Genomic DNA, 71924 nt, shown 5'->3' with positions numbered 1-71924 from the left:
AAAAGAACTCTGAACTCTCTTTTAGACTCCTGTGGGAGCCAGTATTGATGTCACAGTCTCAACACTACAAACGGTGTGACATCAGGTTCCTGGAAGTCAGAACCTCTGGCTCCAGATAAGTGATGGGTTAGCTGGAGTTCTTGGATGTGTAAAGCCTTTAGTTTATTAGTTCTACAATAAGAAACAGACTATTTGAAAGCTGTGAAACACATCTGAATCAAATGTTGCTGCTTCAATACCTTGGGGATGGAATCCCAAGCAAAATCTACAGCTGCCCGAGGCCTTGTGATTTCTCTGCCAATAGTCTGCAGGGTAAACTATTTAACATGGAGACATTCCTTTGTTTTGGACAGGGTCTGTCTGTGTAGCACAGGCTGGCCTTGAACTCACAGACATTCTCCTGTCTATGCCTCCTGAATGCTGGGATTAAACACTAAGGACCAGCTTGGAACCATTCTTAAAACCCACACTTGAAGATCTTTATGTATTAAGGTCTCATTTTCTATACCTTGTGAACTCATGGTTTTAGTCACTTAAGTGTCTGTCTCAACTGGATAAATAAAATGTTTAGACAGTAATTCACAATTCCTTCAGGAGTGCAAGGGTTCCAGATGAGCCCTCAGAATTTCATTCAGAAAAGGCACACCAAAAATTATCTGAACCAATACTAATTCTACCCATCTGTATCACAATAATCTAGCCATTAGACGATCTCCTGGAAGTACCATGTACATAGAATATCCAGCAGGGCAGCCATGAAAAGAATGTCCCATGCATAGGACAAGGTTTAAACCTTGACCTGCCATTTACTGCTTATTCTGTGACTCAGTTTCCTCTTGTATAGCTTGCTGGTGATATTCTTACTTTCCTGTGAAATGGAGGTGGGGTTGAATTGAAGGAAGATATGAGAAGTTTCTAAAACATTGCCCACGACAAAAAGCTCAATCAGTATTCCTCATATGTAGCCTTATCCAAGAGGACTCTGTTAAAACAACATTTGTTATGAGATGACAGCAAGCAGGCAGTTTGCTGTGTGATGACCTGAGATAATACGGGCTTTCTCTCCACACTGATAAACATGCCTGTGTGCTCAATAAAGGTCACTTGGTCTTGCTTTGTTATTGAATAAAAAGAGACCCAACTGAGACTACGTTTTTTTTTCCTGAGAAGATTTGTCAGAAATGGTTTTAATGTGGTTAAAAAAAAACCCCTTGTTTCCTGAACCCATTATTTTTTCAGGTATCAGATAATGCCCGATAGATCCTGTTGACACAGGAAGATGGTCTGCTTTTGTCTTCCTTCTCATGGTCACAAAAATCTAATAAAGTAATCAATAAATGCTTGAAGCTGCCAAGCTGAAAGGATCCAATATTCCAAAGGCTGAGATGAAGGGACCACAGTTTTAGCAACATGAATTGACTCATCGTTTATGTCTGAGTCACTCATAACCGCCCCAGCTCTTCCCAAAGTAATGCCCTTCTGAGAAATGTCTCAGTCAATGACACATGTGGTATTTCAGAGTCTCTGACCTCACAGCCCGAGATAGAGAACACCCTCTCTCTCTGTGAAAGGAGAAATGGGAAAAGAAAAGAAAAAAAAAAAGAAAGAGATCAAAAACCTAAGCCACACAGAAAAAGAGAAGTTACTATTTCTACTCACTCTTTTGAGACCATTTATTTCCCCATCTTCCTGTTAATTTTTTTTTTGTAAGCTTAGCTCTGGAGGAATGAGAGGCTTGAAATGAGGGGGTGGATGGTGGCATTCAGATGAGGGGGGGGCGACAAAAAAAAAAACCTGGTTTTCTAGAATGATTTTAATGGGTGGTAAATCCTCATTCTAAGAGGTAGAAACTTTATAGTTCAAGTGAAGTCAGCACACTGTAGGCTAGGACACCTGAGCAAATGTAACATAGGAAAGCACGATTGTTCTCAGAGCATTGCCTCAGAGCCCTCTCACCCCAAAAGCTGCCTCAGTTGCACTCTGAATCTGGAAGTCATAATCCCTAACTCCCAGAAGAAAAAGCAACAAGCAGATTTAGTTATTTTTTTTTTAATGAGAAAATGAGAAAGGTTCATCTTAATTCACTCAGCTACATGCAACGTGCATTAATTTGATTTAAGATCTCTACCCAGTTAAAAGACTGAGACACACATTGAGGAAGGAGGTAAGAATAAAAGATGCTTGAGGAAGAGGGAGAGAACAGTGAGTCATGAAGACAGAAGCCAACAGAGAAAACGGACCCTCTAGGAGGAAAGGGGAAAGTGTGAAAGGGTGGCCAAGGCTGGGCGACAGAAACTGTCTCCTGACCCTGTACCACAGACCCTTTCTATTAAACAGCCCTTGGGGGGTGTAGCTCACATACCATCAAGTTCCACAGTTCAGCTGGCACAGTCAACATTGTCTTATATGTTTACAGAGTCACAAAGCTACCACCACAGTCCAAGTTTAGAACTACTCCACCATCCCACTGAGAAACCTTCTCGCCATTAGTAATCACTCCCTACTTCCCCATTCTCCTTCCAGACTTAGGCAACCACTGATGTGCTTTCTATCTCTAAGGACTTGCCTGTTCTCAGCATTACTTGAATGGGATCCTGCAGAGGTTGTGACTTCTTTCCTTTAGCATTATTTTTCCAAGATTCATCTACGTAACTCTGACTTATATCAGCCTGTTTTCTTTTAGGACACCACCCAGCTCCCAAATCATGACATGGAGACTTCTTGTTAGTTATAAATGCTCGATGTAGCTTAGGCACATTTCTTGATAGCTCTTTTAACTTAAATTAACCTATTTCTCTCTATCTATCTTTTGCCTCAGGGCTTTTTACTTTTCTTACTTTCTGTATATCTCACTTTCACTGCTTTTCCTGTCTGTCTATCTGTCTGGCTTCTTGCTCAGGGTGTGTCCCTCTCTTTCTCCTTGTTCTCTCCTTTCTCCTTCTTGCGTACTTTTTCTATTTATTCTCTCTGCCTGGAAGTCCTGCCTATCCCTCTACTGTCTAGCTATTGGCCCTTCAGCTTTTTATTAGACCAATCAGATGCCTTAGGTAGGCAAGGTGAAACAAATGTAACACATCTTTACATAATCAAACAAATGCAGCATAAACAATGGCAATACACCTTTACACAGTTAAAGTCATGTTCTGCAGCATAAACAAATGTATCACATCTTTGCCTAGTTAAAGTAATATTCTGCAACACTGACTTATGTTCCATTGTGCTCTTAGCTCACATTTTATTACTTATCTGTCCCTTGGTTGCTGGATTTTTGAGTTGATATAAGCAATGACTGTGTGGACACTGGTGTCTGAGCTTTTGTATGCATATATGCTTTCATATCTTCTGTGTGTATACCTAGGAGACTTTCTGGGTCATGTCAGTCCACATTTGCCACTTTAAACAGCTGCCCAATTCTCTTCCACAGGAGCTGCAACATTTCCCATCCTCACCCTAGTGGAACAGTTTCTAAGTTCTTTAAACACTGATCAGCACTTATTACTGTTCTTTTAATTTTATTGAGACACGATTTAAACACAATACAGCTCACCCATGAAAGTGTACCCTCCAGTGGTCTTTAGTATATTCAAAGCTGTCAACACAATGTTTACATAGTCTCACAATCACAGAAAGAAACAAGTAAGTACTCATTAGCTGTCACTTACCGTTTGTTTCCCTAGCTTCTCGCTCCCACAGCAGCGGGTGGCAACTAACCTACTTTTTGCCTCTATATTTCTGCCTTTGTTTTGTTTTATTACAGATTGTTCAGTGACTAAAAGCTGGATGTAGTTGTGGTGTTGATCGCATTTTCTTGAAGAACAGTGAAGGCTCTTTCTCGGCATTCATTCCACAGGCCCACGTTTCCCTCAGTCTATTAAAGGTCCTGTCTTCTTGATGAGCCATGAGAGTTCTTCACACCTGTCTGGACAAGCTCCTTATCAAACATGCACATTGACAGAATTCTGTCCCATTCTGTGAGTTTTCTTTCCACTTGGTGAATTCATTTTTTTTTTTATCATTCTTTATTCCTGGTAAAACATCTCTTCAATCCAGAGTGTGAGCACACCCATAGATCTGACTTTCTGCTTTCTCCCCAAAGGCACTCTAAGCCTTGAAATCCTTCTTTTTTATTTTGTTTTAGATACAGACTGCCTCCGTCCATGTTTACCCCCTCCCCCACCCTGTGTGACTAAGCAGTGTAAATAGATCCTGCTGTGAACAATCCAGGTACCTTCAGGGAAATGTAAGCTCTCATGTGGCAAAGACACCTAGAATCTGAAGGCAGGATGCTTTCTTTCCCTGTAATTGACAATTTTCTTTGATTTCTGCCTGGACAAGGGCTCCCAACGATTGCTCTGGTAATGTTTTCCTAAGGCTCAAGCCCCTCTTTCCTTCCAGATGTATATTTATATTTGTCAGCAGGGCCTCGATGTGTCACCTGGAACTTGAGATCCTCCTACTTAGCCTCCAGTTTTGGGGGACCAAAGGGATGTTCCTCCATGCCCAACACATTAGACTTTAGTTGTGAATGAGATCATCATCTGGATGCTTGCAACATGCTTTGTTCATTAAGAAACTTCGTTTTATATGTAACTAGAAGGGGAAATCCCAAGTCACAAGATAATGCTCCCTTTGAAGAACTGCCAAATAGGGGTGGGGGCGGGGCGGTGACTTGGAATTTGTGTTGCTCTCGAATCAATACTGGTTCCTAGCATCAATACTGAGCAATTCCCAACTACCTGTAACTCCAACTGTGAACTCTGTGGACATCTGTGCTCACAAGGTCACATACCACCCCCTCAAAACACACACACACACACACACACACACACACACACACACACACACACAATTAAAAATAAGATAAATCTTTAAAAATTGAAAAAGAGCCAGGCAGTGGCGGTGCACACCTTTAATTCCAGCACTCAGGAGGCAGAGGCAGGTGTAGCTCTGTGAGTTTGAGGCCAGCTGGTCTACAAGTGAGTTCTAGGACAGCCAGGACTACACAGAAAAACTGTCTCATAAAAAATTTAAAAAAAAAAGAAAGAAAGAAAAGAAAAAAAGACCCCCCCAAAAAAATTTTAAAAGAAGAAAAAGAAGTATCAAATAGTTTTCCTCAGTTTTGACCACTGCAGATTAGAAGTATAACAGGTATATCTGGTGTATAAAAGTTTACTTGGGGAGGATTCTAATTTGAATGTTATTAATTAATTAACTAGTTATTGGTCTATATTTTAAGATGTTAAGCTCCACTTGCTCCCTTTAATTCTGAGTACACATGTGAATAGTTGTCCTCCCTGGAAAGAGAGAACTGATGAAAGCTTACCTACATTTTTTTAAAAGTCCAAAAAGGGCCGGAGAGATGGCTCAGAGGTTAGGAGCACTGGCTATTCTTCAAGACCCAGGTTTGATTCCTACTACCGCATGGAGGCTCATAACTGTCTGTAACTCCACTTCCAGGGGATCCTGTGCCCTCTTCTGTCCTCTGCTGGCACCAGATATGCACAGAGTACACAGATGTACATGCATGCAAAACACACACACACACACACACACACACACACACACACACAAACACAATTTTTTTTAAAAAAACTTTTTTCATTCTTTAAAAATATACAGAAACACTAATTAGGGTTACCAGATTGTGTTGTTTAGAAAAGAGGTAAATTAACTGCAGATCATCTTTTAAAAAAAATAATATAATTCATCTTCTTAGCATTCTTGTATCTCAAGTGCATTTGTTGAAGACGTTATTAGTAGAGGAAGATATCAAATTTGTACATAACTACTTGTCTATTAACCTGCTACTAAGAATGAATGAGCCTTCAATCCTAGTGCTCAGGAGGCAGAGGCAGGTGGGTCTTTATGAACTCAACACCAGCCTGCTCTAAATAGTGAGTTCTGGGACAGCCACAGCGACATAAGAGAGAGACCCTATCTCAAAAAAACAAGCAAACAAAAAGAATGAATGATAATAATATAACATTTATAATCATTTCTATGAATATGCTTTTTTCCTCTATTTTATAAGCCATAGAACAAAAGCATACAGTTCAGCTTAAGAGAAGAGGGCCATTCATATATTAACATATAAAAACTAGGTATAAACTCATGTTTCTGTTTTCGTTTCAGTCTTATTACATAGGATCTGCATTGCTTCAAAATGAAAGTGAAAGGACCGAGCAGACGCCATAACAGGATGCTCTGTCTTCTCTCAGAGATCGGGCCTCAATTTCAGTTTCCTGAGACAAGCAGTTTCTGGGAGGGCCATGAACTAAAGACATAGTCCTTGCAGTAGCACCCTTTCTGCACGTACTCTGACTGCTCAAGGTTCAGCCAGTTGTTTACTGTCTGGGACCCCTCACCAACTTAGAGCTACGTGCATGGGTCAATTGGAATGTGTTAGGCCAGCCAGCCTCCACAGCAGCTCAAGGACAAAGCCTGGGACTTGTCCAGGTCTGCTCCCAAATGATAACTGTAACCCCCAACTAACCCTAGCCAATTAAAAGTTACTAACATGATTGCCACTTGCATGAACCAATCCCGAGTCTGTTCCTATGTAGTCTGTAGACCCCAAGCCCCCCTTGCTTTAAAAACCCTGCCCATTGCTTCTCGGGGTCTCTCCTGCTCTGCTGCTGCATCAGACAGATGGAGAGTCCCCAGTTAACTCGTAACAATACAAAGACTCTTGGCTTTTGCATCAGATTCGGGTCTCTTGGTGGTTTTGGGGGGACTCTGGGTACAACAAAAACACTGATTTCAAGAGAGCTCAAATTCCTCTTCAAATATTGACTTGACGTGCAGAGATTGACAGAAAACCCATGAAGAAACTCAAGGGAAAGACTTGGATGACTCTCCTTCTGTGTTAATTATTTTAGGTTATTTTGACCAAATTCCAGGCAGAAACAACTTCAGAGAGGGAAAGTTCTCTTTGGTTTAGAGAACAGTCAGTCCATTTCAGCAGAGGAAGGCACGGGTAGCGGTGATTCTGTGTGGAAGTGTGCGGCCAAGCTCCTTACAATGGTACCAACCGGAAAGCCGGAGCACAGGACAGAACCAGAAGCAGATGTGACCTTAAACGGCTTAACCTTAATCACCTGCTTATGCCAGCTGGGCCGCTACAAGCTCTGCAGCTTTCAGAGTAGTGCTACAAGATGAACACTGTTGGAGAATATGCCTCATAGAAGCTACAACACCTACCTGTACACAGCTATTGTCTAGAAAATGGAGCGGTGACTGCGGGTTACATCTACGTGATAAATTCCAGGTTGCCGTGGGTAAGAGACAGCTAACCCAAACTAGAATGGAAGAAGCATGATGTGAGGAGGGCGCTAGGAAATAAGCTGGACCCCCTGTGGGAGACCAACTGGGTGACCGGCTCCCACATTTTACCCTAGGATACTCTTGAGGAGAGGGGTAAGAGATTTAGAGGGAAGAATAGAGGGGAGAGAGACAAGTAGAAACACAGGATAGACTCGGGAGGGCCTGGATCCTTATCCACCAGCCCCTTCTGTCTCGTTTAAAGGGCTATTTATAGGAATGCCAAGAGGTGGGGCAAAAGACCTCCCCCTAGCTCAGCCAAGTGTAGACCCTTCCAATCACCTGGTAATCATGCACATGGTCAAGCAATCCTCTAATGCAGCTCTGCTGGGTAAAGCAAGCTCAGATCTCACTAGGAACCTTTGTGGGCCTCCACAACCCCTTCTTCAAAGGATACTGTAAACTGTAAAGAAATGTATTCTTCCTAGATATAACTATACTGTTATCAATATTAACACCAATAATGGCTGCTGACATTTATTGGGCTGGTTAAACACCAGCAAGGAAAACAATCATGTCTTAGTTACTTTTCTGTCGCTGTGATTAAATAGACTGAAAAAAGCGAGTCAAGGAGGGAAGAAAGGGAGGGTGTATTTCCGCTCACAGCTAGAGGTACAATCCATCACGGAAGGGCAGTCGAGGCAGCAGGAGCTTGAAGGAGCTGCTCACACTGCATCCACAATCAGGAACCAGGAAGCGACGAACGCTTGTGCTCAGTTTGCTTTCTTCTTCTTCTGTAGCTGAGGACGCAAGTCCATCAGTTAGTACCACTCACTTTCAGAATGGGTTTCCACATCTCAGTTAATCTAATCAAGATAATCCCTCCAGCTGTACCTAGAGGCATGTCTCCTAGGTGAGTCTAGATACTACCAAGTTCATAATCAATAGGAACCTTTACAGTTTGGGAAGGGCTAAGAATGTAACTCAGTGGTAGAGTGCTTGCCTGTCCTGTGCAAGCTCCTAGGTTCAACCCTTGGCTTTGAGAGAGAAAAAGAAAGAAAAGCAATGTGAGCTGTGTTGCTAGTTTTAAATCAACTTGACCCAAGCTAGAGTTATCTGAGAAAATCGTACCATAACTGAGAAAACGCCTCCAGAAAACTGGCCTATAGGCAAGCCTATGGAGTATTGTCTTGATTACTGATTAATGTGGGAAGGCCCATTCTTGGTGACACCCCTGGGAAGGTGGTCTTGGGTGCTACAAGAAAACAGGTTGAGCAAGCCATGAGCAACAAGCAAGTAAGCAGCATTCCTCCAGGGCCTCTGCATCAGTTCCTACCTCCAGGTGCCCGCTTGAGTTTCTGCTCTGACTTCTCTGGATGATGAACTACACGATTATCAGACATTTTCTTGATTAATGATTGGTATGGGAGGGCGCAGCCCACCGTGGGTGTTGCCATCCCTAAGCAGGTGGTCCTGAATGGTATGAGAAAGTTGACTGGGGAAGTCATATTGAGCAAGCCAGTCAGTAGACACTGCCATGGCCACTGTTCTAGTTCCTGAATCCAGGACCCTACCTTGAATCACTGTCCTGACTTCCTCAGCAATAAAGTGTCCTGAGAGTTGTAAGCTGAAATATGCCCTTTCCTCCCAAGTTGTTTTTAGTCATGTTGGTTTCTGTCAGCAACAGAAAGCTGAAGACTGGAGTCACATGAGATCTTAAGCAGGAGAACAAGAGAGATTTATTCTTTATTCATATAATAATACTGTTATTGATACTAACACCAATAATGTCTGCCAGCATTTATTCAGCTGATTAAACACCAGGAAAAATACAAATGTTTTACATCATGTGTTTTCTGTTTTTTAAGTAACATCATTGTAGCTAGCCATAAAAGCCATACAAATTATATTAGAGTTGTCAAAAGCAGAAGAGAAGAAAATGAGGTTGCTTGAGAAGGGCTTGCTCTATAATTACCAACCCAAGTGGGGCTTCATGTGGAGATGGACTGCAATGCCAGGAATGCAATGCCAGGAATTGTGTCTTAACACTGGAGGCTAGCAGAATAACTTTTGTTCAAAGAGAGTAGGATTATACAGGAACAGTAGTTAGGCTACAGAAAGTAGGCTTGAATTATGTGTGATTTAATTCATTTCTCTATAGCATAGATCTATTAGCTTAAAAAGTGTATGTGTTTGTCTGTATGCATATGTCTCTCTCTATATATATATGTGTGTGTGTGTGTGTGTGTGTGTGTGTGTGTTTGTCTGTGTGTCTGTATATGTGTCTCTGTGTGCATATCTATGTGTATGTGTTTGTGTGTGTCTATGTGTGTATAGGTGTGTGTGTGTATGTGTGGGTATGTGTGTGTGTATCTGTATGTTTGTATGTTATAGTAATAGGAATTTTGTAGGGAAGACATTGGATAATATTACTAACGCAGACCTTGAATCATAAGGGTGTGCACATTGTTTTGTGAAGATGTAGAACTATCAAGAGAATAGCATCTTTTAAAATGATTACTATTGTTATTATTGATGCTCACATCTTTATACTGACAGGTTCTTTTAAATGAATTATTACCTACAGAAATTGACTAGATACAGAAATTTCTATGAACTTGCTTTGAAAGACACAAACTGGCTGTCATTCCAGAGAGTTTTTGTTTTGCTCTGTTTTTTTGAGTCAGGGTTTCTCTGTATAACCCTGGCTGTCCTGAAATTAGCTTTGTAGACCAGGCTGGCCTAAAACTCAAAAACATCCAACTGTCTCTGCTTCTTGAGTGCTGGGATTAAAGGTGTGTGCTACCATTCTCCCCTTTCCAGAGACATTTTTAAATGCTAATAATTTATAGACATGCAGTCAAGACAAAATGAATTGGGTCATGGAATTGGAAGTTCCCACATGGTTTCTGGAGGCTGTCAATTCGATTGGAGTGCTTGGCAAAGGATTATAGAGGCTAGGGCAGTGGTGAGGTGTTGGAGGCCATCAGATAATGGCTAGTTACCAATATAGAAGTAGTTCGGTATTTTATTATGAACCAGTTTGGTTGTACCAGTAGGTGTTGTCTGAATATCAGCTGTGTAGACTCCTGTTTTTAGAATGGGCTAGGAAGAGCTATACAAAGATGGTAAGGTGGAGGCATGTACACAAGATTACAGGCAAAACAGGTCTGGAGAAGAGTTCATTTGAAAGCAATCAGCAAATGTAACATCTATCTCCCAAGTAGACTTATGTTCTATAGAAAATGAGTCAGAACCTCAAAAGAGTGATAAACAGAGTTCACTTCAAAAAAAGCTGATCATTTATCATAATAGAATCAGATGAACTCAGCTTTAGAGGAGGCTTTGTTTTGATTTTGATAAATCAGGACATACAATTGTCAGTGATGAATGGCTATTTTCAGATGTTTATTGAATTCTTAGAATACATTAGTGTATTGAAAGAGGGGGTGGGGAACATACTCTTCTAGCTGGGACATTGTGCTTATCAAAGGGTAAGGCAGGAGGTGAGAGCCAATGGCAGCAAGTGAAGATACATCATGTCTGCCTCTGCTGTTACGTGATCTCTGACAAGGTAATGCACTTGTTAGAATATTGGTTTAACTACTCTAATAGTGAACAAAATAACAGTGGTTTACATCAAATACATTACTTTCCTTTTACTTTAAAAGTAGGCAGCTCGGGGCTGGCAAGCCAGCTCAGGGCATAAAGGCACATGCAATGCAAGCCTGTTCACCTCAGTCCCATCCCTCAACCAACCCTCTAACAAAGCTATCCTCCCACCCGGCTACACTCCCCAGCCCCGGGGACCAACTGTATAGCACTTTCTTCAAATTGATGCATAACCTGTAGGAGGGAGGTGGGGGTTTGTGAGACTAGGCTAGGTAAACAGACATCTCATGGCTGAAGAAAGCAGTCACTTGGAAGACTCTCAAAGGCCCTCCCCAGCTTCTTCGGAGCAATAAACAACTGTTGAGGGAGGAGACTGACCAATAGCACTGCCAAGATGACATTCTTGAATCTGTTGAGCTACCAGCAAGTTATGCATGGGGTCCATGAATGGAGCTTTCACGAATTTTTACTCATTCACAAAACAATGTGAGTGGTTAGGGTGGACTTCTCTGTGATACAGCTGCTGTTGAGTCATCATCCCTGCTTCTGTGACCCCATGCCCAGGCTCCTGGTAGTAAACCCAAAGAACTTTGGACTTCGGTGCAATTGCTACTTTGGTAGGCCATAGATGCCTTTTTTTAGGGTGTGCATGTTGTGTCTCCCTAGGAAAAGTCACTCACAGATAATCCTCACACATGCCCCCTCCCCATATTATGGACACTTAAACACACACAGTAATAACAACAAATGTTTTAAAGTAGGAAGTCTAAGCTGGTAGGCAGTGTCATGTGGTCATTCATGGACTTGAGTTTTTCCATGCCATAAAATGTCTCAATTGCATTGTTGAATTCAACAATCTATACTCTTATCACATGGAGTATGAGAAACAGATGGTGGTAGAGGCGCAAGGTTAAAGGGAATGGTCTACAAGTTACAATCACTTCTGGCCACATTCTGTTGACTACTATTCGATCACATGACACATATAACAACAGTGGAGGCTCAGAATTGTCATCCTTAGTTGGTCATCCATGTGCCCATCAAAACCTATGGAGGTTGGAGTGAGACAAATAGAAAGTCTAAGTGGATATTGGGGCATACTTAGCAAACCCTGTCACCTTTATCTACTACAAGCCTCAGTTTCCACTGTTGAAATGTAAACAATTGTAGAAAGTAATCAGCCTATGGAAAACATGCTTTAGGCACTCAGTAAAGTTGTTAGGTCCTCCTATGCTGAATTCATACAGGGGCAGCTCAAACGTGTACTAGGTCTTTCTACCACATGGCTTTTTACTTCTCCTCCTTTCTGTACCTCCAACTTCCTCAGCGTCTTGTTGGCATCTCCTGCCATGCCAGATTCTAACCCTGAGTTCCTCTCTGCCAGAAGTACTGCCTAACCTCTCTTGCCTAGCTATTGGCAATTCAGCTTTTTATTAAACCAGTCACAGCATCTTCATACAATGTACAATATCCTACAACATTTCCCCCTTTTTGTCTAAATAAGAAGGAAAGGGTTTTAATTCTAACATAGTAAAACTATACACAATAAGAACAATTATCAGGTAAGAATTACATTTACAATTTGTATTGGGCAAATTTGGAGAAACTACTCTATTATCTATTCTATCTTAGTGAGTTCAAAGTTTTATACCTAAACCATTTTCTGTCATAACTTGTATTACTATCCTAAAAATATCTTTTTAGACCTTAAAATATTTTCTTAGATAAAAAACTTAAGCTTTTACATTTATCAACCTTGTAAACTTTACCTCTCTCTCTCTCTTTTTTTTTTAACAAGGAATAGGAGACCATGGTAAATGAATTTTTTTTTAACTTTACCTCTCTTATGTAAGTTTCTTTTCTGATTTTGATAACAAGAAAAATGGTGTAACTATCTAGACTTCAACCCCATCAGAGACCCAAGAAGGATAAAATATTACCTGAGTAAAAAGGAAGTAGAGACCAAACAACTTCCAAAACTACAGAAATGACAGAGAGAGCTGGCTGCCTGAACAAGTCACCCACAGTTCCTCTGCAACATTGAGGCATCTGTTTCAGCCTACAGGCCTAGAATATCTGACAGACTTTTCTGTGAAGCAGGAATTTTGAAGGACTGACATACCTTGTCTTGGCAAAGTTCAGTAGTTGCCTTCTTTTCTGTCCTGCTTATCCAGTTTGGATAGCCATACTGTCGGCAGTCAAGGCAAAGGCACTTTCTTGCCCAAATGGCTAGCTTTGCCATAATGAAAGCAAACTCCATATTGAGAGTCTTCAGTGCCCATTATCTTGTCTGACGTAGATTGGTGCTTCTAGGAGCAGATGTATCTCATGATCATGAAAAGCCTTATATTATTAAAACATATTAAATGCCATATTCTGCAGATCTCTGAAGTGTTTGAAGACCATCTTTTTATCCAAAATACATGTGTTTGACCTTGAAAACATACCTAACATGACTAAATATTGTAGATGACTAACTACTAACCTGCATTTCTTAATTATCCTAAATAGTTTATAATAATAGCTTTTAAAGACTAGAATTTACATTTTTAAATGAGCTGCATAGGTACAATACCTTAAACAAGAGTAGAGGTAGATATACAAGATAACAAAAATAACCTTACATTTGTATCAATATATAAAAATCCATACTGATGTAAAATATTTGAGACTAGTAGTTGCTTTTTTTAGCTTAAAAGTAGATTCAATAATCTACCCTTCTCCTCTATCATTCCTATATTCCCCCTTTTTATCTTTTCATTAAAAGATCCCTGAATCTAACCTCTTTTGCTTAGTTTTCTCCCTAACCATGAGCAGTAACAACTTTCAAATGACCCCCCTAAACTATGATAAACATTCATAACCAACCCCACTTCTTGGGAATGTGGGCATCATGTTCTTAAAATTATTCCTGCTGTCTGAGGCTGGAGGCATCTTTGGGAGACCCCAAGAAAACTAGGATAATGGTCAAGTCCTGGGAGAGCTAGTTGTATCATTTGTTGTCCAGTCTCTGTGTAATGGGGACGTGCAGGAGTTTATCTGAAGTTCTGACTAGTCTGTGAGGCAGGACTGTATTTTTGTTTCCTGGGGAAACAGAGGCATAACCTGTCCCCCCCCCCAATGCAACACATTTTTTGACTTCCATTCTAAAATTAATACATTCTTAAAATATATAGACTGGTTTGATTCAGTATTTTTATTTCCTCCATAATCTAGTATCTCTCAGCAGCTGCCATATTTTGTTCATTAGCATGAAAAAAATTCAAAGTCAACAAAGAAACATCAAGGATCCAGACACCCCGTGTATTTCCCATCCTTATATTGTGGCTTATTCTCCTTACACTACTTTACTCTCTCTTTAAAGACTTTATTATTTTCAAACTATTTATTTTTCTTTGACTGTCTATAGCCATTTTCTTTTCTTTCTTCAGCATCTAAGCACATTTTCAAGCAAACTGTACCTGTTCACAGGTTTTCTATTCCTAGACTTGGCTTTTGTGTGTGTGTGTGTGTGTGTGTGTGTGTGTGTGTGTGTGTGTGTGTGTGCATGTCTGCAGCATTTCTTGGACCACATGAGCCAAACTTTAAATGACTAGGTGACAGGTAGGCTATCTGCTGCACAGCTCTTCGTACCATATGGTGCTGGTGGCTGGTTCCAACCCATTCAGGTTGGTAGCAGCCAAGCCTCATGCCTGTGGGTATCAGCCAGGAGCTGCATTTATCCACCTCAGCTCTGGGAAGTTGCTGAGCTCATGCTGCGGCAGCTGTTTCAATCAAGTCTCCCATTCTATCCAGTAGTATGCCATTCAAGTGCTCAGTTGCATAGCAGGGCCTCTTAAAGGAGGTTTACAGCATACAGATCACACCTCTGTATGCCCCAAGCACCAGGCCTACCCAAGAGACCACGGTTTTCAAGAAGTCATAACTGACTCTGTGTTTGAAACGTTTTTTTCAGCTTTCTCAGGCCCTATGTGGATATGCATGCCCCACGTTGGGCACCAAATATAGTTGGACTTTCTCTGTGGACTGCCATCCCCCAAATAATGACACCTTAGAGACTTATTATTAAATATGGAAGCTTGGTCTTTAGCTTAGATATTCCCAACTAACTCTTATAACTTGAATTAGCCAGTTTCTATTAATCTATGTTCTACCACGTGGCTTCTTAACCTCTTTTATTTTCTATGCATCCGACCTTCTCAGTGCCTTGCATCTCCTGTTGTGCCAGATCCTAAACCCGACCTCTTCTCTGCCCAGAAGTCCCATCTTACCTCTCCTGCCTAGCTATTGGCAATTAAACTTACCAATCACAACAACACATCTTCACACAGTGTACTATATCCCACAACACTGACTCTAGTCAGTGTCCTTGCTTACTGAGGGCCTGGCTACATAAAGCATGCAGGCCTGGCATAAACACAAGTGTCAGGCTGCAGTTGCTCCCTGTCATTCATCCTATGGCATGCCCAGGAAGATGCATCCCTAAGTTCACTAGCATGAGCTTCAGTGGCTTATCACCATCACTAGATCACACTTGTTGTAAAGCATCTTTACCCTTGGCCTCTGGATGGACCCTTTCAATTTTAGTGGAATGGGTTTGATGCTACAAAGGAAGGGTATACAGAAAATATGAAGGACTTATCTTTTGGGATTTAATTCCTGAGGAAAAGCCTGGTAGAGATCCAACATCGCCTTTCCTTCAGTTGTGTCTGACAGAGAGGTCCACTTTTGTAAAATATGTCCCAAGGAACTAGCCTCTGCTAGGGCTTTTGCCCATTCAGATGTAGAGCCAAGCTCCTGAGGTACTTTTTTTTTTTTTTTTAACTCTTTGTACTTTCTTCCTTGTGTTCTCAATATTCCAGATTTGGGGTACCTTTCATCTCTTACTATCTCAAGCAGAAGTGCTGTTCCCTTTCTAGCCACATCCCCTTGGTTTTTAGTAGCTAGTTTCCATTCCCCACCATGCTCTTTATGCCCAGATAGTGTCAGCTATCATGTGTGGGGAGGACTGACCTGAGATCACCCAACTAGACTGTAGAATGCCTAACCCACGTATTCTAGTGATAGCATAAGTGTGGGTCACAAAGTTGAGATGATCATGTCATGGCCTGTTATTTATTAAGGCAGCCTCATGATCAGCTGGCTGTAAAAGCTTTACACACAGATTCCAATCCTATGACATAGCTGGCTATATTGGACCGTCTCCTAACCAATCTTGCTCCCTCTCCCTTCTTTCTTCCACACTTTCCCTATAGTCACAAGAGGTTGTTTCTTTGGACCTTTCTTCTAGTTGCATTCTTCTGGGATTCTAATGAACTTGTAACATTGAGCTGGTATTTTAAGACTAATAATATTGAGGTCTTTGAAGGTGAGTTTAACTTCAACCCTGAAAGTGCCCGTATCAAGCTCCAACCCACTAACATTTAAGAGGACCTCCACGCTAAGTCATTTCTGCTTGTTCAGGCCAAGCACATACATGTGGGCTGGCGTTCTGAAGTTCCCCAATGGCTTCCCTTTACTGTTTGGTTTCTGCTTGTATCTACTCTTCCACAGCCAGCCTTCCTCCTTCCTCCAGAGAGCCATATTTAATGTCCAGAATAGAATATAGTTTCAAACGGAACTTCCAGCCTTTCGCACAAGTTATCCTTTTATCTCATTGGCAAATGTTACTAACAGAACGTACTGTGCAGTACCTGTTGGGGTTGTTAGTTGCAAACAACAGTCTTCATTGTAAGTAGTTTTAAATGTATTAAATGGCCTTAGAACAGTCAAAGATTTTCCAGGGAGGGTCTGAACCAAGCTTTAGGAGCCCCTTACTGTAGCAAGGACTGCTTCTAGAAGAAAGCCCGATTCCGGCTGTCGTGCACAGGTCCCCCAGACATGCAGGGCTATTGCTGGGGACTCTCTTCAGCTACTTATTCTTATTATTTTTGTTACTTAAGTCCAGAGCAGATGAGCATGTCTGATGGCTGGAACCTAGCTTTGTCAGCAGCCTCATGAAGGAATCCAGGCTTCCATCTGGAGGAGGAAGGGCTTGTAATGGGAGAAAGGGGTGTTTTAAAAGGTCCTGGAGGGTGGGGGAGATAGATCAGTGTAGTGGGTAGCCATTCCAGCTTGGATCTGGAAGTTCCAACCCCCACTGAGACTCTGGCAACTGTCACGCCTACTAGGCAGGGCGAGGGGAAGGCGCCTGGGGATCCCAGAGCTGGATGGGCCAGCGCTCTCTCTGTGCGCTCTCTCGGTGCCAGGATGCTGAACGGTGAAAGGTGGACTGTGCAGAGCTCCGGAGAACACCGCTGGACTGCATTACACCTTCCCCAGACCCTGCAACCTACCCATTACTTAATTTGTGAGTTACGCCATTAAATAAATATCCTTTTAACTACGTGGAGTGGCCAAAATAATTTCTCCAATAGATCAGAAGGTCAAGTACTCCTAGCGCTAGCATTGAATAATGGATTTCGGATGTCCATGACCTGCATAAAAGCTGGGTGTAAGTGCAGTCTGCTTATAATCGCATTGCTCTGCAAAGGACATAGGATCCCACTAGCTAGACTAGTTGAGATAGAATGTTCTGGTTTCAATTGCAAGGCCCTACATCAGTGAAAAGATGGAGAATGATTGAGGAAGAGCTCTGACGTCAACCAAGGGTGTTCACATGTACGCCATGTACGCAGTATACGTATACAGACACCCACCACACAAGCATACGACCAAATACAGGCACACACAGCACCCCCCCCCAACACACACACATAAGAAACCAAAGAGACTGGACAGTGACAAACGTGACAAACACCCTCTGCAGTCAGCAGCTCTTGAAACTAAGTGTGCTGTTCTGTCACTTAATCTTTCGGCACATTTTCCTTTGGTTCCAAATTCTCTGCTCTCTGTAGGTGTTTTTCTGTTGTTTTCCCCAAGACACTTGCCCACCACAGGAGTTCTTTTATTGTTTATGTTTTCTTTTAAGGTATGGCTCTGCAGACAGAAGGAACTATGTGGAAGCCTTCAGTACTTTCCCCCACATGGCTGCTCCGTGGCTGAACCCAGTCCAGGGGTTCTCTCTCATTCCAACGTCCAGACTGAAGTGTTGGAAGAAATTAGATATGGGCCAAGCTAGGGCATTGCACAAGCCCATTTATACTGCAAGCTTTTATAGATGGTTTCTGTATCATGTTTTACAGCATAAAATCATATACTTTTAAAGTTTAAAGAGATCAAAGGGATCGTTAAGTCCTCATTTTATAGATGGCATAATTGGGGGCCAGGGAAATGTAATCATTTTCTCAAAGTTAATTAGTTTTGAGATTGGGAGGAGAATTCCAAGGAACTAATTCTAGCTCACATTACCAAGTTGCCACACTCACATGCCAAATACCATAGACCATAAACATTCATGTGTGTGATAAGGAAATAGGGGAAAACAAGAAGTTAGCTAATTCTCTTCCAAGTCCACTATTGGTAATCATATATATTGTTTTGTTTAAGGTACCCTCAAGTCACACTAAATCTGAAATAATTATTAGGAAGAATGTCTCAATATACTCTAAAAATTTACTCAGGCTGGGGAGATGGCTCTGTGGGTAAATCACTTACCATGCAAGCTTGAGGGTAGAGTTCAGGTCCCCAGAACCTACGGAAAAGCCAGGCAGCTATGGCAGCTGCCTGTAGTCCCAGCACTCAGGAGGCAGGGACAGTGGATCCTAGCACAGGTTGATTATCTAGAGGAGGTGGAATTGACAAGCACCTGGTTCACTGAGATACCTTGTTTCAATCAATAAATTGGAGAGTGATTGAGGAAGATACCCAGTGTCAACTTTAGAACTCCATACGCACACGTGTACACACATGAGCATTCACACACATGAAATCGTGCATGTACATATGTATGCATATTGCACATATAAAAAGAAAGAGAAAAAGAAAACTCAAGAACATATCTGTAGTAGTGTATTTGGTAAAATTTATTTCCAATGTAAATATTGCTGAAGTTGGGGGTGTTGTAGGTAAGTGGTAGAGCATGAGAGCATGTACTTATCATGTGCAGGGCCCTGAGTTCAATCCCCAGCCTCTAATACATGCATAAAAAAGAAAATGAATTGTTTCATTGTTCTCCAGTGATGGAAAGAAAAGAGTTGGCCAATGCTGTAAAAGACTTGGGCTCAATGCAGTGGTTTCCAAATTCCAAGTCACAACCAATAGTGCCTACGAAATTAATCTTAAGACATAACCAACATTTAGAAGAAGTCAAACAGAAAACAGTTAATCTTGTGTCGAGAAGGTGGTGTTCTTATATTAAATGACTCAAGTGTGTGTGTGTGTGTGTGTGTGTGTGTGTGTGTGTGTGTGTGTGTGTGTGTGTTTTACGGGTTGTGGGTCACAGTGAATGCAAGTGGGAACGACTGTCACATATATAGGTATATATAGCCCTCTCCTCTGAGTTTAGCGGTATATAATAGGAGGAGAGGGAGGAGGGGGTTCTCAAGACTCAAGACACATCTGTGGGTGTAGTTCATACTACCTCATGGCAAGGTATTGAATGAGTTGGCTGTCTCAATATAGCAATTAAAATGGATGAACTTTGAGTCATGGTAAAGAACTAATAATAAAGCTGCTATTGTCGAGCAGTGTTAGAGGATCCAGTATTGTTTCCAAGTGTGTCTGTTAGGTGTCTGTTTATTCTCAAGCATATTAGGTGAGTAAGGCAAGGCAGACCAGGCAAGCTGCTATAGACACTGTCTGTCTGGCACAAACACCCTGCCTTTGTGCAAGAATATGACAGTTTTTCTGAAAGCTCCAAGAATAGCTGATTTATTAAAATGCTACCGAAGATATTGTAGAAGTGTACTTTAATATAAAATGTTTAGACATGTAAGTTAAAAATAAATGGCAGAAAAATCCATATAGAGTTTCATTGCCAAAAGGGTGTGTATAATATGTAGGTGTGTGTGTGCAGATGTATGCATATGCGCATGTGCACACTCATGCGATGTCACAGTTTTTTGATCTTGGTACTTCTTATGGTTTGAAAATGAAATGTCTGCCATAGGACCATGTGTTTGAACACTCAGTCTCTTGGTAGGTGATGCTGTTTTGACAGAGTGTGTCACCCAGCCTGGAGTTCCTGTGACCCTAGCTGGGGTCTGATTAATTTGTTAGAGTATCTGACAGAACTGAGGGCAACCCTAGTTCTGCAGAGTTTCCCAGGATAGAAATGGGCAGTTACGTGATGAGATGCAGAGGGAGAGGATGAGGGGCCAGGGCACACTATTTCAATGCCTCCCGTGGGAACTCAATTTCCTAGTACAATTGTCCAAAGGCAGCCCAGGTACCCAGCAAAGCTTTTGACCAGGAGTTTTAATAAGACATAATTTCAGATGCTTCCATCAAGGAGGGTCTTTCCCAGAGTCCACGTGTGGCTCTGAAAGCCCTCGTTTGTGGACAGAGTTCCACCCTGAGCTTACCCAAGGGTCTCAACCTTAGTCATTTCAGTAATCAAAACTCAGAGAAATTAGAAGGCCTTGTAACAAATCACAAACACACCCTGAGCACTTACCAACTTTCAAGAACTTTAGAATGGCCCAGAACCAACTATTATAACCAAAGATGCACCTTCCACCCTTGGAACTCAGAATTGAGTGGGACTCAGGACTGTAGACGAAGACCAAAAATTCCTATTTCTTATTCCACATCCACAGAAATGAAGATATATCATTTCAATGATCAGGTACGAGTCTTTCATTTCGCTTTTATTCATTCATTCAACAGAAACCTACTTATTAACACTTGGCCCGTAGTTTACAAATGATGAAAGAAAGGCCTTATGAGACCTTTTCATACATGCTATTTATCTTGTGCCTCATAAAAAAAACTGGAGTCAGAAAAAAATTAAAATATATTTACATGTATGTTGTGAGGACTTATTTCTAAAAGACAAGATTGACTGGTATACAGAACATCAGATTGACAAGCTTCCTCATCATGTTTTGAAATGTTTATTTTAAAAAATAGGAATCCTCACATAAAGATCAGATTTGTGTACCAAGATGCTCTGTGCCCCAGTGTGACTAATGAAGAAGTTCAGACATTTAAATGTCATTAAGATACATTATTCACAGCTTGAGGGAGAGTAGGTGATGGATATGATCAAAACGCACTGCATACATGTATAAAATTCTCAAGGAATGAATTTTTTTTAAAAAGAACAATATGACATTCTGCACCCACAGAGAGAACATATTACTACACACCACTACTTTGGATACTTTTTGCAGTTGCTGAAAGAGTAAGAATTGTGTCTAATGACATGAAAACTATCCAGCACACTGAATAAAAACCTACTTTATAGAAAATATATAGTGTGATCCTATGATGAAAAACATAAAAATTTTATGGGTGCAATGTGTATGATATATGATATATATCATATATCATCATATATACAGTATATATATACATATATATGATATTCATATACACATGAAATACATACTAGTTACCACTGGAGTGAGGGATAAGGAGATGGGAGGTAGAGAGGATGTTATGTAATGGAAGTTCAGTTTTCCAGGAATCAAGCTTAGAAGCCAGAGCTTCATGCATAATGAGCATTAACTCTACCAATAATCCACAACCCCCTTCACTTTAGAATCTTTTTCACATATTTGCATTGTTTTCAAAAATTAACAGCAATTTTGAAATAACTGAACACCAGTTGTCTTCCTCCTCTTTTCTTGAGGCTTAGGAGAATAGCTATAAAATTGGGAGGCCTTTTTTAGCATCGGCCTCCAGGCCATTAAGGGTGTGTTTCTCAGTCTGTCTTTCTACCCTTACAGAAGGAGCATGGAGCAGGGTTATGTTCTTTGTTCCCCTTGGAGAGTCCCCATAAGGTCTTTAGGAGGAGTGAAAAATATTTTTAGTCCACTAATTTACAGATAATTTGAGACTAGGTCAGGATTTTTATAAAGAATGGATAGTTTTTGGTAATGTTGTCATACAGACAGCTGAGGTATGTTAGAATCACCCTTGGCAACCGTTGATTATGTTTACTAGATTTTTATTCAACTTGTGTGTGTGCTCGCGCACATGCACAGGAGCATGCATGCAAGCCTGCACATGCTCTCACTCACTCCCATATTGTCTTCTGTCTTTTTCTGTTAAGTCCTTTATAAACAAGGCTACCGTGATTTTCCTTCTAAAACTTATCAGGCCTAGTTATCGCAAGAGACCTGATCACCATCTTGGTGAGGTTAGTCAGAGGCAGGCAGGAGGGCACAGATCAAAACACTTCTCAACTCTTCCCTTTTTAATATAAGGGAACAGAATTCAGGGAACTTGGGTACTGCAGCTCCTCCTCTTCAGGCCTGAGTGACTCAAATCTGGGCATGGAGACAAACATTCAAACTATGTCATTTAAACCTCCCTGTGACTAACAGTCCTGACTTCTCTCAGTTCTCAGTTGAATTCACAAGATGACAAATGCCACCTATGAGCAGGATTTCAAACTTGCTAATCAGTAGATAGCAATTCCAGCTATTTACCAGCAGGACCCAGTCATTTTTCCAAGCCCAAGCACACAGTGCCAATCTTTCTCTATATTTTGCTCTCTATTTTTTCTTACAAAACCCCAACCAATTACAGATAGATTAGGAGAAATGTCTTAATATTGATTGACAGGTTGGTTGGATTGAGCATCTCCTAACAGATTAGTAAACATAGCTCTGGGTGTGTCTGGGAGGATTGTTTCTTGACAGAATTAACTTGGGGGAGAACGCTGTTCTGCATGTGAGTGGCACCATCCTCTTGGTTGGGGGACCTCTGATGGATTTTTTTTAAGGCCCTTTAATACAGCATCATCTCTTGCTTTCTGAATGTCATGATGTCAGCTGCTCTCTTCCAAGATAGATGAAGACCTCTGAAGTCATTAGTTCAAATCAAATTTTCCTCCTTTACATTGTTTCTTCACATTTTCACAGTAATGAAAAAGTCATCAACATGCTATGGCTGTCCAAGATTCATGCATATTTTTCTCAAAACTGTACACTTCAAAATTGTGTATTTCAGTAGTAAATGATTTTTGAATATTCCCAATGCTGAAAAATAATGATAAATGCTTGATATATCATATATGACAGCCTGCGCGAGCACACACACAATCATTACCTTTTATACATGTATATTCTAACATCATGATTGTTGCATTCCATCAGTCAAGATACTACAGCTTGAGGATTAGAAGTTCAAGATGAGCATGGGCTATATGACAAGAACCCATCTCAAGGAAAAAAGAAAAGAAAACTCAGGCTGAAACAAAAACTTGTAGATTATTTGATTTGTTAGTATTACTTTATTTAAATTTCCTACAGTTGTGAGATCATTAAATAATAGGATTTTCACTGTGCGATAGTGGCACATGTCTTTAATCCCAGCACTCGGGAAGCAGAGGTAGGTGGATCTCCGTGAGTTCCAGGTGAATGTAGTCTACAAAGTAAGTTCCAGGACAGCTAGGGCTACATAGAGAAACCCTGTCTCAAAAAACGAACAAAAATAATAATAAAACAGATTTTAAAAATAGGATTTTTATCTTTAGCACAGAATTAAAGTTATTCAAGCAATTTCTTTTGACAATAAACCATTGTATTTATTATTATTATTATTATTATTATTATTATTATTTTTACAAAAGTTTACTATAATGTACAACAGGCTCCAGGGTGGCAAAGAGGTTATGGCAGGGCATCCAGATGTTGAAATAGGAATGGAAGAGGGTCACCATCATCTCAGATATGAGGAACAGCTTACTTTTTGCCAGATTTCTTAATTCCACCTGTGGCCAGTGGCCCCTTCCCCACAGCCTTGGCTTTTAGCTCCTGAGTTTCTATTGCTCCTCTTTTTCTTTCTGCTTGAAAGCCTCGTCTTCCTCGTCCATCTCCTCAGCCTGCTTCTTGGGCTGTTTCAGGGGCTTCCTCTTGCCACCTTCGCAGCCTGACATGGCACCTACAGACAGCCCCTTCACCAGACCCTCTATTCAAGCAATTTTTTTTTTTAAAAAAAAATTCAGTTTGAGAAGAACCTGGAGGTTAAAATAGTTGAGTAGCTTTCACATTTTTCTGGAAATGTCACTTCTTGCCAGTGGTATGTGAGCCATGGTAGACGAACCAGAGAAAAACTGTTAAGGTGTCTGCACATTATGAGGTCTCTTATTTATTGAGACTGTCAGTTCTACACAATGCTTTCTAAGGATGAGCATATATTCTTCACACGATGTTTATCAGGAGGCTTGCCTTTGCTGCCTATGTTCTGTTTCGATTTGACAGCATTCAGGAAGTAATTATAAAGAGCTTCCTATGTCCTGACTTTTTTTTTTTTTGGTTTTCCGAGACAGGGTTTCTCTGTGTAACTTTGCGCCTTTCCTGGATCTTGCTCTGTAGGCCAGGCTGGCCTCGAACTCACAGAGATCTGCCTGCCTCTGCCTCCCGAGTGCTGGGATTAAAGGCGTGCGCCACCACCGCCAAGCCTGTCCTGACTTCTTTGCACGTTTATTTTCAGTGGTGTCTTCCTCAGATCTGAAGGAGACCGTGAATTCTGTTAAAGGCAGCTCTGAGCCACCGAAGAGAAGCCCGGAACCAAGCTCACTCTGCCGAGTTGAAGAAAAATTGGGGCCAGGAGTCATCATTGATCACATCCCAGCCATCATGTCCAAGGACCAGTGATAGAATTGGGTCCTTTCACGGTCATGTGACAGATAAATGTGGAGATGGCTAGTAGCAGACCATGGGTCTGGTGGTAACGCCAGGGACTGGTACAGTGTATTGGCAGGCTTGACATAAGCATAATGGCTCATCACAGAAATCCAGGTCTCCCCAGATGATCTGGATAACTATGATGTAAACATTGGGCCATGGATTTTTCAGATTTAATGTTTTCATGAATAAACTTTTATGATAGTAAGAAAAACCCCACAAGTCTTTCACCCATAACTTATGATATATCACATCTTCAGTTTGATTCATTCTTTAGTTAAAGGTGTTTTGTGAACCACTTCCAGAAGTTTTATGATGTGATCCTCCCCTCTAAAAATGAAGGATTTTGTTTCTGAGATAGAATATTTTTTAAAAAAGAATACTAAAAATGTATGGGAAAAAGCAAAATTATAAATCCAAATAGGATTTCAATATTGCAGCTCTTTAAATATTCATTCTACCTGAGCATAAATAATTTGGTTTCAGAAAGCTTCAAATCCATTATAGTATTATTTTGTGAAGGTGGAGGTGGGCTTGAGACAGGGTTTTGCTTTGTATCCCAGGCTGGTCTCAAACTCACAATAAGTCTTCTGCCTCTGCCTTCCAAGTCCTGGAACTACAGGTGTGTGTCCCCATGTCCTGTTGCTTTATTGTTTTAACCATTACATTTAAAGCAGACACCCAGAGTGCCATGAATCTACCAGAAAAGTACATAAAAATTTACACAGTAATGTCTGAGTGTTGTGCTGAGATGTTTATAGATGAGAAATACCCCTTCCTTCCAAGCACTGGGCACAATACTGACTCAAAATGCATAATTCACACACCATAAAGTATATCACTCTAAAAAGTATAATTCAATGGTTTTTAAAATATGTTTCAAAACCATTTTTAGATTTATTTTATGTGTATGAGTGTGCTGCCTGTATATGAAGGTCAAAAGAGAGCATGAGATTCCCATGGGACTGGAGTTAAAGATGGTTGCAAATTATTGGGAACTGACCTGAGTATTCTGCAAAAGCAACAAGTGCTCCTAACCACTGAGCCATCCATCTCTTTACTCTCTCACAGAGTGTGTTAGTCAGCACAATAATCTAGTATCCAAACATTTCCACCACCCCCAAACGAAACAGTAGTCTGTGTTATTCCCTTACCTATTTCCTTCCTTCCTTCCTTCCTTCCTTCCTTCCTTCCTTCCTTCCTTCCTTCCTTCCATCCTTCCTTTCCTTCCTTCCTTTCTTCCTTCCTTTCCTCTCTCCCTTCCTTCTTTCCTCCCTTCCTTCCTTTTTCCTTCCTTCCTTCCTTTCCTTTCTCCCTTCCTTCTTTCCTCCCTTCCTTCCTTTTTCCTTCCTTCCTTCCTTCCTTCCTTCCTTCCTTCCTTCCTTCCTTCCTTCCTTCCTTCCTCCCTTCTTTCCTTCCTTCCTTCCTACTCATCTCCCTTTTTTTTTCTTTCCAGAGCTAGGGATCAAACATAGGGTGCTGATTTATGGATTTTTCCTTTAAGTGATGCATTTTATATAAGTGATACTATGCAATAAGTAGCACTTTGCATGTGATTTATTTCACATAATGTGGGTTAATCTCATTGACAGCTTGACTGCAGGGAGACATAGCTCTGGTTATGTCTGTGAGGGTGCTTCTGGAGAGGCTTAACTGAGGAAGAACTGTCAGTGGTGGGACAGGGACACTGCCCCCCCTAACAGTATTCCCCTCGTTTGTTAGGACTGTGACTCAGGGAAAACCAGGATTCATGTGTTTGATGTAGACCAGTTTCAGGATTAGGCAGTTTATAAAGCAGGGCTAGACCATGAACTGATTAGATTGTTTAGACAGGAGGCTTGGATATAGAGAGGTGCTCAGGTCAGACACACCAAGAGCATGGGTGCAGGCTTCTGAAAGAAGAGATGAGTACAAAATAAGACATGCCCAAGTGTGGGGACCAGCACCTCCAGAAAAGGGAGCCATGGATTGTCTTAGCAGTGGCCATACATAGTCTACTATTTTGATGGATCTCAAGTCTCATCTCAAAAAGCAGCTAAGAAACTTCCTTTTCTTTCTTTTAACAAATGAGGTGGCTCTAGGGATGCCTTGGATGGAAATACAATCTGATAAAACCAGAAGCCCCTCGGGCTGCACAAGGGGCTTAGTGTGTATCTTTTCCCTGTAAATGGAGTTTCTCTGATGAGTTTCCTGGAAAACTTCAGGTTATAGCTAAAGAGGAGAAAAGGCTTTAAGCACTTGTTAATGCTGGAATTCTTGCTCTTTGCTGATAAGAGGCTACAACTGGATCTGGGGGCCAGGGGACTCCTTTCCTTTCTCCTGTCCCCATAAAATTCTCCTTTCTATCTTGGTCTACCATGAATATGGCTGGGCCCATCTCATAAGCTGGGGTCCTGGACTGAACAAGAAGGAGAACTGGAGAAAGCAAGATGAGCACAAAATATGAATACTTGGTGGTTCGCCCCTGCAGATTCAGTGTGACCAGCCTCCTTATACTTCCTTGCCTTCTCCACCACGATGGCCTGGACTGAATGCTTTCAAATCCAAAGCCAAAACCAACTCTTCCTTCCTGAATAAGAAACGAGAAAAGTAATGAACATGGTATGTTTTTAAGGTTCATTCATGTTTTCAAGGTTCATTACGTTTTCAAGGTTCATTCATGTAGCATGTGTTATACCTTGTTCCAGTTATGACTGACTTAATATCCCATCATGTGCCTACGTCACGCTTTGTTCATCTCCTCTTTGGTGGATGGATAGTTTGGCTGTTTCTACTTTATGGTTATTATGAATAATGTGACTGTGAACGTGGATAGACAAGCTGTAATATGGATACATACGTTTTCATTTCTCTGGGAACAGAATATCTGGATTGTATGGGCAACTCTCTGAGTAATTGCTCTGGTCTGAGTATGTTCCCCTAGGCTTCATGTGCTGGGAGATTGGACCTCAGAGTGATGACGTCCAGAGGGGTGGGGAAGCTGAGAATTACTAGTGGCCGATTACTGCCACCCTCATCATCTTAACCTGGCTTCCTGTTGCCGTGGGATGACTTCCTCCCCTATGCACAGCTGCCATTGTGATGCCATCTGTCATAGGAAAAGCCTTCACCACAGCTGTGCAGATGCTGGTTCTGTGCCTTTGACCCTCTACAACTGTGATTCAAGTAAACTTTCTTTTTCGTGATGTGTGTGTGTGTGTGTGTGTGTGTGTGTGTGTTTGTGTACTTTCTTGATGGTATTCAAGAGAGTAGAGCTCCCTAAGCATACCATACCCCTCCTACCCTTCTTCTGGGGGTCTGGGATGGAACTGTGAGGAGAGATGCTCAGTGTTGGGGGTTGAGTTGGGACAGGGACTCCTCAGCAGCTAAGAACCTCCCTCTTCCTCACACATTCTTTCTGGGGTGGGTGGTTCCGGGCTTCTTACTCCTTGGAGGCCAAGCAGACCATGAGGTCCACCACACTGTTGCTGTAGCCATATTCATAGTCACACTAGGAAATGAGCTTTATGATGCTGTCATTAGAGCAATGCCAGCTCCAGCATCAAAGGTGGGAGAGTGGGCATCACTATTAAAGTCCTAGGAGACAACCTGGTCCTCAGTGAAGCCCCAGGATGCCCTTTAGTGGGCCCTTGGATGCCTGCTTCATCACCTTTTAATACGATCCTACTTGGCAGCTTTCTCCATGTGGCATGTTAGATCTTCAGCAGACACACTGTGGGTAGGAACTAGGGCAGGCCATGCCAGGGACCTTCCCATAGAGCTCTGGGATGACCTTGGCAGTACCAGTGGATGCAGGGATGATGTTCTGGGCAGCCCCATGGCCATCACACCACAGCTAAACTGATAATATATATATGAAGTACCCAAACTTAGATATTTTGTTATAATAGTAGAAAATGAATTAATATAGTCACCTTTTGTAGGATTGTCAAACTGCTTTTCAAAATGTATACAAAATTTTATCTCAAAAGCAATGCACCATATGGATTCTAGAAGCTTTCAGTTCTACTTTTGTTATGCTTTTGTGCAGTGCTGGATTCTAGGGCTTAAGGTCTTGACTATTATCGGCAGGCCCTGTACTTTTGAACACCCTCCCCCCAAGCCATCCCTATATCTGCCAGTGATTACTATCCTACCCCTTTACATCTTCCTCTCTAAATTCAGATTTGCCTCTGATTCAAGATCCTTAATCTTCCAAGGGCTGGATTTATCTGCTTACACCACCACACTCTGCCTAGCTTGGTTTTTGTAACCATCTTGGTGAATGTGAAGTATGTCTTATTGGGGTTCTGATTTGCATTCCTGAATACCAGTTATACTGAGAATTTTGAGTGTTTATTGGCTGGGTTTTGGCCTGGCGGTGGTGGTGGCATATGCCTTTAATCTCAGCACTTGGGAGGCAGAGGCAGGTGGATCTCTGAGTTAGAGACCAGTCTGGTCTACAGAGTGAGTTCCAGGACAGCCAGGGCTACAAAGAGAAATACTGTCTCAGGAAAAAAAAAAAAAGACTGGGTTTCAAAAATTTACTGTTTTCTTATATAACTTCTATATACAGTATATTCTGGATATAAGCCCTTTATTAGATATATGACTTGTAAGTAAATACATTTTCCTACTTTTTATGATTTCTTTATGATATGCCTTGAATCACAGTGCTTCAATTTTTGATGAGGCCCAAAATATCTATAGTTTTCTCTTGTAGTTAATGCTTTTAGCATCAGACCTAGGAAATTATTATTTAACTCACAGCTTTGAGGAATTAGGCCAAACATTTTTTCTAAGGACTTTTATAATCTTAGCTCTTGTCTTTGGTGTAACAAGTCTTTCTCTGTACCAACAGCCAGCTCCCAAATAATGACATGGAGACTTCTTATTAATTATTAATGCTGAACCTTAGCTTAGGCTTATCCCTAAATAGTTCTTATAACTATTATTATTATTTATTAACCCATTTATATTAATCTACATTCTGCTATGTGGCTTAGTTACCTAACCTCCCTACAGCTGATCCTGCTTCCTCCCAGTCTGGCTGGTGACTCCTATGAGCCTAAATTCATCCTTCTGACCACCTCTCTTTCTCTTTCAGAAATCCTGCCTATCCTCTCCTACCTAGCTATTGGCTATTCAGCTTTTTATTACATCAAATAACAGTAATACATCTTCACACAATGGACATATATCCCACAACATTTCCCTTTCTTTGTCTAAATAAAAAAAGAAAGGTTTTAACTCTAACATGGTAAAACTATGTACACTAAGAACAATTATCAAGTAAGAAATACAACCATAATATCCAATCCATTAGTGTTTAGTAAATTCACATAAAATACTCTATTATCTATCCTCTCTTTGTGAGTCCAAAGTTTTGTAACTAATTTGCTTTCTATCATAACTGAGGAAAACTGTAACTATAACTATCTAGTCTTCAACCCCATCAGAGACCTGAGAGGGATAAAATACTACCCAAGTAAACAGGAAGTATAGAGCAAACAACTTCAAAAACTATTGAAAGGACAAAAACAGCTGGCTGCCTGGATAGACATCTAAGGTTCCTCTGCAACATTGGGGCATCCATCATCAGCTGAAAGGCCTAGAACATCAGACTTTTCTGTGAAGGAGGAATTTTGAGGGACTGTCCTACCTTGTCTTAGCAAAGTTTGGCAGCTGCCTTATTTTGTGTCCTCTTATCCAATCTGGACAGCATACTGTCAGAAGGTAAGGCAAGGGCAGTTTCTTGTCCAAATGGCTAGCTTTGTCACATTGAAAGCAAACTTCAACTGGAGGTTCTTTAATGCCTATCATCCATTTTTGAAATAAATTGTTGCTGCCAGGAGCAGATGTGTCTCACTGTCATGAAAAGTCTTAGTTTATTAAAACATCTTAAATGCCATATCCTGTAGGTCTCTGAAGTGTTTGAAGATCATCTATCTAAAATATATCTCCTTTTAATCTTGGAAACATACCTAACATGGTCACAAATTTGATTGATATAGATGAGTAAATAATAACCTGTATTTCTTATTATCCTAAATAGTTTGCAATTATAAATTTGAAGGACTAGATATTTACAGTACATTGTTAAATGAGCTGCATTGGTACAATACCTTAAACAAGAGTAGAAAAATATAGTATAACAAAAATAACCTTACATTTGTATCAATATACAAAAAATACCTTAAATAAGAGTAGAAACATACATACAGTTTGTTCTAACAAAAATAACTCAAATTTTTATCAATATACAAAAAATCCATACCAATGTAAAATATTTGAGATGAGCAATTGCTTTTTTACTTTAAAAGTAGATTCAATAATTTACCCTTTCTCCTATCATTTCTATACTATATCCCCGCCTTTTTACCTTCAGAAAGAAATCCGTGAATCTAATCTCCTTTGCTCAGCTTTCTCCCTGACCATGACCACCAACAACTTGCAACCAACCCCCCTAAATGATAACAAATATCCATAATCCATTAAATGACCAAAAACCACCCACCCCACCTCTTGGGAATGTGGGTACCATGTTCTCTACTTCCTCTTGTCTAGGGGCAATGGCATCTCTAGGGGAGCCTGAAAATATTGAGATAATTGTCAAGTCTTGGGAGAGCTAGCTGTATTATTTTTTGTTTAGTCTCTGTGTGATGGGAAATGTGCAGAGACTATCTGAAGTCCTGGCTGGAGTAGTGCGTGAGGTTGGACCATATCAACTAGCAGCTTTGAAATTGTTCTCAGTGCAGAATTTTGAGGAGACTGCAATAGAAGCATTTTAAGAGGCTGGATCGCCTCAGCTACTTGTCTTTATTGGTGTCTGGTCCTTTTGTTCTGAAAACATACAAACTTTTAAAGGTAGCATATATATCTGCATTAACACAAGTAGGGAATGTGCTGTGCACAAGTCAGCTAAAGATGGCTTTCTGTTTTTTTGTTTGAGAAGGTAAAAGTCATCTGTCAACTTTATAAGCCTGTTTGGACTGTATAACCAAAACCTTATCCATGCCATATGAAAGAATGGTATGTAATAATATAGTCATAAGTACTCTGTAGCTAACAAGATTTATCACGACTCATCCAGTTTCAGAGCTGTTCCCAGAGGGATCAACATATACATCACCTGTCTTGTAGTCTTTCCTGTAGCCAAGATCCTCAGGTCTCCCTCGATCAAATCTGATCTTTATTAATTTTGAAGAAGTCCATAACTTTTAGTTTCCTGTGGAAACAAAGGCATAACCTCTCCCCCAATGCAACACATTTCCTGACTTTTATTCTGAAGTTAAGACATCTTTAAAATGTATAGGCTAGTTTAATTCAGCAGTTTTCCCCACAATCCAATATCTCGCAGGAGCTCTTTTTTTGTTCATTAGCATTTAAAAAATTCAAAGTCAACAAAGCATCATACGGGATCCAGACACCCTGTGTATTTCACATCCTTATGTGACTTATTCTTTTTATATTACTTTACTCTCTCTTTAAAGACTGTATTATTTTTAACCATTTTTATGATTATCTATAATAGCCTTTTTCTTTTCTTTCTTCAGTACTTACACACCTTTTGAAGCACTTGTACCTATTTAGAGGTTTTCTGTGCCTGGACCTGGCTTTCTGTTCATCTGTAACTTTCTCTGACCATGTAAGCCAAACTTTGAACTGCTAGACTACTGCTACATGTCTCTGGTGACTGGTTCTGACCCCTTCGATTCAGTGAGAGCCTAGCCTCATGCCAGCAGGTACCAGCCCACAGCTGCATTTACGTGCCCCAGCTCTGGGAATTTGTTGTGTCCCCATACTGCAGGCATTTGTACCCAGTGTTGGCTGCTCAAATGCTCAGCTGCTCAGCACAGCCTCTTAAAAGAGCCATACTTCCTTCTTCCTTCTTTCTTTCCTTCCTTCCTTCCTTCCTTTCTTATAACAAGTATGCAGACGCTATTTATTTGGTCCATAAGTCCTGTATATTTGTTGTTTGAGTTACAAAACATCAAATATAAATAACCTGGAACTGTAACAAATACATAAAAATTGGCTTCTTACACAGACATACCAGAGAGCACAAACTGCAAGTTTGAGTAAATTAACATTGTTTTACATTAACATACACAATGCCAGGTAACATTTAAAAAACAAGTTTCAATGCATAGCACTTGACACTTCTGTGAATCTTTCAGGTAAGAGTATGAAAATGGTTAGATCTAGGCTAAAAACAACTCTTCTCTAGCCGAAAATAAAGGCATAATATTTATAACCAGGTCTCAGCGTTCCTACCCCACAGTATTTTCCACTAGGAAATGACATTTAAGGCTATCTATGGGGAAGGCAACATGCATGCTTCCTCTCAGCTCCAGACTGGTCCACCCGGCTTTGTTCACAGGGTCTCGAACACTACTCCTACATCAACACAGCAACACAGTCTCTAACAGTCATAGCAAATGGATGCTTTCACAGGAGCGGAACCAAAGCCACCGCAGCCTGTGCTTTCCCTCTGCTTCTATACGCCTAATCTTCCAGGGATACTGCAGTTGCCAAGAAGCTGCATCTTCTGCGTTTGGAACTCATTTTATTTTTTAGCTTTCTCGGGTTCTATGTGGATTTATGTGCCCCATATTGGGTACCAAATAATATGAGTCTTTGTACTGCCAGCCAGCTCCTAAATAATGACACGGAGACTTATTATGAATTCTTAGCCTTAGCTCAGGCTTATTCCTAACTAGTTCTTATAATTAAGTTAACCCATTTATATTAATCTATGTTCTGCCACATGGCTCATCACCTCCTCTTGGTGCTGCCCATACTGCTCCTTTCATGTCTGATTGGAGATTTCCACATGCCTAGATTCATCCCTCTGACCTCTCTCTCTGCTGGAAATCCTGCCTATCCTCTCCTGCCTAGCTGTTGGCCATTCAGCTCTTTATTACACCAATCACAGCAATATGTCTTCATACAGTGTACAAATATCACACAACACTTTGGGATTTTAATTTTTGTGCATGTTCTGAGACAGGAAAGCTAACTTGTTTTGTTGCACGTAGATATCCAATCCTTTCTTTACTGCATTGTCTTGACATACTGTTTAAAAATCAGTTGAGGGGCTGAAAAGGTTGCCAAGTGGTTTGAACTCCAGTGTGGTACCTAGTACCAAGGTCTGGTGGGTCACTACCAACTGTAACTCCAGCCCTAGGGGGAATCTGATTCCCCTTTTCTGGCCTTCACAGGCATTAACACACATGTCAAATACATACACATAAAGTAACATAAATGTTTACAATAAAATTACAACAATAAATGTATGAATTAAAATTTTTAACTATGAATCATATGGTAATGACCCATGTTTATCTTCAAGGAAGTAGCACGAGGCTCTTGCATGACTGTAGGCTCACGGCAAGTTGTGGAATTTAGAAGTTTGGGTCCACCATCTCGTTCCATAGTAGGCTCATAAAGAAATGATAAACGAAGAAACAGATGAATGCTTGCAGGGTTTTGAAGTCTCATTTTATTGGGGAAGGTAAGAAACACTGAGCTGGTGGTTCATAGTGTATGTGTCGTAGGAAAAGTGTATTAGGATTGTGTTTTATAAATATACTTCTGGTTGTGCTGCCTGGAAAGCATGAGAGACTTCATATCTGAGTCCCCTGTAACTAGCAGCACAGTTAGTACTCAATAAATGATCCTTGATGAACACCTTATCCAATGTGTCTGTAAACAAACCCACTGGGTTTCTGGCTGATAATTGCTAACATTTCCTGTTTTTCTAGTGTATTAAAGAACAAGTTCTAGTTTAGAATCTTGTTTTTGGGAAACTTCTGCTACTTTTCTGCACATAATATTCTAGGCAGATAACTTTCCAGGATGGACTCATTAGTTCTCTCATCCCCAGGGAGGCCTTTCTGGTGCTCTATGTATACTATTGATCCCCACAATGAATGTACAGTAGTTTAGCCCAGTCTATCATACTCATGTGAGCTGAAGGAGAAAGCGAGGCCCTATGTCAAGGCTTAGACCTTTTAGTTTTTGTGCCTCTTCCTAACTGGCACCTAGATCCAACACCTGTCTTCAGTGGACTTGGCACACTGTTTTGCTTTCTTGTGTTTACCTCAACTTGTTGCCACAGATTACTTGAAGATTTGAGTTTTCATATTTTCCTTATCTCCCTCAGGCTTGGGTTATGTTGACTAGCCCTGCTAGCTACACACTGGTACTCAGTAAATATTAATTGAAGATTATCCAACTGTCAACAGTATTTTCTTGTTTTGTAGTTACTGAAAAGCTGAAGGCTGAGTTTAAAGCAACCTGCTTAAAGGCAAAACAATGGATCCCCAATAAGTCAGGGGCAAAATCTAGTCTTCCTTATAATGGCAGTCATTTACATTCTCCTCAATGAATTTACCTAGCAGGCTGGAACATTTGACAACCCTGAGTATCTAGCAAGTCCTTGAAAGCCCTGGCTAGAGCCAAGAGACCTACATACCAATTCTGACTTCTTCACTGTCTGAATGATTTGAGAACTCATTTTCCATTTATTCCTTCATGCAGTAAATATCAGCTCCACTGTGTGTCTAGTACTGTGCTAGAGCAAGATTGTTGTGGAACATTCCTTTACACTGTGTGAGGATGTGTCACTGTGATTGGTTTAATAAAAAGCTGAATGGCCAATAACTAGGCAAGAAGAGGTTAAATGGGACTTCTGGGAACAGAGAGGACTTGAAGAGGAAGAAAGGTGAGTCACCAGCCTGTTTCAGAGGAAGCAGGACATGCAGTAGGAGAGGCAAAAGTCAGGAGCCATGAGGCAGCATGTAGATCAATAGAAATGGATTAATTGAAGTTATAAGAACTAGTTAGAAATAAGCCCAGGCTAAGGCCAACCTTTCATAATTAATAAGTCTGTGTGTCATGATTTGAGGGCTGGCTGTCCATAAAAGCCTGCTATATGAAATGGTCATTTCATTCATGTGTTCAGAATCTAGATAGACATTAGCAAGCTGGAAGGCCAATGGGATGAACCCTCCCTCGTGGACTTTAGAACCCCGCCCCCCCCAACACACACACACCTAAAAAGAGAAGTGACTCTATGATTTAAATTACCATGTAAAAGGTGGAAGGTTTTTTTTGAGGAGCATTAAGACAAAGCCACTTTCTCCTGGTCAAAAGAATAGAGTAAGATAGTTCTGTGTCTAAGCCGGGGTGGAGGCACATCAGGCTAAGCTATATTACAATGGGGAAGAGGAGGAATAATGATTCTCTTTTTTTTTTTTTTTTTTTTTTGGTTTTTCGAGACAGGGTTTCTCTGTGTAGCTTTGCGCCTTTCCTGGGACTCACTTGGTAGCCCAGGCTGGCCTCGAACTCACAGAGATCCGCCTGGCTCTGCCTCCCGAGTGCTGGGATTAAAGGCGTGCGCCACCACCGCCCGGCTAATGATTCTCTTAATAATACGCTTTTCCTTCCCAGAAGACCTCACCCACACTGCAACCAGTCAGGCTCTTGCTAAGAGCACGGTGGCCCTGGCCTTCCTGCTTTTCTGAGCTCTTTCAGAAAAGGGCAACTTCCTCTTCTGCACCGTTTGCTTGAAGACACCAGGCATGCTTCTGTGAACACTGGGCTTTCTCACTTTTCTGTAAAGCTACTATTACCAAAATTACGGGTCACAGCCTGTGTTCCAACTCAGGTTTGGCTATCTTTCCTCAACAAGGCCACTAAAGGTGGACTGGAAAGCATAAAAAGGAGACTTATTCAATGAGGCCACACTGGACAGAGGGCCAAATCTCCAAATTCTGCCTTGGAGTTGAGTCTCCTGACATGAGGGTAAGGTTTGAATACAAACAAGGGCTATGGAACCAAACAATAGCAAGCCCACCACTATCTCAGCTCCAAATTTCTCCTGCAATGTCATCCCCAGAAAATAAGTTTCTTCTTGGCGGCCCCCAGGGCCATTTCTTCTTCCAGTGGTAGATCCCTGGGGGAAATTCTAATCTGTGTGTGTGTGTGTGTGTGTGTGTGTGTGTGTGTGTGTGTGTGTGTGTGTATGTGTGTACGTGTACATTTTTTTCCCAATGGGCTAATAGCCAAAGAGGGAGCCCCAGTGATATTTAGAGCACACCCATTCCTGCTCTGATAGGTGGATTACACCACCCCTTACAGGTGCAACAGCCGGGCCAAACTCCACCGCTGAACCTGCTGGCCGGCCTTTTCCAGTCCTTATTTTAAAGGGCACGGCTTTTTCTTTTTCCTCTCCTCCCTTTTCTGGCCACCTGCTGTGATTAGCAGTTTGCCTACCTTCTCAAACATTAATAAAATTGTCCCCAAGCTTCCTTCTTTTAAAATCCTTTAAGGAGACTAATAATCCCCAAGGAGGGACCCAAAGTAACAAACGGAACTTACATTCCAGTGGAATGATGGCATGTAGCACAACCCACAGGCTGTTTTCCCACACCAAGAAATAGCCTCCAAATTCAGTCTGAATGTCTGGAAACTAAATTTAACAATGGGTTGAAGTTCAGAATAAAGCAAACGCTACTGTTACCGTGAGTAGGTACCAGTTTGATACAAAGTTGTGTATATATATATTTTTTTCCTTTGCAAAGGAAACACGGCTGTTTTTCATTTTTCTATGTTGTCCCACAATACAGGTTGTGAGCCTCCCTCTCGCCACAAAGTTTAGCAGCCGCATCTCCTTGGAAAAGGCCTTGAGTGGTATGCCATTTGGTATTCTGAGGAAAGCTGTTTTAACGACTTCCTTTCTCTGGTGCATTTCCCAGGTGACTTGAGTTAGGGGTACAGGAGCGTCGACGTTTGCTGAGCCTGGGAGCAAGACCACGGTGAAGACTGGCCCTAAACACATGGGACCCGAGGAACGGACTCAAGACCTTGATGATTGCCACAGGCCCTGCAAGTTTCAAAGCAGGGCTCCGTCCTTAGTCCGGAAGCTTTCAGAAACGTGTTTGTTTTTTTTTTTCCAACCTACGCGTTTGCCCCATCTCCGCCGGCCCCGCCAAAGCGCCACACAGCAGCAGGACCAGCCGCTCAAACCAGCCTCCCAGGTACCTGGCTAGAGCCGGTCCCCCGGAGTCCCGTGGGCAGCACACTCACTGCGCATGCCCGGAGCCCAGCCCCCGCCCCCCCTCCTCCCGCCTCGGCCACGCCCACGAGGCCGCCACCTAGGGGCGGGGCGGCCCCCCGCTTGAATGGGGCGCGCATTCCAGCGGGAGCACGTGACGCGGCCGCGCGGCCTGAGGTAAACAAGCGCGGCCCCGCCTCCCCACCCTCGGCGCGCTGCACTCCTGCTCGCGGGCGGGCGGCGCTCGGCAGCGCGGGCCGCTTCTCCCACCGTCCCCAGCGGCCGGCGCGGGGCACCGCTGCGGCAGCGTCCTGCGCCCGAGTCCCCGGGCCGAGCGCGCGCCCCCCGGTGCCCTCCGGCCGCCCGCGCGCCGTGGCGCAGCAGGAATTGGGTCGCGGCCCGGGCGCTATTCGCGGCTCCTGACGCGGCGGCGGCGGTGGTGGTGGCTGCGGCGGCCCGCGGCGCTGAGCTCAGCGCTATTCTCGGGCTCCCGGGGCACGGCGCCCGAGGGTGTGTCCCCGACCCGGGCTCGCAGCTATAAGGGGCCGCGGGCGGCCTCAGCCATGCAGCTCTACAGCAGCGTGTGCACCCACTACCCCGCGGGCACGCCGGGCCCCACGGCCGCCGCCCCGCCTGCCGCCGCCGCCTCCACCTTCAAGGTCTCCTTGCAATCCGCCGGCCCCGCCGCCGCCGCCGCCGCCGCCGCCGCCCCGGAGCCGGATACCGGAGAGCGCCCACCCGCCGCGGCCACCGAGCCCCGCGAAGCCGCCTCTGCCGCAGCTATGCCCGCCTTCTCTGCCTGCTTCGAGCGGTCCGGGACCGCCACCGCCGCCGCCGCTGCTGCCGCCCCGCCCGGCGCGTGCTGCAAGCCGCCGCTGCCGCCGCACTTCACGTCCACGGCGCACATCGCCGTGCGGGCCCTGGGCGCCGAGCGCCTCCTGCTGCCGCCGCCCGCAGCCCCCGCGCCGCCGCGCCGCGGTTCCTCCGCCTGGCTGCTGGAGGAGCTGCTCCGGCCCGACGAGCCCGCGGCCCCCAACGCCGCCCGCGACGTGCCCGACAGGAACTTCCGACTGAGCGAGCACCGCCAGGCCCTGGCGGCCGCCCAGCACCGGGCCCCTGCCCCGGGCCCCGGCAGCCCGGAGTCCGGCCCCGGCCCGTGGGGCGAGGAGCGCCGGGCGGAGCGGAGTCCCCGAGGTTGGGAGCGGCCGAGCGGGCGCAGCGACGCCTCCGGGACCGACGCGCATCGACGGCACGACCCCGAGGCCGAGGCTCCCCCTCTCCCCGCCGCGCTCTCCCGGAGCAGCAGCGGCGAGCCGGCCCCGAACGGCGCGGGCGAAGCGGTGGTAGGCGCGCCCCGGGCGGATCAGAGAGACGAGAAGCTCGCCCTGTACCTGGCCGAGGTGGAGAGGCAGGACAAGTACTTGAGGCAGAGGAACAAGTACCGCTTCCACATCATCCCCGACGGCAACTGCCTCTATCGAGCTGTCAGCAAGACGGTGTACGGGGACCAGAGCCTGCACCGGGAGCTGAGGGAGCAGACTGTGCACTACATCGCGGACCACCTCGACCACTTCAGCCCCCTGATTGAGGGCGACGTGGGGGAGTTTATTATCGCTGCTGCCCAAGATGGGGCGTGGGCCGGGTACCCCGAATTGCTGGCCATGGGGCAGATGCTGAATGTGAACATACACTTAACTACTGGAGGGAGACTGGAGAGCCCCACCGTGTCTACCATGATCCACTATCTGGGCCCAGAGGATTCTCTGAGGCCTAGTATTTGGCTCAGTTGGCTCAGCAATGGACACTATGATGCTGTTTTTGACCACTCCTATCCTAACCCAGAGTATGACAGTTGGTGCAAGCAAACCCAGATGCAGAGAAAGCGCGATGAAGAACTTGCCAAGTCCATGGCCATATCCCTGTCCAAAATGTATATCGAACAAAATGCATGCTCTTGAAAAATCTGAGGACCTGACCAGCCGGGGAAAAGGCGCACATCAGTTGTGTTGGGAAAACCACACGAACTCTAATTAGGGTAATGGCACTTTTCAACTTCCTAGTAGATTGGCTGTAGGTGTAATGCCTTAATCAGTTTTTTAATGTTCTCTCAGAGCTGCAGGTTGCTGGGCACCTGAATGATGTTTCCTGATAGGTTTGGGTGAGCCTGCTGCTATTTATAATTTGCTGTATAAAGTGAGCGCTACTTAATTTGCAAGCTGATGTCTCACGGTATGAATTTGTTCATTCCCGGTAGTCTATTTTCTATAAAAATGTATTTTTGCACATTTTTAAAAATGGGTGTACTTTAATCTATGACGTGTTCCAATTGCGAGAAATGGCTTTAAGCATAATCCAGAGAAGTGCTTTCTATGAAGTTTATTTCAGTTTGTGATTTAGTAGTTTACATTGTTGAAATATTTCACAATTCTTAATTATTTCAAATGGATATTTTGACACATTATGTTACCAGATGATTAGCCCATTCCACTTTGATGAAACAAGCGGATTTGTTGTTTGGGGGGAAATGTTATTTTTTTAGAACTAGTCCGCTTTGAAGACAGTTAAGAAAGGGATCGCTTTTGGGACGATGTTTTTTTTTTTTTTTTTTTTTTTTTCTTTAAAGGACAGTACAGGCCTTACTTGAATAGAAGTCTGCTGTTGCTGTGGCAGAATGATGATTCTGTACTCTGATGTTTAGATTGTCTGCTGCTCTTGATTGTTTTCTTCTTATTCATCAACTTCTTAGGAAAGACGTTTAACATGTATGAAATTTTGTGAGACGTCAAGTCTCCCTGCATTATACAGCTTCTTGGTTTCAACTGAGATTTCGAAAAATGAGCCTAAGTAGCTGGGCCTGACAGAATGGCCATTATTTTTAGCAGGAGGCTACTGTCTTAATATTCTGTCATATTAAAGTTCTTCCAAAAGGCAAAATAGAATTTACCTTGTATTATGTAAAAATGTAAACAGCTTGTATGGTTTGCTGGGTCAAACAGTGTTTCCAGCCAAAAAAAAAAGAATCTATATGTTGCCACTTTTAACTACCTTTAGTGTATTTATTAAGTAATGAAGTTTGTACTTTTTTATTTTGTAACATTTTGTGATTGTTTTTGTACAATAATGTATTTGTACAATATAGCAGTTCTCAGCTGATGGAATGAATGAATAAAATGTATACTTTTACATCTTTCTGGGTAGAGTGGTTTTTAAGTAGCCAGGTCTCTAAGAACTTTTCTTAAGTGTACATAATTTTTTTTTTCACCTGTAAAAATGCTCCACAATCCTGAGAGGTTTCCCAAATTCTCACATGAACAAGAAAGTATCATTCAAAGGGTAAATCTCAATGAAATATATTAAAAGGTGGAGTGACTCAAGAAGTGGCTCTTACTATTTCTAATTATAATTCCTATCAAATTATAGCTGTACCTATTGGCTAATGAATAGGAAAGTGCAATTCACCAGCCCAAGTCTAATTAAATGTCATACTTTATGATCCATTCTTTTGGCTTAGACTTTCCTGTATTAAAGAGTAGCCAAAGTAGTGTCCTGAATTTACTTTATCAGTTCCTCTTAGCTATGGGAATCCACTTTAAAATGTGTTAACCGGATTTAGTTGTAAAATACATGTTATGGTATAAATATGCCTCCTTCAAAAATCGTGAGTTGAAACTTAACTCCCACTAGGTGGGGCATTTGGGAAGAGATTAAGTCAGAGGGCCTCTTAAATGAAATATGCCTCATGAAAGGGCTGAAAGATTTAGCTTTAGGCCTTTTTAAGACCTCTGCAGTTGATGGATGCCTAGAGGCCACTATCTTTGTAAAGGACTGACTTACCAGATAAGAAACATGGCATTTTCTTGGACTTCCCAGGCTTAGAAAGGTGAGAAATTTCTTTTATAGATCACCCATTTTCAAGTGTTTTCTTACAGCAGCACAAACAGACTAAAAGACTGCACCTGTCTGTATGTATCATTGGGATGTGAAGTTTATTGCAAAACAACAATAACTAATTTAGATTTGTTACTTTTCAGTGGGTTGCTTAAAGACCACAATTAGGATGCCTGAATCTGGTAACAACATGCTTGGAAGGATTACATTGGTTACACAGGAAAGGCAAAGTTGTCAGGAATTTAAATGTTAATTGTAGATCTCTAAACTTTTAGGTAAAGTTTTGTTCTGTTTTCACTGGTTACATAATTTGGTCAGAAACAAATGCTATTTGAATTATGCAGTTACCCTCTGTGTGCTTTATTCTTTTATGAACTTTGGAGATGCTGAGAACTTACACCAGAAAACAGAATAGATGATGTTCCTGAATTTTTTTTTTCTTTTTAAATCTTTTACTGATTTAATAGGTTTCCAAATCAGGTCCAAATCAGGATCCCTGGCCACTGGGAAGTGTGAGGATTTTGACAGTTTCTAAGATCAGATGACATGGTAGTTCGATACAGTGCAGTATTTATACACAAGGGCAATTGTCAGCTTCAGCCAATGCAATGTTAGTTCAAAAGCATATATTTCTACATTTATGGAGGTGAGTTTTTTTTTCATGTGAGATGTCAGTAGAAACAGTATTTGCTACTGAATATGAGAGGCTTGTTTTTAGTTGTCTGAAAAGTTTTCTTACATCCTTCTCATTTGTTCTGTGTGGCTTAGTGCTTGTTTTGTTGTTTTTGGAGAAGGAAATGTAGAGTCCCTCCTTTGTATTTAATATTTCTTCTCTACTGCTGTGCCAGTTTTATGTGTTAGTAGTGGCAAACGTGAATCAGTAAGCACAGGACATAAAAAGCGAAAAGCTAGGTGATGATTCGGTTTGTTTGTTTATTTATGCATTTATTTATTTTTGACTGTTTGAGACAGTTTCTCTGTGTAGTCCTGGAACTTGCTCTGTAGACCAGGCAGGCCTTGAACTCAGATCTGCCTGCCTCTGCCTCACAATTGCTAGGATTAAAGGTGTGCACCACCACCATCCGGCTTGGTTTATTCTTATTTACCTTTATTTAGCAATCAGTTTATTAAACATTCATTCCTTCAGTTACTCTTCGCAGAGTACCCAAGAGCCCCAACATTCTATGAAGGAGACAGTTGGTGCTGTGAGTTATAGCAAGTTTCCTTTGAGTTTATTTCCCTCTAAAACATGGGGAGGATAGGATGTAAAATAAACACAACAAGCATTTTCAGGGACATTAGTGAGAAAAATTACACTATTAACTTGATTTGTTGAAATGGCATATAAATTAAAAACTGATACAAATGGAGTGTGATGATACATACATATTTGTAAATTCTATTTGGGAATTAAGACAGGAGGATCTTGAGCTGAAGGCTGTCTGAACTAAATAGTAAGTTCCAGGCCAGTCTGGGATCTGTAGCAAGACCCTACCTCAAAAGAACAAAAGTAACCAAAAGCCCTACGATAAAATAATTGTTAATGTGCATTTGATTCCTACCTAAAATCCAAGACTGCAGGGAACTTTAGCGTTTTGGCAGAAGCCTAATATTTGAGTCTTTGTTCATTTTCCACTCAGATGTTTCCTCTGAGATCTGTTTTACCTGTTTTAATGTATTTAATGGGATTGAATGTTAAATCATTGTAGATAAGGACATGTGCCTGGGTGCTTTCATTACATTTTTTCTGGACTTTGTTCACAGGCTTCACTTTTATTAGTATAAAGCTTTCCTCCGAAACCACACTTTATAGAGACGAAATGCCCGAGGAGCCCATGACCATCAAGATTGGTCTGCTTCGGAATGTGTGAACAGCCCTATGATGAAAGGTTTTCTTTGTGATTTTTGTGCATAAATAAAAAAAAAGATCTTGAGATAATCTCACTGCTTTAGTGAAATATGTATTTTTTTTCTTAATTTATCATGATACTAAAGTAGGTAGCAAGAAAGGCATCCAGGAAGAAGTGTTCTTATGCACAATTTTCTATGCCGGTGCTATGATTTGGGGACCTTGTAGTAGTACTTTCTCATCATAGCAGCCAGCAAATAATAAGACGGAAACATTAATTATGAAAGCTTGGCCTTAGCTTAGGCTTTTTCCCAACTAGCTCTTATAACTTAAATTATCCTGTCTCTATTAATCTACATTCTGCCATGTGGCTTGGTTACCTCTGTCCAACTTCTTCTGAGTCTTGCTTGCATATCTCTGTCGCTCTTCTCAGTTTTCTCTCTTTTCCCTAGAAGTCCCACCTAGTCTCTCTACCTAGCTATTGGCCGTTTAGCTCTTTATTAAACAAATCAGAAGGCACCTTAGACAGAGACACATTTGTTTACAGTGTAAACAAATATTCCGCAACAGGACCTCCCCCAGAAAATGTGCTAGGAACATAGTCCCCAGGCATGTGTGACATTTTGAGAGGTGGAATCTGGTAGCTAACTGGGTTAGTGAATTAATGGGATATTGAGGGGCTGGCTTTGTTATAAAAACAGCTGTCTGGGCTTCTTGCTCTGCTTTGCAGTTGATGCCATCAGCCGTGTTTGGATGTAGCAAGAAGGCCTTTGGAAACAGTTGCCATGATGCACCTGCCATCCCCAGGCTTCAGAACTGTGAAATCAACCCTGCCTGTAGTGCTCAGTTATAGCAACAGAATGCTGGCTAAGAGAAACATATCTAATCAGTTCAGGAGTGGGTGTGTCACAGGTTCTCATTTAGCAGTTGTCATGTGAAGGTGTATCTAGACCAAGTCCGATAGTCACTGAGAAGCCAGAATACATGTATTCCAGTTTTAGCCCCATGTAAGTAAGTATAGTGGGTGTAGGCATATTATGTCACTGTTGACTCCTCAGGTTCCAACCCAATACCTAGCAGAGTACGTACTCAGTATCTGAATGAGGGAATAAATTGGAAGGAAATAGGAGCTTTGATAAATATTTAGTGCCTGGGTATAATCTCTAAATTGATTTGACTCTAATAAAAGTAGAGTATAGTCATTGATAAAATTATCTGGGCATTTTAAACTGAAATTGTTGCCTATAAAAAGACTGCATTTGGTTTGAAAACCAGGTCATCATGTATGGTAAACATACACTCTACCACTGAGCTACATCTCTATCCCCGAAGTATTAGAATTCTGTAATCAATGAACTTAGAAATAATAGAATTTATCTTTGTGTCACCTTTCAAATACCTTAAGAAATTAAACCAAAAGGACTTATTTAAATATGGAACTTGGATTAACCTGTATTGAGTTTGAAGGTGTTGCCTGGTTTCAGAGTCTTGGTCTGGCTTGCTTTAGATGAGGCTACCCTAACCAAGTCCAAACTATAGCAGTTTCTAGCTTTGCTCTTTCTCTCTAGAGCCTGGCCAGAAACGCCGGACACATCCCAGGCATTCTTTCAGGATGGTGTGTTCAGTAACACTGACAGCACGCTTGTGTCAGTTGATCAATGGGGCCAGGGTAAGTAGCATGGGTCAGATCAAAACTGTCAGTGTATTTCCTCGGCTGGAAAGTGGGTCACTGGCAATTGTTCTCCGAGTAATAGATCAGAGAGAGAATTCACTGTTGTCAGATCACTCTTTTGTAAAACTTAATCTGTTTTGTTTCTCACAATTGAAATTTCTAAATAAATGATCAGTTTATGTATAAAAATGTAAGGTAAGCCAAGTAATTACTTTAGAAGGAATTCCTCAAGAATTTGTGTGCCTTTAGACAGCAATTGAAAACAGCTTCATCTTCCTGCATTGCCCTGCTGGATAGGGTCTGATGCTCTGAGGCTCAGTGGGTGCCTGAGAAGTGTCTGTGCTCAGGCTTTCAGCTTCCTGGGACAGCGTCCCTCTTCCTTGTTCCCTCCAAACATCTGGTTTCCTACAGTGGCCACTCTCTGGTCCCAATTCCCCATAGTGATGTCCTATATCAGCTAGAGACATTAGGCTTCATTAGAGTGAATTCCATAAGTTAACTGGCTTTTAGTTGTTTTTGTTGTCTTGTAAATTGGGACAGGGAGGCTCACCTACATGAGTGCTTAAGCTTTAGATTTGATCCTCTGCAGACAGCTTTACCCCCCACTGCCTTTACCTTTTCCTTGGTAGTTGTTGATGGTATTGTGGGTTTGGCCAATGAAGAGGTCTCCGAATGCATGCAGTGCCTAATTTAAATGTCAAACACTGGCTATAGTAATCCTCAAAATTAGCAAGGGTTTATCACATCTGGTTCATGTTTGGCTTCCTTCCTAGCACAGGTAATCATTCACGAACCTATCTGCATCGCCCCCTTTCTGTTCATGCATTTCTATGTTTAGTTCACTGCTCCACTAAGCTTAGAAGTAGTGCAAATTTCAGTCTTCACTCCTCCACATCACGCTGTGCAGACTGCTCCCTGAGTATGTCCTCGTTAATACCTCTTGAATGAGTGTGAATTATGTCTATACCAGAAATGAGCTAGTCTTCCATAGCCCTTGCTGTCTGTGAGAGTAAGCTACTTTTTTCTTTTATTAACCGAAATGACTGAATAATTAGATTGACAATTAGAATATAAACTATGGTGATTTGAAGAAAGGATGACATGGTCCCAAAGAGGTATATGCATTTGGTATTTTAAAGCAATTGAAGTAGAAAATGCACACTTGTATGTGGACACACACACTTTTATGCTTTGAGCCAGATTTTTTGAACTGTAATTTTGAACCCAGGGTACCAATGGGTTGGTAGGGTATATACAGAGACACCACCAGTAATGTATACTTGAAACACTGATTTAAATCCAAGCACTGATATTCCTCCTGAACTAGAATTCCCAATTTGAAGAATTTGAGGGAGAGGATATGGTTGCATTTCTTAGCTTATTAAGGTGCCATTTAAGGCCCTGTACAAAGTAGGTAATTGTGAAGGTTGCTTCTACCAATGATCATGTAACACCCGTGCAGCCAATCTGTCAAATAAACTCAAAGGAGGCTTTCAGTTCTAACGACAAACAGGAAGCATTCACACTTTTGTTTCTCGCAGAGAAATATGAGCAAGCCTGGTGATGTCATAAGGATGAAAGCAGGAGGAAATGCCACAGCTCAGGGGAAGAATGCAGCCAGGAAGTTCTCATGCGGCCATCACTTCACTGCCTCAGCTGGCTTGCTGCAGAGAGCTCGCTAGAGTTAAAGGGAGTAATCTTTTCATGGCATTTCTTACTCTCAGCCTTGCTCATTGCCTCGATAAAATAAATGCAGCATGCCTGAAGCAGAAGCCTCAAGAATAATTTACCTCAACCTCTAGGCCAAAGAAGAGAGAGGTTTCAGTTATAGGTTGAATTTTGTAAAAATAAACTATTTCTCATTTTTTTCTTTAATCTGTTCATTTTATTGCTGGTATTATTGGTTGAAGCTGTACTTCTCTGAAGGACAGCGATTTGCCAAGAGCTGACTTCATTGATGTAGAAGGCAGCTTGACTCTACAAGAATAGACAGTTATGCCAGCTAGGCCAAACTGCTGTGACAAAACGTTGATTTCTCTGTTTCTTTTTTTTTTTTTTTTTTTTTTTTTTTTTGGTTTTTCGAGACAGGGTTTCTCTGTGTAGCTTTGCGCCTTTCCTGGGACTCACTTGGTAGCCCAGGCTGGCCTCGAACTCACAGAGATCCGCCTGGCTCTGCCTCCCGAGTGCTGGGATTAAAGGCGTGCGCCACCACCGCCCGGCTGATTTCTCTGTTTCTTAACAGGTGTGAAGGGAGCAGTGTGGGTTGGCATGGCCGCTCTACTCTCCAGCCCTGTCACCTCAGGCATGATGAAAGTTGGGTTGCCACTACCACACTTAGAATCTATCTGCTGAGGGAGAGAAAAACCTCACGAGCCAAGATGGCGCCGTTCACATCTGTCGTCTTTGTTGGGCACCCACCACACATTAGAACATTAGGCCTGGAAGCGGGTGGTGGGTTAGGACATTGTCCAGGGAAGGCGATTGAATTCTGGTAGAGAATAGTAGGCTTTCCAAATCTGTACTTAACAGAAATAGCTTAGAGTTCCCATATCTTATGAACAAGTATATATAATACTGAAGTTTTTTTTTGTAAATGAAGCAAATAAAACTAAGTTATTTTATATGAGAGTAAAATTAGGATTTAGGATTCCCTATGAACCCCCCAGCAATATAATTGTCAGGTACCAAGTGTACCCATGCAAGGCTTTCCACATTTTTGAACTATTTTTCTATTTCCTTCTATTCTTAATTGTTCTTTGGTAGTGTATCAGAAATATCTTGAAAAACTCTGTGTCCAATGTAAGCCATGTATTTCTTTAGAAAGAACAATTTAGAAACATTTTTTTTTTTCCATTTTAGGCTTTTTACAGACTTTGTTTATTTAGCATATTCCTGGTTTTCATTTTCTCTCTGATTCTGTTTCCTGAGTTTCTGCGTGCTTTTCATTTAGAATACTTGTGTGTGGGCTGGTTTGCTTAAAATTAGTTTGTTTGCTAATATTTGTGAACTCACTGATTTTTACCTTACTAATTTTATTAACTTACTAAAATTGTATGTGTAAAAAAAGATTTAGCCTTGCTCTTTTCAACTTCCTCAGAAAGGAAGGCAGAGGGAGCTGCTGTAAGTATTGAGTGGGCAAGAGGCTATATAAAAGAGTCATACTTAGGATTTAACAATGAGACTAATCCTCCAAAATGAGATTTACTAAGACTCATCATGAATGGGTTGGCACAGAGAAAGGGAATAATAACACACCTAGTGACCCCTTTGCTAGGGAGGACAAAGGACCCTCCCAATGGAAACTGGGTAGCATATTCTTAACAAAAAAATCAATCAAAAGTAGTTGATAAAAAGAAAGTGATAACTATCCTAAATATAATGGCTCTGCAGCCTTGTATTGTCACAGAGCAGGGCGGTGGTCTCTATGAAACCTAGGGAACAGAGACAAGTAACTACATTGTTTAGCGTGCCTTGCTTTAAAACATTTTTGAGAATTTCAAACATCTATTCAATGAAATATGTTCATATATAACTTCCCCCATCTCTCTCCTCTAACTCCCATTTACCTCCCAACATGCCTCCTCACAACTTCCTATCTTTTTTTTTAAATAACCCATTAATTCTGGTTAGTGATGTCCATATGTGCATGGGTGTGGGTCCAACCCTTGGAGCAACTGTCCACTGCCAGTAGCTTCTCAGTCAATGGGGGCTGGCAGAGCTCATCTACCCCATCTCTGCTGTGATTTTGTGTCTTATTTTATCTACCTGTTCTGTTTGGATCTTAAATTTTTCCCAAAGCTTCACGTGCTGAAGGAGGTTGGTTGCCAACTCACGATGCTATTAGGAATCGAGAGAACCCAGGGTAGTGGGGCCTAATGTACTTAGGTCATTGGAGCATGTTCTAAGGGGACATTGGAACCTTAGCCCCTCCCAACCTTACTTCCCAGCTGTCGTGATGTGAGCTCTTCTGCTCCCTACATGCTCCCAGAGATCATGCTCTGCCTTTCTTTAAGACCCACTGGAGTGAACCAGCCAGAGACTGAAGCCTCAGAAACTCAGCCAAATGAACCTTTCCTCCTTTTAAGCTGACTTTCTCAGATATCTTATTGCAATTACCGAAAAGTGACTCTTATGCTAGGTCTGAAGGTATCAAGGGCCAGCCACACTGATGTGCTGAGTCACTTGGGAAAAAGAGAAAAAAAAAGAAAAAAAAAAAAAAAGCACTCTTTGGAAGTAGGAAGGAAAGATTCAACAAATACTGACTGCCTGAAGAAAGTACTGTGTGCAATGTGGTGTACACTTTCAGGCTGTACAGCAATAGTTATTTATTTAATAATTAGAGGTTGTAATCCCATCTTCCTCACAAATCACTTTGCTCTCCAGGGGCTGCTTTGGAGCAGTCAGTTGGGGTTTAGATTGTGGCTAAAGAACTTAGCACATGCATGACCTTGAGTAAATTGGTTAACCTCTTTGACCTTGCTTCATCACTTGCATGATGGAACCAGTTGCTGTATCTATTTCAGAAGCTGTGGTGGTATTAAATTATAAATAACATCGTGTATCCACTGAATGAATTTTATATGTTTCTATAATACTTTACAAGCACAAGAATGAAACTAACTTATTGTTAGGGTCTGTGAATCATCTCACAAAAGAGCACCACTCACGTATGCGAAAACAAGAGCATTTATTTCTCAAGAGAAAATTCCTGCATACACAGGTCAGCCATACAACAAAATGGCGACACCTTGAGCACTTACCCTGAAAGAAGCTCACAGGCTCCTTTGAAGCCCAGATAGGGGAATTCCAGGCACAGTTAGGTTATCTCCAGCAAACATGATTGGCTAAGCAAACAACTGTTACGTTAGTTTAAACTTGATTGGCTATGGTATCTTTGGACCTCTCAGGGCATGGCCAAAGATGTATAAAAAAAAGGGGGGGGGGGCGGTGTAGGATCTGCCCTTTTCTGATTGGCCAGCTCTAACCTGCCAAACTAAGCAGTCTGAGGCAGAGGAGGCTGTAATCCCAATCTCAGCAGTGAATGGCAAAGTGGCAAATAGGAAGTGCAGAGCTGGAGGCCCATGCCGGCGAAGGCCAGGGCTGAGGAAAGCGGTAGTGGTCAGCTGGGGTCAGGCCCCGAGCTCCACGCTCCACACTCACCTAGGGTACCCTGCCTCACTGCAGCTTGGGGCCAGCTCTGTGCTGCTTCCTAGCTGCCATTCGCCCCACCGCCTGGCGCCGTCTCACGTGCATTTATGGGGAACTAAAGAATTATCTTCCTGTGTCAGTCTAGATGGCATTGAGCTATGGACCAAATTGACACAGACAGATTGACAGGAAAAACCAATCATGCGTATATGCATGGGAGTCCCACCACACGTGGACCTTAAGAAGGGGCAAGCGACCAAAGGTCACGTCCTGTCTTGAGCTGAAGGGAAAGGAGTAAAGACTTAGGGGTCCTTAGAGTGGTAGATGCTCAACCTAGGGAAGGGAATAGGAGGACGTGCATGATGAATGAAGGTTGTCTGTGAACACGAAGAGACGGGATGGCTGGGCATGGTATCAACCTCCAGGGTCCTTTCCTATGATCCAAGTTTAGTTGTCCCTGTGGTTGATAAAGTTCTTAGGGAAGGGACTCCTGAGGCTGAGCTCCTCCCAGAGGATTGGTCTTTAGACATGAGGGGAGTTCAGAGATGCATGTGGAGCACCCCCTTTCCCAAGTGCCCTCTGCTCAAAGCATATTTTGAGACACCCCTTCCTGGGTGAGATCCTTCACACCGAGCATAGTTTATACCTCTCATCTTTATCCTTACTCTGATTTAAGATTTTTTCAGTTTAAGCTTCTTTTGCCTTTTTCCATTTTAACGTGTATTTACTTATGTGTATATACATATTTTGCACATGCATGTGGGTAAGCTTGCATGGGGAGGTCTAAGATTGGTGTCAGAAATCATCTTCTTTTACCTCATTCAATAAGGCAGTGTTTCTCAAACAAATCCAAGCAGACTAGTGCAGCTAATCTCACTAGTCAGCTTCCTTTGAAGGGGGGGGGGCGGTAAGGGGAGGTATGAGGGGTGTGGGGGGAGTGTGTGGGGGTGTGGGGGGGGAGAGTGTCTTCGGCTCCACCCTTGAGGCTCGAATCTACATGGGTAATTACATGAGTTCTGGGGGTCTGAATTCTGATCCTCATGATGACAAAACAAGTATTTAACCACTGAGCCATCTCACCAGCCTGAAACTTTTTATTCTATTATGCATGATGTATGGGTATGGGTGCACATTCACATGTACGAGTCAGAGGACAACTTTATAGAATTGGTTATGTTTCTACCTTTATGCAGGTTCTGGGACCAAAACTCAAGTTGCCAGGTGTCTGAGGGTTTCTATTGCTGCGAAGAGACATCATGACCACGGCAACTGTTATAAGGGAAGCATTTAATTGGGGTGGCTCGCTTACAGTTTCAGAAGTTCAGTCCATTATCATCATGGTGGGGAGGATGGCGGCATGCAGGCAGACATAGTGCTGGCTACATCTTGATCAGAAGGCAACAGGAAGTGGTCTGTGTCACACTGAGGGGAGTTTGAGCAAAAGGGACCTCAAAGCTTACCCCCACAGTGACACACTTCTTCCAACAAGGCCACACCTTACTTCAACAAGGCCCACCTTCTAATATTACCACTCCCTTTGGGGGCCATTTTCCTTCATATAATACACCAAGTTTGTGTAGCAAGCATCTTTACCTACTGGGCCATCTCCTTTAAAGATATATATTAGTATTATATATCATTGCTTATTAGAGGCCTTGACATTCATTATTAATACAATTATCTCTTCATATTTTTGCATTGGAATGTTTAACATTTGAATTTTATCTCAGAATTTGAAAGTTGTAAGTCCTTTTGAAAGCAATGATATTGATTAATTTCCATCTTGACATGTTTTCTTTCTTTTAGTCAATACTCAGCTGTGTCCCTGGAAGATTAGGTTTCAAAAATGGCACTTCCAGAAAGTTTCTACTTCTTCCTTCCAAAATATTTTCTCATTAAAATGATGGGAAAATGTAATCCCATAAGTTCAGAGATAGTGAAAAAAAATCTATCCTTTTTTGTGTGTCTGGGCACAGCCTTATTCTGCAGAATCCTGGACAGAGGACAGAATTGGAGGCCCATGGTGACCTCTGATGGTGGCATCCCAAGTGGAGTGAAGGCCATGCATTTGAAGTCAGGGTTGGACCCCTGAGTCCCTTTCATGGATGCTAATGTCTAGTCGACAATGGCTTCTCCATCCTGGAGGAACCCTAGGAACTGACCTCGTCGACACTGGATAGATAGAGAAAGGCCCACCGTACTGAAATCAGGCATCTAGCAGAAAATTTAGGTGTTGAAAGGGAAGAACCCAGCTTTGCCCCCGCCTAGCGTTGAGCATGCCGACTGCTAGATTTACACCTTGACCGGAGGCAGATTCCTTTTGATTGGTCTGAGTTAAAAGAAGAGACACTCAGTTGGGATCCTCAGTAAAAGCCACTAGTCTGGAGCCACTCTGCCGCTACGGGCAGGCTCCGCACCCCTCGGAGGACCAGCACCGTGTCATGAAGCCGTTACACATCTCTGAAACAAAACAGCAAAGTAACCCAAATGGCAAGTGAACGGGAAAGAGAAAGGCAGCAGAAAAGAATGTAGCGACTGAGAACAAACCGCCAAAGGAGAGAGAAGCCACAAATCAGCCCACAAATGACATCTGCAGGGAGAAGGGCTTGGACCCTGGGGAGTTAGAATGCTATTTTTAAAACTATTCTCTAAGTTAAAAATAGCACAGCTGAAGTCAAATATTCAGTAGAAATTTGGATGATAAAGATAAAAATGGAAGAAATCTCTCAAAGTAGAACAAGGAGGCATGAAATATAAAATAAGACCAAAAAGGAAAGTGAAAAGATTAATCTAGGAAGTCCAATATCTGACTGTTGTGTCCCTGAAATAGAACACGGCACTGGTTGACAGGAAAGATTAGGGAAAAGATTTCCTAGAACTCCGTGACAGTTTTCAGATTGCAAGGTCCCTTAGCACCCACAGGGCCATCCTGGACAGCCATAGCAGTTGGATCTGTGGATTCCGATGGGAACGGGACCCTTGGAGTGATGCGCTGTGAAACCTGTGCAATTCAATTCTGCAGCCAAACAAAGGCAAAGCAAAACAAAACAACAAAAAAACCACCTATGCCTTGGGGATTTGACTACAGGTTTGGTTTTGTTTTCTGTGCATGTGAACACAAGTGCGCATGCCCATGGACACCAAAGGAGACTGCTGAGGTGTCTTGTCCTCATAAGTGATGCATGAGTGTACGTACACATGGAGAATGCAAGAGGGTTAAATTCTTATTTTCCAGTACTGAAAACATGGATCCGGTAAGACAGCCCAGTGGGCAAAGGTGCTTGTGACCAAGCCTGAAGCCCTAAGTTCAATCCCTGGGCTGAACGCGGTGGAAGGAGAACCAGCACCTGCAAGTTGTCCTCTGACCTCCACGTACACCCATGGCATCCACACATTCACACGTATTCATCCACAAACACGTAGGTACACACCAATCAATATTAAAACATTTTAATAATGTCTAAAAGTAAAAATTAAGTGTTCTAATATTTCTATAAAATACTTTAACATTACACATTTCCATCAAATTGCATTTATACTCATAATAACACTAAATATCAAGTCACATAACTATAATGTAACAATAAGGTAAGCACATTAGTTAAAATGTGAAATCAAAACCAGAGTAAAGCGTACAGGAATAGACTTATGCCTGGGAATGGGAGGGCTATAATTGGAACTGCTGTTTTTTATTTTAATCTGTATTGAGCTGTTTGACACTAAAAAAAAAAAAAAAAAGTGACCATGTACAACTTAATCATGTTAAAAATTGCAGCGTAAAAATACATTACAGGTTCTTGTAAGCTCCACTTCCCAAATTTTAGTTTGGCGCTGTGTTTAATGCTATGGCACAACGATAAAGACCTTCATTCTTGAAATAGCATGTAATACTTTAAATAGCATAACTGAGACATGTGTGTGGTGGGAGGGAGAGCGAGGGTTAAGTTATGATCTGTCTGCATTTAAGCACAGTGAGACTTAGACCTCTGCTGTGCACATGACAGAGTAGACGTAGGTATAGGAATACTTGAAGCATAAGGCGAGATGGAGGCGAGTGTGCACAGCAGATTGCTCATTCCTTGCAAGAGTGATTATGTTTCTGATAGCAACTCCTTAATTATCCAAGAGCTGGTGGTTGGGGAATTCTGACCCCCAGGAAGCTTTCCCACGTAGAATGAGGCTACGTTACAGTTACGGAAGGTCTTAACAGGAAGAGGGATGTGAATTTGAAGTTTTAAAGATGATGACTTACTGCAGAACTTGACTTTAGAAAGATAGAGTGGCCTTTCTTGGTGTATACTTGGCTTAAAATATAACTTTGAGCCTTCTTGTAGAAGGCAGTGGTGGCGCACGCCTTTAATCCCAGCACTCAGAGAGGCAGAGGCAGGTAGATCTTTGTGAGTTCGAGGCCAGCCTGATATACAAAGTGATTTCCAGGACAGCTAGAAGTACACAGAGAAATTCTGCCTCAGAAAACAAAACAAAACACCAGCAAACACAGGCATCTCTTTTTGTTGTTTAAGTGTGTTACTCTTCTCATAGCTCTGACAGAGTTCTTGGAAGAAGCAACTTAAGAAGGAAGGATTTACTCTGCCTGGTGGCTTAAAAGAGGAGATCCATTGAGGTGGGGATGACACGATGGTGGGAAGGCTTGCTTGAGGGGTGGGGTGGGGCTGGCATTGTGAGGCAGTCGGTTACATCACAAATGAGACAGGAAACAGCTGCGGTGGTGGGAACCAGGGCCAGGCTGTAACCCATTCGGCCAACCAGTCAGCTACCCGCTTCCTTGCTGTAGGCCCTTCCAAAATAGTGCCTCCGGCTGGGAACCACGAGTTCATACCCAGGGACCTGTGGGGGACATCGCACACCCACGCTGTAACAGTAAGGTTGGATGTGGCAGTTCTGCTGAGAGCTGAAGAGCATGGGACTCAGTCAGCACCCACCGGGCAGCCATGATCCTGCTGCCTGGCACCAACCAGGATCTCCTGAAGTTTGGATTCTTTGTCATTTAAACTGGTCTAAAGCGTTTCTCGATTCAGTCACTCTCTTTCTGTGGAAATTTCTCACTGCTTTTACTCATGGGGACCCGTCAGGGAAAAGTCATAAACCTGATGCAGTTGGCTCCACGCACCTGGGTACACAGTCAGCCTAGGCAGGATCAGTGTGTTTCCTTTGGAATAACGGCACTTTGGGGGCCAGGGGTACTAACATCTAAATTTAAAATATTATATGTGTAATTTATTCCACCAAGTCCCAGAGGGGCAGACGATGTAGCTGGTTCTCAGAATGACGAAGTAAATGTGCTAAGAGATGGAGATGATGGAGTGAGAGAAAATCCTGAGAGTTTCATTTCTTGGCAGTGGCCCCTTCTAGGGACCAGCTGCCTTCCTGCCTTGGTTTCTATTATTTACAAGGTAGCAGTCTAAATTCAGACCAGATAGGAACAGTTATTGCAGGTTATACACTTGCCTGCATTGGTTGGTCCTGGCCCAGACTTGGTCTTGGTCCTTGCTTGGTGGTGATCTTTGGCCATAGCCTCATCTCATGTGGAAGCTAAAGATGTGGTTTCCTCCGTGGTGAGGCTGCAGCGTGGCACTCATCAATCCCTGGGGTGGGAGCTATGGAGCCCTGTGAGTGGACAGGGTCCTTTGCCCACATTTGTGCTCCAGTTTACCCAATATTCAAGAGTGACCTGCATCCAGACATCACACTGAATTCCTAATTAGTACATTCTGAATAGGGGATTTGCCCTAGCTCTCTGGATGCATCTACTCAGAATCTAGAAGCAAGTGAAAATGTCTTGTTGCATGAAAATGGGTTTTTGTCAAGTGAAATACACTTAATTTTTCTGATAAAAATTCAACAACTTGGAAAAGTGCATACTTTCCCCTTTCCGGACTGGGGTTATTTTCTGATTAGAAATATAGTTAGCTCTCCATGCTGGCAGGTTTCATATCTATGTATCCAACCAACTGCAAATCAAGAATGCTTAAAAATAAATAAATAAATAAATAAATAAATAAATAAATAAATAAATAAATAAATAAATAATAAATAATAAATAAAAAAAACTGGCCGGGCGGTGGTGGCGCACGCCTTTAATCCCAGCACTTGGGAGGCAGAGGCAGGCGGATCTCTGTGAGTTCGAGGCCAGCCTGGTCTCCAAAGTGAGTTCCAGGAAAGGCGCAAAGCTACACAGAGAAACCCTGTCTCGAAAAACCAAAAAAAAAAAAAAAAAAAAGTGAGGCCTGGAGAGAGAGAGCTCAGTGGTTAAGAGCACTCATTGTTCTCTTAGAGGACCCAGATATGATTCTGAATACCCACATATTGGCTCACAACCATTCCTAACTCAAATTCTAGGGGACCTGACTCCCTCTCCTGAATGCTGTAGGCACCAGGCACACACTTGGTATACATAAATACATACATGCAAAGTATTCATACACATAAAATAAATCTAAAAAATAAACGTGTATCAGACGTATGAAGATACATTTTCTTGTCATAATTCTCTAAATGAGGCAGGCTAGCAATTACATAGAATTTATATTATGTAAGGTGCTGTAAGTAATCTAGAAATGTTTTGAAATATATGGAAGGACAAGGATATATACATACACACATTACATATATATGGTACTATTTACCATATGTATTTACACAAGGACCTGAGCATCTGTGGACTTTACATTTTTATTTATTTTTGTTTGTACAGGTCATGTGGGGGTGAACTTCACCGTATGTGTGGAGGTCAATGTGCTGGAATCTGAACTCAGTTCCTGGTGCTGCAGCAGCAGGCTCTTTGCCCACTAAGTCACCTCCCCAGCCCCATTTGTAAATTTTGTTAATCCCTGGAGTCCAGAAACCAATCTCCCATTGGAAACTAAGGGACTATTGTACCTCTACTAATCCTTTGATTCTTTACAGCAATTGGTGCTAAAGACACTTTAAAGTGTAAGCTTTGTTTAAAAAATGAATTGATGCTAATTAAAAGTGAAGAATGAAAAAGTGGTTGGGCAAAACAGTTGAAAGCAGAACATAACTGGGTACACATTGTTTATTCCTGGTTCCTTTACTTCATTAAATTGAGAGAAGAAAGAAAATGTTAATCTTTGTGTACCTAATCCAATATTCTGTGCATCTTGCCATATTAACATTTGTATAACATTTAGATATCACACAGAGTAGATGTTTGAAAAGTAGTTGCAGCGTAAACATTCACTTACTGTCTTCTTTCTTCTATCCAAACTATGTGGTATCCTTTGAACTAAAAATAAAAATGTTAGAGTATTTTGCTCTTCTGTGAGAAAGTATGGATGCTTGAGCAGTCTCCTCCTGTTAAGGAACTTTTTGGGCTGGCATGCAGCTCAGGCAGTGAAGGGTGCATGCTGGCATGTGAGGCCTGGACCCACCTACAACAGCAAAAAGCTAACAAAGCTGCTGATTTGTACTCAAATTTCCTGTGGACTGTGGATTATTCCCTCTTTGCAATCCTTTCTCTCCCTTTAAAAAGAAGTTAGCATTCAATTGTGGAATTTTTTTTTTAATCAAGTTCTTTTCCTTAAATTAGTGATGTTTTAAAAATTCTCTTTAAATAATTGTAAGATTTTTTTTAAGTTCAGAGATTTTTGAAAAGGAGTTATTTTTATGTGTGTGAGTGTGTGCATGTGTGCCTATGTGTGTGTGCGTGCACACAAGAATGTGTGTGAGATCATGTCAGGTGCTTTACAGGCCGGAAGAGACTGTTGGGCTATCTGGAGCTAGAGTAGCAGATGGTTAGGAGCTGCCTGACTTAGGTGCTGGTAGTTGAACTCGGGTCCTCTGCAGTAGCAAGAAGCACTCTTAACCACTGAGCCATCCCTCTAGACCCCAAGTCAGAAGATTTTCAAATATAAAATAAGCCGTTTCTAAGTGTACCAGTGACCCAGAGTCTGATAACTCAATTTTCCTTTTGATTTGTTCTTGGCACTGTTGGCTCTTCTGTATTTCCTGGGCTGATCAAAGCATGGGAAGCCCTTGTGATTCTCAGCTGATAGAGCAAAACCCATTAATGTCCATTTGTTTCTTGGTCTGCATGTGTTTGCTGATTCTGCACACTTGAGTCAGTCAGGTCTATTTCAGGAGACTGCATTTTGAAGATAAGGAATTAAATGATATTTTCTAATTACATGAAATATCTAAGCATTTTAAGCCCCTGGGTTTCCTTCCAGCCTAAATTAAAAATGTCTGGAAAAATGACTTTTCCCCCCTTGCCTTTGAGAGTGAATTGAGAATGGACTTTTAGGATAAATTGATTAGTTTGAAAAACACATGGGAAATGAAGGCTATTGTGAACCATCTCTTATATTGGATCATAAAACATGCCTGTGGCCTGATTCAGTTAGAGCACAGTCTAAGTCTTGAAGCATGACTTGAGGAAACCACTTGCCTGCACCAAGAACACTCATGGACCTTGCTGCTATAAATAAATATTGGTAAAGAAGGGGGGTAGTTAAGTGAATCATACTCTTGAAAAACAGTCTTTTTCAAAGTAATTACATATTTTTACCTGGACTTGTTTACTTCTCTAAATATAAGTTTAACTAACAATCTGGGTTGGTTTTCATTGCATTTGCTCAGGTAGAATTGTGGGTTTTCTCTGTAGTCTACTTTTGCTTCATGATCATTACTCCAAGTGTGATAGCCTGAGGATTCCCTGGATGAAGACAGCATACTAATAAAGCTGCCCATCATCCACTCCAGACCCATTAACTGCTTTCTGTCTGTCAATGGGTCATGGATTACACGAGCATCCACACTTCTCTTTCTGGTGTTTTGAGTCATTGCGGTCAGTTGGTTGTTAGTAAATCTAGGGATAGTTGTGATGGCTATTTTTGGTTATCAACTTGATAGCTGTGGAATGAACTGTAATCCAGAAACGGAGGGCACACTTGTGATCTGGATCTTGAGGCAAGAAGACAACATGCCTTTGATCCTGATCTTGAGGCTGGCTGACACACAACTTTAATCCAGACCTTAATGCTAGAAGGCACACCTTTAATCTGGGCCACACCTTCTACTGGAAGCCTATAGAAGGACAAGAGAAGAAGGAAGAAGGGCTTGTTTATCTACTGGCTCTGGCCTTGTCGCCTCATCCATTCCTTCTTTGAGATTTCAGCAGACCAGCCTTGGGTGAGACACCCAGGCTTATGGGACTGAGCAGATACTAGATTCTTAGATTTTCCATTCATAACAAGCCATTGTTGAACTGCAGCCTGTAAGAATCATTGGTTGATACAGCTATCAGCTAACGGTCAAATCTGTCATCACTTGAAGAGACCCTGCTGATCCTTAGTATAATACTATTTGGAATTTTGCCTTATTAACTGTCAGGCAACCAAAAATGAAAGAGGATGGCTTTCACAAAATGCCTCTGAGATGTAGTAGGGATGAGGTTTAGCTTTCCATTGTTGATGAAGCAGAGCTAATGACTGATAATGGATGTGTTTACCAATAGCATTTACCAATTAGTTGCCATCCAGATGACTACCTGGAATTCATGTTATATTCTAAGCACAATAGTTTTTAATGTTTCCAAAAGTTAAGAAAATATTAATTTAATTAATTAATTTTGTTTTGTGAGACAGGGTCTCTCTGTATAGCACTGGCTGTACTGGGATTCGATATGTAGACCAGGCTGGCCTCAAACTCAGAGATCTGCCTGCCAAGTGTTGGGATTAAAGGCATGTGCCACCCAGCTTTAATTTTATTTTTAATTATGTGTATATGTGTGTGCTGGAATGTGTGTGGGGGTAGAGGTGGGTTGGGGGATATTCTACATGTAAATGCCATGCCCACAGAGGCCGGCAGGGAGCATTGGACATTGGATCCCCTGGACCTGGAGTTACATGAGTCTGAGGTTGTGCTCTTAACCACTGAGACATCTCTCTAATCCCAGAAAAAAATGTTATTGATTCATTCAAAAATATTTATGCAATGAGGAATTAGATGGGGTCAGAGATGTGGGAAGGGACCCACTCAGACTTCATATGACATCTAGAACTATTATAAGAAAAATGGAAATCAGTTTAAGTATTTTAAGCCAGAGAGTTAAGAAATAGAGGATTTGATTTACTGTTTAAAATTATCTGTAGGCTGGAGATGTGACCCAGTAGAGGAGCACTTATCTAGTGTGTTCAGTACCCTGGGGTCCATGCTAGACATGGAAAAACAGAAAAGAAAGGGTTACTGCATTGTACAGAGAAGAAGCTGCAAAAAGCTAGAGTGAAGAGAAAGAGTGTGAAATAGGATTGAGGCTGAGGCGATGGGTAAAGGGGATAGAGTTGGGTCAACTAAGTTTATGAATTTGTAGTTCACTGAGCAGTGCCTTCAGACTCCATCTAGCAAGTACACATTTTTCTCATCTGAAAGACAATCCTGCAACAACTATGAAGTTAGAGGTCACATATCCATGTACCCTCTTTGTATATTGTTTTTATCCAAAATCCTGGAAAAGATCTACAGCTCAATGCCGCTTCCCTATTCTACAGTAAGTAACCAATGGAAGAGCATTACTGGGTAATACAAGACAGACAACAGAGTATATGGACCCACCAAATAAATATTAAGCAATGGTGTTCTGACATAATTTCTTAAACTTTCAAGTGAACAATTTCCAATAGAAAGCAAAGGGGAAATCTCCCTTGTACTGAATCCTCCAAGCTCTTCATTGATAAGAAGACCCGGATCCTTGAGTGGGCATGCATGATCTACCGACTGGAGATCCACCACGCTAGAGGTGGCCGCCAAGGCAGCAGTTCTCTAGTTAAGCGGTAATACTGGAGTGTTCGGGCTTCTGGTCTAAGTGCTTGGAAAGTCAGTTGAGTTGATGCACCTCTTATTTGTTGTGTTCATTAGTGGTTTGGTAGGGGATAGCTTTGCTAGGTGGAGAAATCAACCCCTGTTTCACCCAGTGTGCCAGCAGCATGAAGAAGCACCACATGTCTCTGTTTTCCGTGTCCCCATGGAAATCACACACGGATACGTGAGTCAATCACTGAAGAAAATGCTGGGAACACTATTACGATCAATCCATGTGAGTCTATTAAATGAATAACAGAATTTATTGAGATATAAATTTAGGAAATACATTCATGATTACAGAACAAAGTAGACAGCAGAATTCATCCTCTGATCTGACCAGGAGTGAATATTCCTTGCAGGCAGGAGCAGGAAGAAGAGGCATGTGACAACAGGAAGAACCGCCTCCCCAAGCCATATAGCCCAAGGTCATGGGCAGAGCAAATACCAGTACAGAACACTAAGTATTGCAATGTTGTTGGAAGAATGTAGACACTGACATCATACCTACCAACAAATCCTGCCAAATGAATGACCTACAAATTTCTTCTTTTAAAACATTAATTTTGTTGCCGGGTGTGGTGGCGCACGCCTTTAATCCCAGCACTCGGGAGGCAGAGCCAGGCGGATCTCTGTGAGGCCAGCCTGGGCTACCAAGTGAGCTCCAGGAAAGGCACAAAGCTACACAGAGAAACCCTGTCTCGAAAAAAAACAAAAAACAAAACAAAACAAAAACCATTAATTTTGTGTGTGTGTGTGTGTGTGTGTGTGTGTGTGTGTGTGTGTGCAGGGCCCTGCAGAGGCCCAGTAGGGAAAGCTCATTCTCTGGCCTCCGTGGAGACCTAATAGCTACCCAAAACATAAAAGAAAGAGTTCATTCAAATGGACCAGTCAACCACCTGGCCAAGAGTCCACCCCTCAGGAAAGAGGGTTCACCTTAGGCCTAAAGAGATAGGAGGAATAAAAAGACCCCTTTAACTAGATAATGTACTTTTCCTCCTGGAAGTTCTATACTCAAGGGCACTCACTCACAGAGCTGAAGCCCTGGAGCCTTGTGATCCTGCCCACTTTTCTGAATTACACAGAAAATTGCCACCTTTCTTCTGTTTCTTTTCTAAGTTTGCTTTCCCTAACACTTTGGGCTTTCCTCCTCTTCTCAGGCTCTCCTCCTCACCAGGCAGCTGCTCATATATCTGACTTCTGTGTCTAGCTCAAGTGGGATGGCCTTTTCTAGTCTCCGTTTGCCTCCTCCAGGGAGCTGCTGAGACTGACAGCTTGCCACCCCGGAGTTTTTCTTTTAAATTCCACTAAAATGTCTTCAAGCTTTCCTTTGGGTCCACTCTTAAATTCTTTTATTAATGAGCCTAAAAACCTCAAAAGGGGACCCCAAAGTCTCCAGTAATATGTGGTGACTCTGATGGACCCCCCCTCCCCCCATTTCTATAACATCATGTTTACCTACTGAGCCATCTCATGGGCAAAGGCTTTAGAAAAAAATTTGAACTTTAAAAATCTCTCTCTTGCCAGGTGCTTGTGGCACATAATCCCAGCATGCAGGAGGCAGAAACAGGTGGATCTCTATGTGTTCCAGGCCAGCCTGGTCTAAAGATTGAGTTCCAGGACAGTCAAGGCTACACAGAGAAAACCTGTCTTGAAAAAAAAAAAAATCTTTTAGTTTTATCTGCCAGGAAAAAAAGCAAAGATTCGGCACCCTGAGTTTGTTATACTTGAGTAGGAAAACACCCGACAGTGTGTCCTTAATGAGTGTTGGAAGTTTCTAGAGGAAGATTTTGAATTACAGAACAAGGCAAAGCTTCTCCTTGTTGAAGGAGTTGGGCTATGTTGAAGATAGAGGAGTCAAACATCGTTTGTTCTGATTGTCCCTGGGGTAGAGATGAATGGAACGCAGTTTGGAAGTGTTTGCTTTTGTGTTACCGAGTCATCGCAGATGTGAAGTGTATAAGATGTGCAAACTGCAAAGTCCAGGCAAGTGTGAGAGAGATCAGAGAGGAAAGATGAGCGTGGGCTTTTAGTCAGCTGGAAACTCTGAGTCTCCAAAGACCGATGAGCACATGGATAAGAATGTGGGAGGGGAGTGTGACAGGAAACTGGAACTATCCATTACCTTTTTCTTAGCAGCTGAAATCCTCTGGCCTAGCCAGCACTCGGGCTTGCAGAGCCAGCCCAAACAGATGATCTTTCTGTTTTCCTCTTCCTGGTTCAGTTTCTGCAGGACTCTGATTCTCAGTGTAATTCAAAAGCTCTTTGCTCTCAATAGCAGGTTCTGCAGCCAACTTCTGTCTCAAATCTCCAAAATCAAGGTAGACTCTTAGATTGCCAAGTGCGCTGGACAAAGAGCAGAAGGAGCCATTGATTCCTTAGAGGTACCCGGGGCATGGGGTGTCTCTTTTATGCATTGAAGTCTGTAGTGCTCTTTGTAAAATTCAATTGCAAGCCAGTGCTTAATCTCAATGTGATCGAGAGCTTAATATCTAATTCAAGAGACCATGCATATGGAAATGAGATTACCCTGAGATTCAAATAGCAAAATTCATCCTTAATTGGCTAAAGAGGGGTGGTTCCCCTGTGAACTGAAGAGGAGCCGATGTGGTGGGGCGGTTGTTAGAAAATGAAGACATCCACAAGAAAGTCCTTTAACACTACACAGGACCAGGTGTGTGCTCAATAAACACGGGCTATTATGGACTTCAAGCCATGTCTCCTAATTTGCTTAGTGATGAAAGTCACCTGAGAGGACTTGTTAAACTTAGATTCCCAGGCCCCTCCCTAAAGAGTACATTTTGATTGGCTGAAAGAGGGTTTAAGGAGTGCCCCAGAATTCTTTCAATTTCTGAGTTTAGAAAACACCACCTGAGATGCCACTCAGACTCTGGGTGCTTCAGAGTCACATGGGTGCTCCACCCTTAGCTTCTCGGCGTCTCTGTAAAGAGTCTGCATGTGAGCCTGAACTCAGGTGGTGGGATGCGGAGGGCTTAGCCTACTTTTCAAAACAAGGCCCCTAAACAAGATTTGTTAAAGTCTTGTAAACTATACCCCAACTTTGTTCTTTGTTCAAACATCAAAAAGAGAAGCCAATGGTTGTAAAATTCAAATTCCCAGTCTAGTTCTTTTTACTTGTACTTTTTGCTTTTACTCAGTAGGTTTCAGGCAGGACCTCTACACTGTTTAAGTTTCCTAGAAATTTTGCTGTTATCCAGAAATTGAGAAGCATTAGACTTCACTCAGGACAAGGCATGTGGTTGTTGTTGTTTTTTTCTCCTAACAGTTGCCCCACACAGAATCATCTTATCCTCAGTCCATAGGGAAACCACCCCTCTTGAAACACTCTATTAAGGATGGATCTTATTATTTGAACTTTGGTTGGTATAGATACATTGGGAAAGAATGTGTTACTCCAGAAAAAGATTGGTTCCTGAAGAAACAGGGATGGGGGGGGCAGGGAGGGGCACCCAAAGCAAGTGAAAGGGCCCAGGGGTCTTGCCCACTCTATTTCCCAGCTTCCAGACCTTGATCCTTGCTGTAGGACCCAACCAGACCAGAAAAAGGAACCAGTCTATACCAGGAATCACAGCCTCCATTTTTTCCAATGATGTCCTCTGCTTCAGTTATGGTTCTTACAGTACCCCATCATCCCCATCCCCATCCCCTCCCTTCTTTTATTTTTACATCTTTCACTGGTCCACACTCCCTCCTCTGTTCCTCTGGTCTTTCTAGGGTGCTCTACACACCTGTGATTAACACATCCCTTTCAGCTTCAAACTATCTTATACTGTCTCCTTTTCTTGACTCCCCTGAGGTTATCTCACAGGACTTTTTCTTCCATTCTTCCCCCCAAAACTTCATAGTCAGGATGGAGGACAGTGTTGGGCTGGTGACTGATGAAGTGGCTCATAAGGTAAAGGTACTTGTTTGAGGATCTGAGTTTGATTCCCTGGGACCCATATGGTATAAGGAAAAAAAAAAAACCAGTTCCCACAAGTTGCCCTCTGACCTCCACATGTATGCACCATGGCATATGTGCATTCACACTCACATACATGCACCCAAAATAAGTGAATAAAAATTCAGCATTTTTTTTTTTTTTTTTTTTTTTGGTTTTTCGAGACAGGGTTTCTCTGTGTAGCTTTGCGCTTTTCCTGGGACTCACTTGGTAGTCCAGGCTGGCCTCGAACTCACAGAGATCCACCTGGCTCTGCCTCCCGAGTGCTGGGATTAAAGGCGTGCGCCACCACCGCCCGGCTAAATTCAGCATTTTTTAAAAAAGCAGAACAGTATAGGGCTGGAGAGATGGGGCTGGAGTGACTTAGGGTACTTAATGCTCTTTCAAGGGACCTGGGATCAATTCCCAGCACCCCCATGGTGGCTTACAACACACCTAACTCCAGTTCTTGGGTAGCTAGTGCCCTCTTCTTACCTCCATGACTATCAGACATACACATGGTTCACAGACATGTATGCAGACTCTCATACAGAAAATACAAATCTTTTGAAAACAAAAATAAGAAACAGACCTGCTGTGGGATGTCTTTCTGTACACTGTGAATATGTGTTGCTCTGATTGGTTGATAAATAAAGTTGTATTGACCTATGGCAGGGCAGGATAAGGTTAGGTGGCACATTCAAACTGAAGACAAGAGGAAGAAGGGTGGAGTCAGGGAGACACCAGCTGCTGTCCAAGGAGCAACAAGATACCAGCTGACCGGTAATGTCATGGCCACGTGGTAACATATAGATTAATAGAAATGGGTTGAGTTTAGTTATAAGAGATAGCTAACAAGAAGCCTGACCCATAGGCCATACAGTTTGTAAATAATATAAGCCTCTGTGTGTTTTCTTGGGACCAAGGGGCTGTGGGACATGGGTGGGAAAGATTTGTCCCGACTTTGGGGCTGGGCAGGACTAGAGAAACTTCCGGCTACATTTTGGCACCCAAGATGGTAGCAAGAATTTCCACCCAAAACCTGAGAAAGCTTTTAAAAAGGGTTCTAAAGTAGAGCCAAGAGCAGCTTCCTAGTTGTGTCTCTCATGATACAGAGCCATGATACAGAGATGCAGGCTTGTGCTACAGCATGGCAGGTTTGAGGCATGTGGGCTTGATCTACAGCATTGCAGATTCCTGTTGCGGTACACAGAGGTGTTTCCAAGCCATGTAGTGCTCTGCATAGTGGATTTAGCTTTTGCTAGTACAAAAGAAAAAAAAAAGGTTTCTGGTCTATACACTACAGGATAGAGGCATAGACTCACTGCTTTCCAGACTCAGCGGTGAGCATGGATCCCAGAGCTAGCCATGTTGGGAAGCTGAGGGGGCCAAGGCAGAGTCAACAGCCAAGGTAACCATGCAGCTTAACAGTTTAAAATCTCTACTGGTCAGAGAAGGATTATAGATTCACAATAAGACAGATTCAGATGGAATAAAACTCTAAACAGTTTACATTGTGTGTAAAAAGGTACATAGACTTAAGACAGAGAAAAGAAAGGGTATAGATAGTCACAAAAATAAAATAAAGTCTTAAAAATACAATAATATATAAAAATATAATAAGCCATGTAAAGATGGAAATTACACAGAGAGTCTAGATTGTGCTGTCTTTGAGATTTTTAACTGGAGAGAGATGTTTGATTGTAAAAGCTACTAAATTAAACCAATATGTACATTTTAAAGATACCTTGACTTCAAATTTGTGTTTAAGAATATGTTGTTAGAAAAGAGGTTCTGCTTTTGTTTCCACAGAAGATGAGAACCTATGGATTGCTTCCAGACTAATATGGTTTGATTAACCAAGACCCCCTGACAGGTCTCTGATGACAGCCATGGCCCAGATGATCCAACATCCAAAACAGCTTCAAAGCAACTGAGATGATCCAGCCTCACAGACTACTACAGCCAAGATTTAGCTATAATTTTTAATTTTCTCAGGATCTCCCAACCAGCAGGAAATAGTATGAGAAGCTATGCCCAAATTCCCAAAATATAGTTTATAAATGTTTATTTTTATTTAAAGGGGCTTGATTATAAATACAATCTCTTTTTAAAGAAGAAAAGGGGATATTATAGATATGATAGAATGAAAGGGTAGATTCTTGAATCTACTTTTAAAGAGCAACAACTTGTTTAAAATGCTTTACATTGCTATGAATTTTAGTTTATTGATACAAATTTAATTTTGTTATACTGTATATATTTCTACTCTTGTTTAAGATATTATGTTTATGCAACTCATTAAAAATTGTAGTGTATAATTAAGAAATACTGATTAATAATTAGTCATCTATGATAATCAAACTTATAGTCATGTTAGTTTTCTAGGTATACATAGATATAATTTAATTGGGTAGGCAACCTTCAAACACTTCAAAGACATATAGAATATGGCATTTAAAATATTTTAAAAGCTTAGCAAAGAGACACATATGCTCCTGGCAGCACCAATTTACTTCCAAGAGAAAGATGGGCATCAAAGACATTCCATATGGAGTTTATCTTCTTCTTGGCAAAACTAGCCATTTGGGCAAGAAACTGCTCTTTCCTGGACTGCTTGACAGTATGTTGCATAGACTGGACATGCGGGACCCATGAGAAAGTGACCACTAGACTTTGCCTAAACAGAGTGAGATGGTCCTTCAGGTTCCTGCTTCACAGAGGAGACAGCCAGACATTCTACAGGACACAGGGAGGAGAAGTGACTGATGAACTTTGCCAATAGGCAAGACAATCCTTAAAATTTCCTGCTTCACTAGAAGCTATGCCAGAGACTCTAGGCCTATAGGCTGGAGATGGATGCCCCAACATTACAGAGGAACTTTGGATGACTGTCCAGGTAGCCAGATGTCTTTGCCATTTCTAGAATTATGTAATGTACTTCCTGTTTACTCAGATAATAATATATCCTTCTGGGGTCTTTGATGGAGTTGAAGACTAGATAGTTATAGTTTTTCTTAGCTATGATAAAAGATAAATTAGATATAAAACTTTAGACTCACAAAATAGGATAGATGATAGAATATTTTCTTTAATTTTGCTAAATACAAATAGATTAGGTATTGTAACTATAATTCTTGCTTGATAACTGTTTCGTTACATGTAATTTAACTAGCTAGAAAAGGGGAAGTACTGTGGGATGTCTTTCTGTACACTGTGAATATGTGTTGCTCTGATTTGTTGATAAATAAAACTGTTTGGCCAATGGTGAGGCAGAATAAGGTTAGGCATGACATTCGAACTAGAAGATGGGAGAAGAAAGGAGAGTGATAGGAGACACTAGCCCACAGCCCAAGGAGCAACAAGATGCCAGCAGACCAGTAATGTCATGTCCATGTGGCAACATATAGACTAATAGAAATGGGTTGAGTTAAGTTATAAGAGCTAGCTAGCAAGAAGCCTGACCCACAGGCCATACAGTTTGTAAGTAATATAAGCCTCTGTGTGCTTACTTGGGACCAAGCAACTGTGGGATACATGTAGGAGAGATTTGTCCTGACTGGGGGCACTGGGCAGGACCAGAAAAACATATAGCTACACAGGACACTATCATTTTTGGCTGTTCTCAAGTCTTTTCAAGACCTCAAGTTCACAGTGTGGGGAAATGACATTTCTACTAGTCTCTACTTGCTAATAACTCTTCTCCAAAGGTTATGTTGTTGCAGGCTTGGCCCATAAGTGATGGTAATGTTAGGAGGTAGTGGGATTTGAAGAAGTGAAGTCTAGTGGAAATAAGTTAGGTCATTGGGAATATGCCCTTACAGGGGCTATTTCAGTCTTACTCCTCTTTTATTGCTATGATTGGAGCATCATTGCTTGCTGTGGAACAATCTTTGTACACTGTAAATATGTATTACTTTCATTGGTTAATAAAGAGTTGACTGACCTATAGCTGGGCAGGAGAAACTGGGCAGAAGAGCCAGACTAGGAGAATTCTGGGAAGAAGGGTGGAGTCAGAGAAGTAGCAAGCAGATGCAGAGAGAAGCAAGATGGGTATGTTGTGCTGAGAAAAGGTACCAAGCCATATGGCAAAGAGTAGATAAGAAATATGGGTTAATTTAAATATGAGATTTAGCAAGTAACAAGCCTGAGCTATTGTCCAAGCATTTAATTAATTAAATGCAGTTAATATAAGCCTCAGTGTGTTTATTTGGGAATTGCTGGCAGGACTGATACTTCCACCTACAATTGCTTCTGTACCATTCCCTGCCATGATGTTTGGTTTTAGACCAGAAATATATAGGCCAACTGACCATGAAACCTTTGAAACAACTATGAAAAATGAATCTTTTCTCTTTTAACTCCTGACTACCTTAGGAATCTGAGGAGTTTGCTTTATGACCCATCTTCCTAGGTATGGTAAACTATGTTGTGAATGGAGATGGCCACAGAAAGAGATGACTTTTAACTGGGATTGAACAAATATTACTGAAAATGTAGGTGTGTGTGTGTGTGTGTGTGTGTGTGTGTGTGTGTGTGTGTCCATGCATACACGTGCATACATGTGCTCACAGAAGCCATAAGAGGGAGCCAGATCTCCTGAACCTGTAGTTATAGGTGGTTGTAAACTGCTTGACTCAGGTGCTGGGAACCAAACTCTGGTCCTCTGGAACAGCAACAAGCACTTTTCACCACAGAATTATCTTTTCAGTCTTCAGAAACATGTCTTGGGATTCTTTATACTGAGTAGCATATAAATAGCATTACTTTACATTAAGCTCCTGAGTTGTTATTTTATATATATGTTGAGAATATGTTATGCTTTTAGATATAGCACAGTCCTTGTAGTGATATGAACAAGAAGTGGGTGGCCAATCCTGAGTGAAAGCTGTAAGAGGATGTATTAGTTTGCTCTCTATTACTGTGATAAAGACCACGACCAAACACACACACACACACACACACACACACACACACAAACTGTTGGGAAGAAAAGGTTTATTTAGCATATTAGCTTACACATCCACACCACACTCCGTCATTGGGAAAATCAGAGCAGGAAGTCCAGCAGGAACCTGTAGGCAGAAACTGAAGCACAAGCCATGGAGGAATATTGCTTACTGGCTATTCATGACTTGCTCTATCTGCTCTCTTGTCTAGACTACTGTCCAGAGGTGGCACCACCCACAATGGGCTGGGCCCTCCCACATCAATCATCAGTCATGAAAATTGCCACAGATAGGGCAATCTGATGGAGGCATTTTCTCAGGTGAGATTTTCCTCTTCTCAGATAACCCTAGTTTCTGTCAAGTTGACAAAAACCTAACCAGCACAGATGCACTGATATAAAGAGTTTTAAAAAGTAACCAGCCAACCAAAAACCTCTGTATTTAAAAACAACACACACATGACGTGCTGGGTATGCTAATGAATGAATATTAGTAGAAAAAAACATATATCCTCTTTTAAAAAATCAATTTCTACTGGAATTGGCAAATGTGCCCATCTGAAGGTGAGTATCCTTCAGATGGGCACATTTAATTACTATCTTTGGAAGATTTTTGAATATACAGTCATGAATGCTGGGTTCACCTACTCATACTCATTCACACAATGTTTGTGAAGGTTCAGCATCTTTGGAGCTAGCTTTGGAGACCTTGTCCCAACTCTTCGGCACTACACCTCTACACATTGAGCAGCATCAGAAAGCAAACTAGGCCAGAAGTTGGTACTGGGAACATGGCACATTGTTGTGACAGACCATGTCTATTTTATGCCTTGGACTGTTTCTTTGGGGAGGATTATAAAAGTATTTGGAGCTTTGGGCTGGAAAAACCATTAACTGTTCAGAGTTTAATGAGCTGTGTGGGAGCTTGGACAATAAGAATTTTGAGCGAAAGGCAGTTGAGGCCTGGTTTGTGAAGTTTCTGGGTAAGATTGGGAGCCCCTCACACTATCAAGGCCATTTGTATGATATTTTCAACTAAGAATCTGTGGTTTCTGATCAGCTGGAGTTGAAGAATCAGCTGATTAAGAAGAGGATGGCACTAGTGAAGAAGAAACAAAAAAACGAAACAAAACAAAAAAACCTTTGCTTTCCTGGGACAATAGATGCTGGTTAGTAGGGCTGAAAATTCAGCGATGATTAAGAGATCAGGATCCCTGGACTATCAGGGGCTAGACAAGGCCATGATGAAAGGGCCATCACAACTGCAGTGGGGACTTTTTGATACTGGAAATACTAGGACTGTGGGATGACACCAAAGACAGTGACAGATGTGGAGTGGACCTGGCTTGAGCCAACTAGGCAAGCTGTATGTATTGCAGATGGCAGATCCAGAGAAGTGGGACTGCCGAAGTCCTTTGGAGCTCAGTAGACCATGAGTGAGTCCCAAACACTACAAACTGAGGTATTTACACTTTTGGATTTTGCTTTAGCTTTGATCTTCTTGTAACTGTGTCCTGGTTCTTCCCTCTTGGAATAAGAAAATATACTATTTATTTTGGATTTTACAGGAGCCCACAGTTAAGAGATTTTTGGATATTTTAAAGAGATGTTGAGTGCCGGGCGGTGGTGGCGCACGCCTTTAATCCCAGCACTCGGGAGGCAGAGCCAGGCGGATCTCTGTGAGTTCGAGGCCAGCCTGGGCTACCAAGTGAGCTCCAGGAAAGGCGCAAAACTACGCAGAGAAACCCTGTCTCGAAAAACCAAAAAAAAAAAAATAAATAAAAATAAAAATAAAGAGATGTTGAAGTTTTTATAGACTGTGCGGCTTTTAAAAGTTGGACCATTTTTCATGTTGTGATATTAATAGTAACAGAAGATCTTGGGGACAAACAAGAAAAGAAAGGTTGTATTTTAATAGTAACGCACTTATGGGTTAAGTTGAAAGAGGTCAGTTGTGCTGGGTAGTCTTTGTCAACTTGACATAAAC

At 42.0% G+C, this 71924-nt stretch overlaps 1 protein-coding gene and 1 pseudogene across 4 annotated transcripts; one reads left to right on the top strand and one right to left on the bottom strand.

Moving 5' to 3' along the window:
• Positions 1-18815: 18815 nt before the first annotated feature.
• Positions 18816-25895, bottom strand: LOC143273374 (translation machinery-associated protein 7 pseudogene; annotated as a pseudogene). Its single transcript, XR_013051447.1, has one exon. The product of XR_013051447.1 is annotated as a translation machinery-associated protein 7 pseudogene (transcript).
• Positions 25896-37864: 11969 nt separating this feature from the next.
• Otud1 (OTU deubiquitinase 1) lies at positions 37865-67071 on the top strand. 3 transcript variants are annotated; one of them, XM_076572580.1, is made up of 3 exons: positions 37865-39688; positions 42009-42187; positions 43306-43480. In XM_076572580.1, exon 1 carries the CDS (start codon positions 38217-38219, stop codon positions 39609-39611), a length of 1395 nt encoding a protein of 464 aa, XP_076428695.1. In that variant the 5' UTR covers positions 37865-38216; the 3' UTR covers positions 39612-39688; positions 42009-42187; positions 43306-43480. The 3 variants fall into 3 exon arrangements, with proteins under 3 accessions (XP_076428695.1, XP_076428696.1, XP_006978803.2); XM_076572581.1 differs by lacking the exons at positions 42009-42187; positions 43306-43480 and adding an exon at positions 66802-67071; XM_006978741.4 differs by lacking the exon at positions 42009-42187.
• The last annotated feature ends 4853 nt before the right edge of the window (positions 67072-71924 follow it).

The sequence above is a fragment of the Peromyscus maniculatus genome, chromosome 5, assembly GCF_049852395.1.
Source record: "Peromyscus maniculatus bairdii isolate BWxNUB_F1_BW_parent chromosome 5, HU_Pman_BW_mat_3.1, whole genome shotgun sequence".
Classification (NCBI taxonomy): domain Eukaryota; kingdom Metazoa; phylum Chordata; class Mammalia; order Rodentia; family Cricetidae; genus Peromyscus; species Peromyscus maniculatus.
This window is presented reverse-complemented; position numbering and strand designations above follow the sequence as displayed.

What these genes read in the sequence shown, in the direction of transcription:
- Otud1 (XM_076572581.1), top strand. Translation starts at nt 38,217, where the DNA reads ATGCAGCTCTACAGCAGCGTGTGCACCCACTACCCCGCGGGCACGCCG.